Source organism: Phragmites australis, chromosome 3, assembly GCF_958298935.1.
Source record: "Phragmites australis chromosome 3, lpPhrAust1.1, whole genome shotgun sequence".
Classification (NCBI taxonomy): Eukaryota; Viridiplantae; Streptophyta; class Magnoliopsida; order Poales; family Poaceae; genus Phragmites; species Phragmites australis.
The window spans coordinates 49,949,698-50,016,445 of NC_084923.1; the positions used below are offsets into that span (position 1 = coordinate 49,949,698).

General features: G+C 45.3%; 10 protein-coding genes and 2 pseudogenes across 12 annotated transcripts in view; 6 read left to right on the forward strand and 6 right to left on the reverse strand.

Annotated features, from left to right (window-relative positions):
• The window catches only part of LOC133911306 (uncharacterized), a 1,186-nt gene extending 613 nt beyond the window's left edge, over positions 1 to 573 (reverse strand). Inside the window, exon 1 of the mRNA XM_062353503.1 lies at positions 1 to 573. This exon is cut by the window's left edge and continues 613 nt beyond it. Within this exon, the coding sequence (XP_062209487.1) occupies positions 1 to 409 (409 nt within the window). The 5' untranslated portion in view covers positions 410 to 573.
• Positions 574 to 7,145: 6,572 nt separating this feature from the next.
• Positions 7,146 to 8,963, forward strand: LOC133911307 (ycf20-like protein). 3 transcript variants are annotated; one of them, XM_062353506.1, is made up of 3 exons: positions 7,146 to 7,283; positions 7,477 to 7,676; positions 8,510 to 8,963. In XM_062353506.1, the coding sequence occupies exons 2-3, from the start codon at positions 7,510 to 7,512 to the stop codon at positions 8,961 to 8,963; spliced, it is 621 nt and encodes a 206-aa protein (XP_062209490.1). In that variant the 5' UTR covers positions 7,146 to 7,283; positions 7,477 to 7,509. The 3 variants fall into 3 exon arrangements, with proteins under 3 accessions (XP_062209490.1, XP_062209491.1, XP_062209488.1); XM_062353507.1 differs by having other exon boundaries at positions 7,482 to 7,676; XM_062353504.1 differs by lacking the exon at positions 7,146 to 7,283 and adding an exon at positions 7,295 to 7,442 and having other exon boundaries at positions 7,517 to 7,676.
• A 2,878-nt stretch (positions 8,964 to 11,841) lies between these two features.
• Positions 11,842 to 14,634, forward strand: LOC133913803 (non-specific phospholipase C4-like). The gene is made up of 3 exons (XM_062357071.1): positions 11,842 to 12,838; positions 13,366 to 13,943; positions 14,044 to 14,634. Exons 1-3 carry the CDS (start codon positions 12,201 to 12,203, stop codon positions 14,385 to 14,387), a joined length of 1,560 nt encoding a protein of 519 aa, XP_062213055.1. The 5' UTR covers positions 11,842 to 12,200; the 3' UTR covers positions 14,388 to 14,634.
• A 9,396-nt stretch (positions 14,635 to 24,030) lies between these two features.
• On the forward strand, positions 24,031 to 30,427 carry LOC133913805 (protein Brevis radix-like 4). The gene is made up of 5 exons (XM_062357073.1): positions 24,031 to 24,466; positions 28,690 to 29,021; positions 29,115 to 29,247; positions 29,554 to 29,984; positions 30,081 to 30,427. The coding sequence occupies exons 1-5, from the start codon at positions 24,347 to 24,349 to the stop codon at positions 30,157 to 30,159; spliced, it is 1,095 nt and encodes a 364-aa protein (XP_062213057.1). The 5' UTR covers positions 24,031 to 24,346; the 3' UTR covers positions 30,160 to 30,427.
• Positions 30,428 to 30,550: 123 nt separating this feature from the next.
• LOC133913804 (uncharacterized) lies at positions 30,551 to 35,679 on the reverse strand. Its single transcript, XM_062357072.1, has 4 exons — positions 34,856 to 35,679; positions 32,358 to 32,413; positions 32,074 to 32,266; positions 30,551 to 31,463 (listed from the first exon to the last, which is right to left on the reverse strand). Exons 1-4 carry the CDS (start codon positions 35,534 to 35,536, stop codon positions 31,107 to 31,109), a joined length of 1,287 nt encoding a protein of 428 aa, XP_062213056.1. The 5' UTR covers positions 35,537 to 35,679; the 3' UTR covers positions 30,551 to 31,106.
• Positions 35,680 to 37,635: 1,956 nt separating this feature from the next.
• On the reverse strand, positions 37,636 to 41,057 carry LOC133913806 (transcriptional repressor ILP1-like). The gene is made up of 2 exons (XM_062357074.1): positions 40,856 to 41,057; positions 37,636 to 40,765 (listed from the first exon to the last, which is right to left on the reverse strand). Exons 1-2 carry the CDS (start codon positions 41,020 to 41,022, stop codon positions 37,873 to 37,875), a joined length of 3,060 nt encoding a protein of 1,019 aa, XP_062213058.1. The 5' UTR covers positions 41,023 to 41,057; the 3' UTR covers positions 37,636 to 37,872.
• A 123-nt stretch (positions 41,058 to 41,180) lies between these two features.
• LOC133913807 (uncharacterized) lies at positions 41,181 to 42,542 on the forward strand (annotated as a pseudogene).
• Positions 42,543 to 45,456: 2,914 nt separating this feature from the next.
• Positions 45,457 to 46,286, forward strand: LOC133913810 (putative gamma-glutamylcyclotransferase At3g02910). The gene has a single exon (XM_062357076.1). The coding sequence runs from the start codon at positions 45,494 to 45,496 to the stop codon at positions 46,052 to 46,054; it is 561 nt and encodes a 186-aa protein (XP_062213060.1). The 5' UTR covers positions 45,457 to 45,493; the 3' UTR covers positions 46,055 to 46,286.
• Positions 46,287 to 47,607: 1,321 nt separating this feature from the next.
• LOC133913809 (probable ADP-ribosylation factor GTPase-activating protein AGD9) lies at positions 47,608 to 52,093 on the reverse strand. Its single transcript, XM_062357075.1, has 7 exons — positions 51,723 to 52,093; positions 51,514 to 51,632; positions 50,252 to 50,699; positions 49,875 to 50,135; positions 48,586 to 48,708; positions 48,295 to 48,396; positions 47,608 to 48,087 (listed from the first exon to the last, which is right to left on the reverse strand). Exons 1-7 carry the CDS (start codon positions 51,789 to 51,791, stop codon positions 47,983 to 47,985), a joined length of 1,227 nt encoding a protein of 408 aa, XP_062213059.1. The 5' UTR covers positions 51,792 to 52,093; the 3' UTR covers positions 47,608 to 47,982.
• A 367-nt stretch (positions 52,094 to 52,460) lies between these two features.
• LOC133913814 (exosome complex exonuclease RRP46 homolog) lies at positions 52,461 to 56,373 on the reverse strand (annotated as a pseudogene).
• LOC133913812 (uncharacterized) lies at positions 56,260 to 59,455 on the forward strand. Its single transcript, XM_062357079.1, has 6 exons — positions 56,260 to 57,075; positions 57,161 to 57,219; positions 57,580 to 57,649; positions 57,767 to 57,889; positions 58,012 to 58,140; positions 58,827 to 59,455. The coding sequence occupies exons 1-6, from the start codon at positions 56,569 to 56,571 to the stop codon at positions 59,217 to 59,219; spliced, it is 1,281 nt and encodes a 426-aa protein (XP_062213063.1). The 5' UTR covers positions 56,260 to 56,568; the 3' UTR covers positions 59,220 to 59,455.
• A 114-nt stretch (positions 59,456 to 59,569) lies between these two features.
• On the reverse strand, positions 59,570 to 60,539 carry LOC133913813 (protein NUCLEAR FUSION DEFECTIVE 2). Its single transcript, XM_062357080.1, has one exon. The coding sequence runs from the start codon at positions 60,392 to 60,394 to the stop codon at positions 59,843 to 59,845; it is 552 nt and encodes a 183-aa protein (XP_062213064.1). The 5' UTR covers positions 60,395 to 60,539; the 3' UTR covers positions 59,570 to 59,842.
• Between the last annotated feature and the right edge of the window lie 6,209 nt (positions 60,540 to 66,748).

Below are 66,748 nucleotides of genomic sequence, written 5' to 3' on the forward strand. Positions count from 1 at the left end.
GCGCGGGGGAGGACAAGGGCTTATCGTCATCCTTGTCCTTGTTGCCATCAGCTTCCTTCTCGGCGGCGGGCGCGGGAGCGGGCGTTGCGGAACGCGGGTGGGTGGGCGGGAGGTAGGATGGCGCCTGCGCCGGCGAGACCGAAGGGGCCGGGAAGGGGGAGGTCTCGGGCGGGGCCGGAGGAGAGTGCGCGATGTCGTCGGCGGGGGCGGCGGATGGTGAGGAGGAGGCAGGGGGTTGGGAGATGGGAGAGCGAGCGGATTCGGAGTCGGCGACGGAGTCAGGGTGGAGATGCGAAGCGGTGGGGGCGGACGCGGGGGCGAGGGAGATGGGGGACTCGTCCTGGGACCGCGCCTTGGTGGCGAGGAGGAGCGGGATGAGGAGGAGCGCGGCGCGAGGCAATGCCGCCATGGAAGCAGAGCTACTGAGTAGCGATGCGGTGCCGGTGTGTGAGAAGGGGAGGGCGGAAGCAGATCTGCGGCGAGGCGGACGTGGTTTTGGTTGGTGGTGGTGGGAGGAGCTGGGTTTTATACTGAGGTGGGGACGGCCGGGGGGTGGGAAATGTGAGGGAGGGGACGCCGGACGCCATCGCAGCACGCAAATGGTTGCTTGGTTCAAGCCACCGGAGAGACGGTGGCCGGTGGGACGACGCCGCTCTCAGCCTCAGCTCCCGGACTGCCTGCCACGTGCGCTACCAGATTCGTGCTCGTCCCTATGCCCCAGCTTTGCAATGCTCGTGTTTATTTTTTTAATTTAAATATTAAATCACGAGATAAATAATATAAATAAATATTTTTAAAAATCTTTCCAAACACAATATATAGAATTTGACGTAATTGCTCAGCTCTGCCACACTCAATCTCAAGGAGAGTAGGAGACACATCAGCCTGATTGGAACCAACCAATCTCGTCAGGATAGGACAGCCTGAAATCATAAATAGCACAACATGATCTCAGGATGGTTACAAATTATTCCAGTTCACGAATGCTTTGCAATACACCTGGTCTCTATCCGCACAACGTAACTAAAGACAAATTAAATTAAAATGTATCTTAATTTATAGATAACGAATGCATGATAAAATTATCAATTTAGTTTATCAGATTTTAGATTATTTGAGCTTGCTTTGAGTGTTTTGATTATGGATTAACTGGAGTTAGAGCTGGAGAAATATGTTTACTTATAATGTGTAGATGATAGATGCAACTTGACGGTTGATGGTGCGTAATTGGAGCTAAACAAGTGTTTAGTGCCGGATGATCAAGGAGACCAGACGGAGTCGAGGGTGATCCTAACTCTACACATGAAGGTTAAGCAAAATATGAAACGGAGGATGAATACAACGTGTTGACAAAGTCAAGTGAAAGGGATATCAGTGCAAGTGACAAGACGGTCTGAGAGATCGTGAGCGGGAGAGACTTGCCAACGATCATAACCGCAAGACGGAGTACACATGTCGATATCAAAATACTTGCTTAAGGTGTAAACAAGTGGCGAGTCACGCTTTGAGAAGTGTGAAGAGGGTTTCACGGTTGGACCTCAAAACTGCGGGAGGATTGGAGGAATTTGCGGCACATCGAGAAACTTACGTCGAGACGAAGCTAAGTGGTGAAGGTGCCGCAGCCGTTCGATGGACGGAGCAAGAAATTGATCAATATACTCTCGGTGATATGTAGGAGTGTACTAAAAAATAGTATTTTAGTAATAAGCTAAGAAACTTAAGAGTTAAGTTCCTAGACTTATAAATAAAAGGGTAGTGCTATGAGAGAGTTAGAACTAGCTACTTGAGCTCCTTGTATCGAGAGAAAAATAAGTGCTTAGCATATGTAATATATGAGAATTTTTTAGAGAAAAATTCGTATATTCCGTTTAAAATAGAGTTGACCTCTTTTAGTAATGAAGTTTGTGTTTTTGTATATACTTGAATTCCCCTCCTTCTAGACTCTATTGATTCACTTGTAAGTTTGTAATTTTTTTTTTGTGATTTTCTTATTAATTTTCGTTTTTGCTTTTGAGCGACGATTTTTTAACCTTAGGAAGCTGGTTTTTTTTTGCTAGAGGTATAAATATTCATATACTCATGTAGAGAGTCTTGAATCCTCTTGTCTCTAGACCGTCAACTTCAAGAGTTGCTTTTTTCGGTGACCGTCTTTTTTCTTGCTCTTCATTCAAGTTTCAAGCTTTTGTACTCAAAGACACATTAAATTATCTTAAATAGAGTATATGGTTCATATTCTATCTGTGAAGTCATATTAATTTAGAATTTTCTTTCTCGGTTTCTCTCTCTAAAGTTTATACTTCCGTTTATGCCTTTTTAAAGAGTGTTAGGTGAACAAAGAGTATGTCATCTATTTCGTAAAAAAAACTTATAAATACGTCTAATCACCCTCCTCTAGTAGTCGTTCTCGGTCCTACAATTAGTATCAGAGCCAGTTTGATCACATGTTGACATTAACTGGTTTTATGATCCTCAAGCGACAATGGAGAGAAGTGAAAAGATTTTGTTGTTTGATGGTCGATATTTTTCGTACTGGAAGTTACGCAAGGAGGTTTATCTCCTAAGCCAAGGAAGTACAATTTGAGAGATTGTGAACTCCAACTATATGATTCTTGTTGCTCATTCTTCTTCGGTCCACATTGAACAATATGAGGTTAATAACAAGGCTCGCAATATATTATTCACTAGTCTGAGTTGTGATGAGTTTGACAGAGTTCAACACATCCGTATTGTTCATGATATCTGGTCCACTCTTAGTGTTTTTCATGAGGGCACTGACTAGATCAAGGCCAGACGCCAAAGCATGTATAACCAGAAATACCAGATGTTCGTATAAAATATAGAGAGTTTTTAGATGCTATGTTTGCTCTTTTTGATGGAATTGTTAGTAACCTTAGATCCACTGGTATTTTGCTCTATTCGAACCACGAGAGAATGACCACGCTTCTCTATGCTCTTGACCATATCATATGAGAAGTTAAGATCCTAAGTATTAAAGAGTCACTAAGTTATGACATATTAACTTGTGACAAGCTATTCAGTAAGCTCAAATCCATCAAGATATCCAAGGTGGCTCAGAACGGTCTCGAAAACCCCTTGTCTTAGAACATGACGTTGGTTTCGAACCAAGTGGTGGCAATCAAGCTGGAGCTAGTTTTCTTATGCTAACACTTCAGATAGTGAATTTGCTTTATCTTTCTTGGTTTCTATCACAGATTAGCAAGACGCACTGGATGATGAGGATCTTGTGCTCATTGTGAAAAAGTTCACTCGCTTCTACAACAGCAGAAGAGACCTTGAATGATGCTCTTGTTAGCCATGATAGGTTACTTAAGAAAATTGCACATGAGTTGAAGGATTTTTAGCCTAAGTATGAGTTTGTGTCTACTGAACTTGTATTGCTTATGTCTAGGCCTGATGTTGAGGAGTGTGGGAGTTGCTTGATTGTCATGACTGAACTTACCGAGCTTTGGAATGTGCATGCTCAAGTCATCAGTCGGCTTGAGAGTGCCGAGAATAAGCTCCTTAAGGAGGAGTCTAGGTCTACTCTCTGCTAGGAAGAATTGCCCTTTACTTGAAAATGATGTTGGACTGAAAGACAAGCGTCTTAAGGAGCTAGAATCTAGATTGGAGAATGTTGAATGCTGGGTGTTCAAAGGATGTGCAGTCGAACTGTTCCACATGTATAGTTTTTCAGTACTAACTCAGCTGGGTTAGATGACAAGTTCAAAAGCTTTTGACAGAGAATGAGTACATCCTTTTTCTAGTAGAGAAGTGCTCAGGGGGTAAGGGAAAAATAAATTTGATCTTGGCTAAGACCAAAATATGTGCTGACAAAATGGGTTTAGCTCTTGGGTTGAGTTTTAAGAGGGTGACAAATAATGGAGAGAGTAAGAGTGTGTTCACTACACCTACTACATAGAAGCCAAAAAGTCCAAGATTGATATACACCACCACCCATCAAGAACAAAATCCACATCACAACCTATTAAGAAGAAACCTGCACCATAGTCTAAGAAAGTTCCACAACCTAAGATGAGAGCCCCTGTGAGAGAGGTCAGAGTGACCAGCAGTCGAGCTCTCGAGAAACTTTACCATTGCACCTACTGTCAGAGGAAGGGTCACTTGGTTAGGTTTTGCTTTCACCGTAGAAGATATGAGCAGCATGAGTGAGAGTGGAGTACCTGGAACATGTGCCGCCCCTCTGTTGGTGTACATAAACCTTTTCTCCACTTCTACCCACAAGTCTCTAGCGTTTTTCAATCTTTTTCTAGAGATGTTGCCCGATGTGGATTTTAGCATAACTCATACGGTTTTAGTCCACGTGTAAGAGGCTTTGAGTCCCGGTGCTTAGATGAAACATGTTTTCCTCATCTTGTTACTCGCTCCCAGCGTGTTGGTGTTAAATTACATACAGCTATTGTTTCTTCTTCAGGGTGGATGACCCAGTACTGGATTCTTATAAGGTTTTGACTAACCCCAATACTGAGTCATCCACTTTCTATTATTCTCATGTGTACTAATCCTAGTACCGAGCAATAAGGTTTCTCTCGGTGTTTAATTGCCCAACCTTTTTCTGAGCTATGGATGTGGCATAGGAGACTAGAGCACATGAGCTTTGATTTGCTTACTCATTTGAGTGCTCTAGGCTTGATCCGAGTATTACCCAAGTTCAAATTTGAGAAGAACTTTTTTTGTGCTCCTTGTTGGCATAGCAATATGGTTACCACTCCTCACCAACCAGTCAATCTGGTGATAACTGAACGACCGAGAGAACTTCTCTATATGAACATTGTTAGTCATTCCCGGGCTCGTTCGTTAGAAATGGTATGTACCTGCTGTTGAGGATTACTCTTGCTACTCTTGGGTCTTATTTCTTATAAGCAAGGATGATGTACTCTCATACTTTCGAAGTTTAGTTTTGAGGTTGTTCAAATAGGTTTCGGTGCATTAAAAGCAATTCACAGTGATAATAGCACTGAGTTCAAGAACTATCTCTTTGATGCTTTCTGACTTGAACATTGCATTGAGCATCAATTTTCTGCCCCACGCGTTCCTCAATAGAATGACATGGTTGAAAAGAAAGAACAGATTTTTGGTAGAGATGGCTAGGACGATACTCGATGAGTATAGTACTCCTACAAAGTTTTGGGCTGAGGCCATTAGCACAACGTGCTACATCTCGAATCGAATTTTCTTACGCTCGATCTTGAATTTGACGTCTTATGAGTTATGCTTTGGGAGGAGGTCAAAAGTTTCATATTTTAGAGTTTTTGGTCATCTGTGCTTCATCCTAAAGCGTGCCAATCTCGATAAGTACGAGTCGCGTTCATCTGATGGTATTTTTTGGGTATTCTCTCCATATTAATGCTTACAGGGTTTATAATCTTGACACTAACACCATCATAAAATCTTGTAATGTGACTTTTGATGAAACAACTCATGTGCTAGTTCTTCCTTTGAGTGTATAGGTGATCAGTAGATGAGCGAGAGCATTTTTGTAGATGGTGATCTTCCAGCTCTCGGTGATGACAAGGATGATCTACTACTTCCCTCGATAACACCTGCTATAAAGCTGGCTGCTGGTTCTACTCCAGCAGAGAGTCCTGCAGTCTCTACATCCATTTCAGCTGCTCTTGAACTTGCATCAGCTGTGTTTGAGAGGGAGGTTGTCTCAAGGCGTGAGGCCCCTCAACACATTCAGCGACGACATCCTCCCACATGATGATCAGAGATCTCGATGAGAGGGTAACTAGGTCCAAGTCCGCTTCTCATACTCATTTTACTAATTCTGCATTTGTTGCCTCTTTTGAGCCCCATGATGTTGGGCATATTTTATCTGATTTAAATTGGGTCAATGCCATGCATGAGGAGCTAGAAACTTTAAGAGAAACTAAGTTTGAGTCCCTGTAGAGCCACCTTCCAATGTTCGCACCATATATACAAAATGAGTTTTAAAAAACAAACCGGGGGAGGATGGGTCTCTAGTGAGAAACAGGCTAGACTAGTGGCTCAGTGTTTTACTCAAATAGAGGGGATAAACTTTGAAAAGACCTTTTGCACCAGTAGTTAGGTTGGAAGCCATTATGACCTTCTTGCTTTTGCGACATCCTAGGGTTTTAAGCTATATCAAATGAATGTCAAGAGTGCATTTCTAAATGATTTCATATAGGAAGAGGTCTATGTCAAGTAACCCTTAGACTTTGAACACACCAAATACCCACATAGAATATACAAGTTTCAGAAAGTTTGTATGGGCTTAAGCAAGTATATAGGGCTTGGTATGACAGGCTTAGCTCTTTCTTATTAGACCATGAGTATGTCATGGGATCGGTTGATAAAACTTTATTCACTCTTAGGCATGTCAAAGATTTCCTACTTGTTTAGATTTACGTGGATGATATCATTTTCGTTGGCTCTTCTCATGCACTTGTGGTCAAGTTTGCAGAAACTATGAGTAGTGAATTCGAGATATCAATGATGGATGAGCTCAACTTCTCTTTTGAACTTCAAATCAAGCAATGCAAGAAGAATACATTCATCTACCAGACGAAGTACATTAAGCAGCCGCTGAAAAAGTTCAATATGAGTGACGCGAAACCCTTGACGACACCGATGGCTACCTTGATTGTGCTTGATCCGAATGAAGATGATGAAGCGGTGGACCAGCGGTAGTTCAAGAGCATGATTGGCTCCTTTATGTACCTACCGATAACAAGATCGGGCATCTACTTCACCGTCTGCCTCTGCGCGCGCTTCGAAGCTTTACCAATAACGTCTCACCGCTAAGCGGTAAAACACATTCTAAGATACCACAAACAAAATTGCTATCTTCAGTCCTTGAATGTGCACACATGGATAGCGATTTCCATTGTTAGTTGGTGGAGGTTACTCATACAAGTATATTACGCATACAGTGAATACGATGAATAGCAGCGAGCGTGTTGTTATACCTTGGCACGATTCTAGGTGTTGCCGACAGTGAGGGACCCGTGCTCGGAAAGGATCTGGAGGAGGCGGCCGTATATGGCGACGGCCTCCTCCTTGGGGGCCTTGGGCCCGAGAGGAAGATGAGGCCCAAGCTGGGAAAGAGCAAAGCGACCACACGGCCCACGATAGGAAGCCTCGGTCCATTCGCTTCTCGTCGGCCGCTCCCCTCCATCCATCCATCCAACCATCTGATCTCTCTCCGGCGCGATGACGACTGCGGCCGCCGGGCCAGCCGCGACCTCCGATGGTGACTGACTGGTGAGCCCGCCTCGGATCGACAAAGTGCATCGCTTTAGGTCAGCAACCTGCACCTACACTCCTCCCTTTTTACGCTTCCCCTGGCTATCGAATTGGCAAGATGGGAGCCAGCTCGGTGGGTGGCCATGGAGGCTGCCTCAGACCACCGCGAAATGCGAATAGGCGAGCTCGATTTGATTGGATTTCATTACGGCTGGGTTAGTTTACGATTGCAAAACCTAAATTTTGCAGCGCAGATGCTTGGTCAGTAGCTGACGGCCGCATATGTCAGCTCTCGCTTTCTGCGAGGGAACCGCCAAGTCGCCTTGCTGGTCGGAATCCTCGGGACGGAGTCTTTTTGCTGCATCCTGCGCTCGGGGAGGAGCCGTCGCCTGTCGCCGGGGGACCTTTCGCTTACTGCGGGCATCTCCTTCCTTCCCCAGAAACTCAAGGTAGCATTGCTGTTTGGAATCCTGACTATTGTCGTACTATGACTGTTCCGACGCATAACTGAAACAATTAGCTACATCATGTGTCAATTTGGCCGATGCGTGTTTGAGCAGACACTTAGCGAGATGCTTCTGTTTATATTCTAATTCTACTGATCAGATAGAGATTGTTATAGCACCTTGTTTGTTGACTGTAAGCCTGTAACAACTTTTCAATGGGAATCCTAGCAGACAGTCTCCCTCTTGTCTTTCACTTGTGAAAAGCTATGCAGTTCAAATACACCATACCGCTGAACTCAATTACAAAGTCAAGTAGGATTATTGAGTCTAGAGAATGTATGTAAACATGATGTTTCTTCGGCACGGAACCAAATCTAACTTCCAAACTTGGCATTCAGGTTGTACATTGCTCTATATTTGTACACTTTATATCTCTCTTTTTTCTTCACATTAGGTTCTTAATTTAGCACATCTGTAGTTATACACATTCACTAGAAAGATTAAAACTAGTTGTGCCTAATCTAGCCAATCCAGGGTTAACCTGTTCACCTCAGGCTGATTTGCTTGGAAAGAGAATATGATTGTTTTTTTGTTATTAGGTGTTGGCAGTAATGATAGTAGGTCTGTGCTTTCAGCATTTTGCAAAAAGAGAATCCTAAATGTGCGGTCTCAGTCAGTCCACTGTTAATTGTATATTTTGAGCAGTGAGCGCTCACTCTTAATTAAGTGTTTTTCGGTTATATGTGTTCCTTTGCTGATCTGTCTTAAAAAGCTACCATCTTTCTTGCAACAATGACTCAGTACATTCGAATAAGAAATGTTCATTCTTTATGTAGGCAAATGCAATGGGCCATCAAGACTATGTCAGACGATAGTGGTGACCAATCCGGCAATAGTACTTGCCTTTTCAGCACAATTCAATCTTTTTGGAACAAGTTTTCTGTCAAGCTGAAGAAAGCAAGGAAAGGGCTACCGGTGAAGATCCTATTCTTTCTGATTGGATTTTATTGTGCTACTGCATTTGCTACCGTCATTGGGCAAACGGGTGACTGGGATATATTGTCAGCCGGACTTGCTGTTGCCATTGTGCAGGGTATTGGTGCGCTGATGTACAGGGCTTCCTTTGCATTTCTTGGTAGGATCAGGAATATGATTACCATATTCAATTACTGGAAAGCTGGGCTTACACTTGGGTTGTTCTTGGATTCTTTTAAATATGAAGTGGATGAGTTTCTTGAATCATGTAACCCATTCAACTTCGAAATTAATATATTTACTGGGCTTTGGTAATTTTTTGCTCCACGTTTTTTTGATATTAATTCTGCCAATGGAACATGTTGTTTTCCCAGCATATTGCTTGAATCATTTATGTTCTTTCTTCTTTTGTTTGCTCATCATTGCTTAAATCACTGATGAGCAAGTGGAAGCTTTTTCTATAAAAATAGAATAAAACTTTTGATTAGCTGGATAAAATTTGTCATTTTGCAAGGAAAAATACAGTGTGCACAATATGACATGATTTTGTGCATCATACCGGACTGAACAAACATTTCAATCTGAACTGCTGTTGATACTATATGCCGACACACGATCACAACGACTTGGCCACAAAACAGATTAAGAAATTTGGTTCAAATGCTGTGATCGTTGGGATCCATTCGGCTTGAAATTACAGCCCTCTATCCCTCATCATCTTCTTTACATTCTCCACGTCCTCCAGCCTTCCCGCGCTTTGATATATATACGCATCAGCAGTACAAAATTATCCTCGATGTCAGGATCCAGGCCAAACAACCTCTTTGCGACAATCTCTCCAATCCTGGTGTTTCCATTTACTGTGCAAGCACGCAGCAGAGCTCTCAAGACCGTCGGCTCACTGTGAGAAACTTTTGTTCAACACGAACTCATAAGCCTCGCTAATCATCCCTGCCTTGCCTAGCATGTTCGCCATGCAGTTACAATGCTCCATGGTAGGCTAAATTCTGTACACGCTCTCCATCTGGGAGAATAACCTCATGCCACCCTGCACTAACCCCAAATTGTTGCACGCTGAGAGCACGACAGGGTATGGGATTCAGATCTCTGACTTCAAGTGGATCCGAGCCATTGGATCACAAATAAACAGTTCAGATCCAGTGCTACATTATTCGGTAAACAGTAAAGTCGCGCTACAATATTGGTGAACAGTACTCGTGCTACAGTATCTGACTGCAAAATACTGTTCACACAGACTCAGTTTACTGTACACCTCTGACTTCACGTTGCTGGAGTTAGAGGATCTAAATCCCTGGGCATGGCCAAGCTCATTCTTCTGAGAGTACATCCCTATCAGAGCAATTGTTACTTACAGCTCTGTGTCCACCCGTGGCGAATCACCCAGGCATGAATCTCCATGCTTGGCCGGTTTTTGTCAGGCACGGCTAATCCAATATCTCGATAGATTGGGACCTCTTTTTACCGAAATAATTTACACACTCCATTTCACAAGAATCTATTATATTATTAATTGAGCGTTAAAAGTAGCTACCGCGTTTGCTCTCAAGTTCATGAAATTACCATGTTAATAAAAAAAGAAAAAAATCTAGACCACTTATTGTTATGAACATCTAATGGTCTAGATTAAAAAAAAGTTTATATCCAATACGATTAATAAATAATTAAATTCGGAATTAAAAATTATAAAAAATTATTTCCATATGGTTTGAAAAACAAAATATCTAAATAAAAAGTCCATATAAAATAAAATAAATAATACTTGAAATTGGGGTTAGAATAGAAAAAAGAAGGATCCATATCAAATATAGTCTTAGAAAATAATCAAATTATTATAAAAATGGAATACCTAAATAAAGAGTCCATATAAAATACAATAAATTAATGCTATCGTAATAAAATATTACAGCGAGGGTAGTTAAATAGAAAATAAAGTTCTTCATTTGAAATAGACCCAACTAAACTTAGAACATAACATGGTTTTATGCTTTGAAAAATGACTTTGTCCCCTTGTGTGGCATGATACGAAATTCTAATTCACTCTTGTTAGATCCAAACTCTTCTCTTTTAGAGTGGACGAATGCTTGAACCAACATGAACTAGTACAGAACTACAGAATAACCAGCTGACAACGATATATACTCTTACAAGCTTGACAATGTCTGAAGCATAGAAGAACAATCGCAAAATTAAAAGCAGCCTTTTTCCCGGACGCACAAGCAAATGAACATGTGGTCGGGCATACCATATGGATGGAAGAGAGGTTCTGCACGCAATCGATCGAAAAGAGATCGGGGAATAGTTAGCTGGTGTGGATCCATCTGTCGAGGTAAGGCATCGATCCCTCTTTTGCTTGGGATAGGTGTGAAGCAAACGCCGCAAAGGACAATGGTCGCCGGCGGCAGGCAGAGTCCACAAGCCAAAGATATCACACAGAAATGGCCCATACCTTCCATGGTCGGTTGGTAGGGCATACACGCCATGCGCGCGGCGCATCATCTCTCTTCAGATCAGATACCGGCCGGCGTGGCAGACATTTGTTTTTCACGCTTCCTACGTTTCAATTGTCTGGCGCCCGTATGAACACGTCACCGCCAGATTAACGAAGGGGGTTTCAGACTGCCACCAGATTGGATGCTGGATTTAGAGAGAGGTGGGGGGGGGGGGGGAGCAGCCGGACCGGTTGTGGGCGGCGGCTTGGTGATGTGACAAGGCAACGGGCGGCGACGTCGGTGCCACAGGCGGCAGGTGGGTGGTGGGTGGGATTGACGGCAAGGAGCGTGAAACAAGAGGTTAGCGGAGGAGGGGGTGGCCGCCGTGGATCCGGCGGCAAGGCAGCCGTCGGAGATGACCGAAGGAGGGCAGGAGGCGGGAGAGGTTGTCACGGCATCGCAAGAAGGAAGATGTTTATTAACCTCATCGGGAGAAATTGCTGCAATGCGAGGTTAAAGATGAATCGAGAAGCTAAATGGACCGTCAATTTTGCATCGGACGGTTGAGAGTTGTCGAGTGAAGCAAACACTAATTTGAAGAATAGCGTCAGCCTTTGTTTTCAATGTTGTAAACCCGCAAGAAAACATCAAAGCACACGCATATGTCTCTTGACGATGGAAACGTGGCGCGTCTTGGATCGAGAAGCAAGATAAGGTCTTGTACCGTGGAATATACCTGCAGCTGATGACTCCCAAGCCGATTAGTGATTAAACCCTTGGCAGGCAAGGCAAGGCAATGCAAGCCGCTCAGCTTCATGATCGAATTGTCTTCCAGCTGTCCTTCTCAACGTATATCCGCATCTCTATGCCCATTTCAGAAGCTCATCCATCTCCACACTCCATGCACAAGTGTGCTCCATCCTCTCTCTTTTGATATATATTTAGCTAACAAGCCACCCGCTTCCTCATCCCTTCCTATATACATACGTTGCAAAATTATCGAGGAGGCAAGCAGAGCTCGCTATCTAGCTAGCTAGCTCCAACACACAGAGAGTAATTAAGAGATACTACGTACGTACTGTCGATCGACAACGTACGTAGCATGCAAATGGCGGCGGCGAGCGGCAAGATCAAGACGGTGGTGGTGCTGGTGCAGGAGAACCGCTCCTTCGACCACATGCTGGGGTGGATGAAGTCGCTGAACCCGGACATCGACGGCGTCACCGGCGCCGAGACCAACCGCGTGGACGCGTCCGACCCGTCGTCGCGCGCCGTCCGCTTCAGCGACCGCTCCGAGTACGTGGACCCGGACCCGGGGCACTCCATGCAGGCCATCTACGAGCAGGTGTACGGGACGGCGTTCGCCGACGCGTCGGCCACGCCCATCACCCCGCCAGACGTGCCCGCGCCGCCCATGAGCGGCTTCGCGCAGCAGGCGGAGAAGGAGAAGCCGGGGATGGCGGAGACGGTGATGAGCGGATTCCGCCCGGACGCGGTGCCCGTGTACCGGGAGCTGGTGCGGGAGTTCGCCGTGTGCGACCGCTGGTTCGCGTCCAACCCGGCGTCCACGCAGCCCAACCGGCTGTTCGTGCACTCGGCCACATCGCACGGCCTCGTCAGCAACGACTCCAAGGTGCTCGTGCCGGGCCTTCCCCAAAAGACCATCTTCGACTCCCTCCACGACGAGGGCTTCTCCTTCGGGATCTACTACCAGTACCCGCCATCCACGCTCTTCTACAGGCACGTGCACGCGCCTATCTACCTAGCTACATGCATGCATTGCTGTTAAAAATCACATTTTTTTTCTTCTTCTTAATTTCTAAACATACATGCATCTCTCTCTTTCTTCTTGTTGACAAGAAACAATTAAATTGACCGGTCGGCCGACCGGCTCCATCTTTGCCTTGCGTGCTCGCAACACACAGATAACTTTCTCAGCAATCTATCGGAAAAGGAAGCATATATAGTTCGTCAAAATTGCATCATGTAGTTCATGCGATGATAGTGACAAGTGAACCAAGCATGCGTACGTATTGTCGTGCGTTAGGTTAGATGTCACGCACCTTCAAGGTAACGTTAATGTCACAGCTGGGTCACTTCTTCCAAATTGGAATCGTACAAATCAACCACCAGGCCACGAACTAATGCAAGATTACAACCTCTAACCACTACGATTATCCGACTGGATAGAGTACGTACGTTCTCTTCACGAGTCAATTGCGCGCATGCATGCATGACGAAGGGCTTGGCTTGGGCGTTGCATGCAGGAACCTGCGTCAGCTCAAGTACGTTGGCAACTTCCACCCGTTCGATCTCGAGTTCAAGCGTCACTGCCGGGAGGGCAAGCTGCCCAACTACGTCGTCGTCGAGCAGCGCTACTTCGACCTCAAGATCCTCCCCGGCAACGACGACCACCCCTCCCACGACGTCTCCGAGGGCCAGCGCTTCGTCAAGGAGGTCTACGAGGCGCTCCGCTCCAGCCCCCAGTGGGAGGAGATGCTCCTCGTCCTCACCTACGACGAACACGGCGGCTTCTACGACCACGTCCCCACCCCCGTCGGCGTGCCCAGCCCCGACGACATCGTCAGCCCCGCGCCCTTCTTCTTCAAGTTCGACCGCCTCGGCGTCCGCGTCCCGGCGCTCTTCATCTCCCCCTGGATCGAGCCGGGAACAGTGGTGCACAGGCCGTCGGGGCCGCACCCGACGTCGGAGTTCGAGCATTCCTCCATCCCGGCCACCGTGAAGAAGATATTCAACCTCAACAACTTCCTGACCAAACGTGACGCATGGGCTGGCACCTTCGACTCCGTCCTCACGCGCGACACACCACGCGCCGACTGCCCCGGTCAGTGACCGATCGACCGCGTGCAACCAATCCAATCGATCCAATCGTCATTGATGGCTAGCTTAAATAACTCTAGTCTGCTCCTGTGTTGCTTGTGCAGTCACCCTGCCTGAGCCGATGAAGCTGCGGCAGACCGAGGCGGCAGAGCACGCGCCGCTGTCGGAGTTCCAGGAGGAGCTGGTGCAGCTCGCCGCGGTGCTCAACGGAGACCACACCAAGGACGTGTACCCACACAAGCTCGTCGAGGGCATGACGGTGGCCGAGGCAGCCAAGTACTGCAAGGACGCTTTCCGTGTCTTCTTGGACGAGTGCGACCGCTGCAAGAAGTGCGGCGAGGACGGGTCCCACATCCCGACGGTGAAGCCGTCGTCACCGGGGAAGAAAAAGAGTAGCTTTGCTTCCAAGGTGCTGGCTTGCCTTGCGTGCGGCCATTCCTCTTCCTAGGCGCCGCAAGTTTTGTGATGCCTCGTGGTGGACAGCATTGGAATCGGTCAGTGAAGGAGATTGGTTGCTTGTTGATAGGTTTGTGTTGCTGCAAGCGAAGAGTAATGTAATGTACAAAAGTAACTGCCAATGATAAGTTTGCATACCTGCGAATGTAACAGTGTGATAACTGCCATTGTGTAGATCGATGTGACAAGAGACGCGTTTGTATTTTAAGTGTTGATAATTGGTCCTCCCAATTGCATAAAAGCTAGGCAGTAAAACAAAATAACAGACAATCGCAGGGAAACTTTGGAGGGGAAGGAGAAGGGAGCGTACGAGGACGGTGCGGCCTTTGAAGGTCATGTGGACGCAGAGCGGCCGACCTCGCCCAGAGGCGTGGTCAACATCTGGTCTTCCTCCAGGCCGCCGGAGGCCTTACGCTTCACCGCCGGCCCGCCGCTCGGCGCCGCGGCTACGGAGGCCCGTGTCTGAGAGGAGCTAGGCTCGTATATTAGCTGGTCCGACGGGACCAGGCGATCTGATGTGAAACCGGCCCAATTTCAAGTGGTCTCTTTAGAGTTTTTATATTTTTTTATTTTTTTATTAAAAATTTAAATAAATATATTCCTTGTGAAAAAAATTATAAAACTAGACACCTACCGCTTTCTCATAGGACGGTTAGACCCTTATCACCCCTGAGAGAGCGGTAAGCAGTCCCACAGACTCTTACCGCACTTTCATGAGACGGGTAGGCTTACAGCCCTCTGAAGGGCGGTAAGAACAGTAAATGTTGGTGAACAGTACTCTGAAGTTCAATTTCCGTTCATACCTTTTCTATTCAAAACAGTGATGTTTTGTTGCTCCAAAAATTCTAAATTTTTTTGTACGTGTTCCATAATTTATGTGCAACCTATTTTAATTGAATTCATCCAAAAATCTTGTGTAGAATTTAAACTAAAATTCTCCAAAAAAGACTACTTTTATAACTTTTAGCAATTGCGTGCCTTAAATAAATTTCTAAAAATCTATTAAAATTCACTAATATTCTTCTTATATGATGTGATAATTTCTAAAATTATTTTTAGCACTAGGTTTATATATGTTTGAATTCAAATTAAGTTAAAAGAAGAATATCACATGAAATTATAAAAATACAAATAAATGGTGCATTACAAAGGAATCCACTTTTTACCATATAATCTAGGGCTAAAAATAATTTTAGAAATTATCACATCACATAAGAAGAATATTAGTGAATTTCACCAGATTTTTAGAAATTTATTTGAGACACTAACAATTGCTATAAGTTATAAAAGTAGCATTTTTAGAGAATTTTAGTTTAAATTCTATATAGGATTTTTGGGCGAATTCAATTAAAATATGTTGCACATAAATTATGGAACACGTACAAAAAGTTTTAGAATTTTTGGAGTAATAGAACATCATTGTTTTGAATAGAAAAGGTACGAAGGGAAATTGAACTTCATAGTACTGTTCACGGTTATTTACTGTTCATGAACTGTAGCTTACCGCACCTTCGGAGGCTGTAAGCCTACCCGCTCCATAAAAGAGCGGTAAGAGTCTGTGAGACTGCTTACCGCCCTCTTAGGGGGCGGTAAGGGTCTAATCGTCCTATGAGAGTGTGATAGGTGTCTAATTTTGTAATTTTTTCACGATAAATCTATTTATTTAATTTTTAATAAAAAATATAAAAATAAAAAAGCTCAGTCTCTTTATGTTTTTTTTTATTTTTGGTCTTTGTCATTAAGCAGAAGTGCACTTCTTAGGGCACGAACAATATTAAAAGACTATAGATATTTAAACAAATTTAATTATTTTATTAGAACTAATATAAACAGCGGTGTTTAAATAAGTATCTTGTCTTCTGTCTAAACACCACATGTGTCAATATAGTTGAGAAAAAATCTAGTTTTTTTTCTATAAACACTCATTGTACATTCACACAATAGTTCTTTCTACCCTTTGAAACTGCTATTGTTCGCTAGTATCTTTCTCATTTTCCATTGGTCAATGGGTTTTGACCGATACCTGAAAAACCCAACAACAATGAAGAGAATCATTAAAAAATATAAATATTTTAAAAATTCAAAAAAGGTTTTACACCAGAATATTTTAGGATAAGGTACGCATCTAGGTACGATGTGGATAAGCTTTTTTTTCTTCTTGAAGGGTGGGATTATATTAAAATTACGAAGCAGGACACCTCTTTTACATGTAGGGCCTTGATAAAAGAATAAATTGCACAGATGAACTTGGCAGGTCCTAATCTTCTCCTTCTTCAGCTCTAGCCATCTGTGCCCGTTGGCACGTCTCTGCAACATAGCTAAGTACAAGAATACATCGAAGCTGGAGTTCACTCCTCCCACCAAATCCAAAAAGGAGACTTAAACCTTGGATCCCCGTATGTGTCAATGCCTCGAAGCCATGGTCGGAACGCATCTGAAGCTAATGCGACAGCCTCCTAGCCGAACCGAATGGAGGAAACCCAAACTTAGCACCTCCACACTTGGCCACACCAAAGATGGAGGCCCATAAAACCCCCTGTCGCCAGAACTAGACTCGGCGATAGAAACACACAAACTCACTAGACAAGGGATGAAAAACATTCCACCCAAACGCATGACACATATACCTCGTGTAGCTCTCACCAGAGACGTCACCATAGATGATGACCTCACCGAAAGGAGGCTCAACACATGTGCCGATGGCGGACGAGCGTGTCGTGTACCTGCGCCCCAACCAGCTTCGCGGGAGCAAAGGCGTCGAGGCAGTTCCAACCACCATATGTTAAAAGAACTCACATTAGTGTCTAGATGTGAATCGATCGGCATGCTCCGTATGTCTGTGTCGATTGGTTGCTCTAAGTGGCTCTCAAGGGCTGAACCCCATCGAGACGCGTACGTGGACTCGGTTACAGTCAGTTTTTAGACACACTTTCCAATTCCATTAAAAAATCAAGATGAATTGTTATAATATATGGGATTGGCCCATTATATTTGAGTAATTCCAAATAAATCTCAAAGATCCAATTAAGTGGAAGTGGAGTGCATCTTTTAGTCTAATCTTGCTAGTTGGGGTAGAATAAGAATAACTTATAAGAAATTGTCTCATCAACCCACTTATCATATGTGAATGAGAGGACTAGGAGAACACACGTGCGCTCGCTTGCCTCGTCATGGCAGTGAAAGGGCCAAAGCGTGCGGGCGCACGATACCTGCATGAATGGTCCGCCAAATTCGGGTCCAATAGCTTGCGCAAGTACGATCTCTTTTTACAATTTTATTGTTTCTACTTCATAGGAAATATATATGTGTGTGTGCGCGCACGCATATATACGGAAATCATATTGGTTAAGAATCCCATTGTGGCACGTCTCAACTATGCAATTCTCTCCGCAAATCACTCTATGAAAAACAAACAAATGAGACACGAAATTAGTGACAGATCGTAATATGACTCGTCACTTATGTTAAAAGTGACGAGTCGTAATTATGATAGGTCATCCTAGATCAGTCATAAGTGACATGTTAAGTTATTATCTGTCACTTATGACTCGTTATCAGTGACGGATCATCTTAGGCCATTCATGAGTGATGGGTCAAGTTGTGACCCGTCACTAACAACTAACTCATCAGTGATCCATCATAAATGACCAGTTTGATGAAACATGACAGATTAAGAAATCTTAATTAGTCAATAAGTTTGATGAAACATTAGAGGCCATCAACTCTTTAATTTTTTTCCGTAGTCGTGACATATCTAATATATCCTTCATAATGTATCAATTATAAATCTAGCTATTATGTTAATAAAAATAATAACTATATAATAGTTTCCAAACAATGTATATTTCTTGTATCTAACAGTAATTTTTTTTATTTATTTGTAAACCATAAAATATGTAGTAAAATGGTAAAGGCAAATATCATTTCTAAAGCAATTTTATTTATAGTAGTGTATTCACCAATATTTTTTATTTTTATTTTATTTTCTCATATATTTTTTCTCACCTTAGTAACACTAGAATATGAATCATTGTACATTTTTGCTCAAGTTTGATTTAAGGGGAGCCTTCTATAGACATAAATGTGCATTCTAAAAACAGTGCAGAAACTTCTGGGGACGAGAGCTTAATCTTCCAAGAAGCGTTTGGCCTCAAAAAATTTATCGAACCCGATAAAATCAGAGAGAAACGGATGTAACTTTTTCTGCAAATAACAAGTCAATAGCATTTCGGACAGAGAAAATTAGTATCATTGAAATGTGGAGCGCTATAGGCATCCATCCCAACCCCAAACGTTACAACTCTAGGATATTAAGACTATCAAGAGCACGAGATATCGCGCGAGTCACCAAGACTCTAAAACGCCGATATACCACTCGGTACAAGTTAGAATCACTCATTGTCTTGAAGCTGTAACATCAAACTACAACTTACTCTTGGCCTATAAGCACTAAACACTCTCTAATCTTATGCTTAATCGCCTTAGATGATTACTTTAAGTACTTTGGTGGCTTGAATGTCTTCTCAAATGTATATGAGCTTTCTCTAGACTCTAGCAACATGCAACATCTTCAAATGACTGAGTGGGGGGGGTATTTATAGCCTTAAACCCGCCAACTAGCCGTTTTTCTAATGGCTCAGAAAAGTTGTTAAGACCGGATGATCTGGTGAGAAATAGTATTAACACCGGATCATCTGGTGAGTACAACCTCAGAAACTAGATGTTGGAACTATACTCAATGCATCTGTGAACATCGGACACATCGGTGTGTCTTCAAATCCATCATCGTACCTTCCAGTGAGTTATCTTAAGCTAGTTGAGCCTTTGCATCCTCTCTGTGTAAAATGCTTCAGTGCATTCATCTTCAGAGCACCAAATCTTTCGATGGGTTGTTCTTCATTCTCCAACTTATAGTCGTATCTGCAAGAAATACTCCGGTGCTATAATCCAGTGTGCACAAACCAAGCACCGGACCATCCGGTGGATTGATCTCCAGTCTTTTGCACTTGTATTCTTTTTTGCAGGAGATGCTCCAGTGTTACCTAGTGCAGATCACTGAACTATCCGGTGAGATCCTCAACCTTTTCTCCTTTTTTAAAATACTCTGGTAAATTCAACACACAGAGCACCGATCCATCTGGTGGAGTCATCAGCCTTCACTTTGCCTCTAGACAAAATACTCCGGTGAGTTCAACCCCTAAATACCGGATCATCCAGTGAGGTCAAATTTCTTGGGACTTCTCTAATTAATCAAACTTTATCTTAGCTGCTGTCGGTGACATGGGAACCAGGGGTCCCCGAGTCCCGAGGCCAGGACAACAGAGTACCACGTGGTGCCCTCCCTCGGGGATTATCTCCCCGAGGTCCGAGAAGGTTAAGTTCTAGGAAAGGGTGCTCGGGGCCATGAACAGTGGTCTCCGAGTACCCGAGTTCTCTGATGACCTGAGAAGCCCAAGTTCCGAGAGAGGGTGCTCGGGGCCGTGAACAGTGGTCCCCGAGCACCCGACTTCCCCGATGACAAGAGAAGTTAGTTCCGGGAGAGGGTGCTCGGGGCCATGAACAGTGGTCCCCGAGCACCCGAGTTCCCCGAGGACCCGAGCAGTCAAGTTCCTGGAGAGGGTGCTCGGGACCGTGAACAATGGTCTCCGAGCACCCGAGTTCCCCGAGAATCAAGAGAGGGCATATCCGGGAGAGAGTGCTCGGGGATGTGAATAGTGGTCCCCGAGCACTCTCAGTTCTCCGAGGGCCTGAGAAGTCCTTCGCCGGTGGTCCCCACAAGAGCTCGGCGGTGAGGTGTCAATTGGTGAGAGGCTCGATGCTGCTTTTAAGAGTGCGCGTGGCCTGTCACTTCCAACCACTCTCCCCACGCCTGCTGTCAGTCCCTGCCACGGTCTGACAGGGAGGCGTGGGGATATTTAATGCGCGGGTCCCATTGCGCGTCATCCGGCGCGCCTTGGGATAATGTCGCAGGGCTCGAGGCGCAACGCCTGCCGCCTTGCTGTGTCAGGCTCGCTCTGACCGGACAGGCACGCGGGGCTGCTCGGTGGCTGCCCGGCGAGCCCTCCCCGCTGCACCCGCTGAAAAGTGGAATGATGACGACGAAGACTGGATGGGGGCGCGTTTTCAACTCTCCCGGTCACCTCAAGCTGCAGCCCATGATGGTTGCTTTCCATTTATGGCGCCTTGGAACTTAAGCCAACCTTTCTGGGCACGCCACCCGCCCCGATCGGGTACAAAAGAGGGACGGGCTCCCTGGAGAAGGGGGATCGGGACTTAGACTGAGATCAGACAGAGCGCATCGGACGAACTCCGGACGACGACGACGGAAGAAGCACGAAGCTCTAGACTTAGAAAAATATCCTGTAACACGAGAGATCCTCAGAGAGACATTCTCTAAGCATTTATAGCATACATACAAGAGTAGGGTATTACGCTCAGTGCGGCTCGAACCTGTCTAAATCCCCCGAGCATTTATTTCCACCTGCATCTGATCATCCATTCCACCTGCATCTCATTTACTCCCATTTATTTCACATACGAGGTGGATTCAGAATCATCCCCCGGGCCGAATCTCAAAGGGGTCCCTCCGGATATCTGCTTGTGGAGTTCACCCTCCGACAGCTACGGTGGCTTTTTAATGTATTACATCCATAAGACTAACTAATATATATTATTTACAGACATGTTAGTCCCAATAACTATATTGTTATTAATCACTAAAATCATAGGCACACGCTCTGGAGAGACCCACCGCTATAGGCGAAATGTGGAAGGCGGCACAACCTCTGAAGAAACTAATGGTGAATCTATGGAACATAAATATTGAATGTCTAAGTATAAAAGATAAGTAATGAAGGATTGAATGTATTTTGAATTATACAGAAGGTAAATATTGAATGTCTAGGTATAGAAGGTAAATAATTAGAGATTAAATGTATTTTTAGAAGGATAAATGAGTTCAACTTTGTATGGAGACCGTTTAATCAATTTGAATTGAATTTATAATAACTCGTGTATGTTATAGGTGTATAGAAGGAAACAGGTCGAGTAGTATGACTCAGCTTGTTTGATCAACATATTTTTGTTTTTACTAGAAAATGAAGGTGGACCCCACGTGCCATTGCCTCTCTGGTCGGACCAGTCATTTTTTTCCTAGAGAAATCGGACCAGTCTTATTTGGAGGACATGGCGACATGCATGTGCAGAATGTGTTGTTTTTGAAAGAGACATGCGCAGAATGTTAAGCAGCTCTCAACAAGACAGATCCTGCGTCGTCCTGCGGCGTTGAAGGCCGCGCTCGCGGGACACCAAGACTGCAACAACAAGGCGGTCGCGGCGTACGATCGAATCCTTCCTTCCTACACCTGCCTGCAGAGGCCGGGAGTAGATAGATGTAGACATTAAAAATCAAATCCGATTCCGATCGCCTCCTTTCCGTCCACCCTTCTTCTGATCTCTTCTTCCACGGTTCCACGCGCGCACGGATTCCCGTGAAAGTGACGACTGGCTGCTCAAAGCAACCGCGGTTCGCGCATGGCGAGAGTCGCGGCGGTGGGAAATCAAATCAGTATCAGACGAGATGGCTCATCGGTCGCCGCGCTCGGCAAAGTTTAGCATCGTCTAGCTTGCGCACTGGCAGCCTGCTGTTGCCTACTCCTGGTCCCGCCATGGCGATGGCTCATTTGGGTGGGAGGATCCCTATGCATGATGCCGGCCGCGGCTTTGATGCGTGCGTGCGTGCAATGCTTGTTCATCATGCATGCGTGTCATGGGCATTCGTGCGTGCGCTGTGCAGCGACACTAGTGGCATTATTGCGCCTCCCTGTGCCGGCCGGCCGGCCGGAGAGAGAGCGAGCAGTTAAGATTCCTGAGCATTATTATGCCGGACGCAGAGGGGGTCGGTCGGGTACGGCCGCCTTCCATTGTCCATCGGCCATCGCGCCGGCCACCCGGCCGATGTTCTGCTACTGCCTGCCTACGCCGGAGATTGGCCGATCGACCATGATCATCCATCCGTACGTCGCTTGGCTTGGCTGCGTCACCTCATCCAGGAGGCAGATGAGCTAGCTTTGTGTACCTGAACGAAGCACCATTCTCTCTCAAGTCTCATCGATCGATTTGACTGTAATGCTAACGGTCGATGGAAATCCTGAGCTGATTTCAACGATGACAGACAGCTCTATGCACTGGTAGTGGAGCTGATTTCAACGATGATCATGCGTGAACTCCACGTCGCTGATTAATCATATCGATGGCTACTTAATTAGGCCTAATCAGCCACTCGCGCAGAGGGAATATTGTACACTCGGAAGAGAGAGATATCTGCAAAGCTACCTACGTATATATACTGTACGGCCGAGGTAATCAACATTTCTGTAATCAGGGAAGAAATACTATTGGCAAAGCTAGGTACAGCACACGCACGGATAATAATAAGTGGAGTAGTAATTATTCGCCCCTTTTGTGCATGCAAATGATTGTGCGCTATAGGAGTATCATGCATCATAAGACCCAGCCCTCCTGCTAATGAATGAATGGTGCTCCCTGGCCTCGTCTACACTAAAAAGCACTACTCCCTCCGATCATAATATAAGTCCAATAAAGAATTAAGGTGAGGGATACAATTCCCCTGTTACCCATCCGTTATTGCTAGAGTTGAGTTGGATGACACGTTTACTGTATTGATTAGAGTGTAGAGGAATGACCTAAAAATATGTATTGTAATTATGATGAACTTATATTTAGTGCATCTGAAAGAATACTACTTCTAAATAAACTTTATAAGTATAGAGAATAGAATACGTTCTAGCTTTATGAGAAGGTGTGAGAATCGGATCTCCAACTCCAGACGACTAGCCCCTAACTCTATTCAGGGCTCAACCGAGGTAAACGCTCGGTTCTCCCTAAATGGACTTTATGATGCACTCTTAATATAACCCCTTAATTCCAACTGGCATGCACCGATTAATCAGCACGATCGGCCTGCTGTTGATCATCACCCCTGTTCTGATCCTAGCTTCATTGATTATCATGGCCTCAACATTTCTTTCCTTGTTTTGTGCTGAAGGCTCTCATGGCTGCTCGAGCATTTCCGATGATATATATATATATAAAAGAAGTAAAGACAGGGGCACCGTGTAGGCTGGTTCAGTCAGATGGGAATGGGGTCGATGGCACCCCCATTCAAGGGAAGGGAGAGACAAAAGAGCAACGGCGCACTGCAGCAGGCTAGCGGCCGACCAAAGCAGCTGCATGCACAGCAGTAGAGAGCATGCAGGCACCTCGGCCTGTAGGTAGCCATGGAGCGGCTCCATCCATCAGCTGCACAGCACGCCGCATGCACTGCAGCATTGGAGCACGCGTCAGAATGGAATGGATACGAGTGACTAGCTGCAGATCAGGCTAAGGCTGTGAGCTGCTGCGCCTGCTACCCCACCCACGGAAACAAAACAAAACAAAACCAAACCAAACCTCGCAGCAGAGGCATCAGCCATCAGCTGCTCGACTCTGCAGGGTCTTTGCTTTTACCGCGACAGCTACAGTTGCCATCACCACCTCTCTCTACTAAAGCAGCAGCAGCTGAGCTGAGCTGCATCGCTGAGCCCACTGGACACTCCAAGCAAGGCCCAAGCACGCACGCCATCCATCATCTTACACTAGAGCTCCTATATAATACTAGTACAATACATAACACTACCTCTCTTAGCTGCCTGCCTATATAGTAGCAGCTGGTGAGAGCATTTCATCACTTGCAGCAAAGTAAGGAGCGCCACTGATCTATCCAAGACATATTCTTCTTCTTCCTCCTCCTCCTCCTCCTCCTCCCAAGGAGCTAGTGCACAACTGTGACACTGTCTGAAGCCTGAAGATCAAGATCCATACGACCTAGCTCTAGCTAGTTGTGATCGAAGAAGAGATCGAAGAGGCCAGAGGAAGTTAAGATCGAAGAAGATGCTGGCCTGCATCGCGTGCGTGAAAGAAGGCGGCGGCCGCGAGGACTCGGGGCGGTCGGCCGGCGGCGTTGGGGATACCCCGACCTGCACAGACCCCGTCAAGTCGCTCACCTCCCAGGTACGTACAGTATGCGCGCACCCCACCATTAATTCCATCTACTACTCCGGTAGTAGCATGCTTAATTTGCGCATCGTCGATGCATCCATCTTGGTTGTTTTAATTTGTTCTCGCGCTACCTGTTTCTTGCACCGGCGGCCGTTCGCATGATCGATCGATCGATCGATCGATGCAGGCCAGGCATAAGGCATTGCTTGTATTGAATCTCCCTACGGGCAGGAGAGAATACTTGCATGCAGCCTTAGCTTACGAGATGAGATTCCTATCTAGGATTACACTGTCACTGGCGTACTACCATCGACCGTGACTTGCGTGGTGAGTGCTGGATCAGATTCAGACTAGCTCCAGAGTTCACACTTGATTCGGAGCTTGGCTAATGGCCTCTGCGGGCACATGTGGTCTGCTTCACCTTGACTCCTAGTGGATATAGGAGTGCATAACACACTGTAGCTGTCCTTCATCTGTACTGTACGTATATCTACCTCGTCCTGCCTTCCCTCCGTTGAACAAATTGACTCGAAACAGTTCACATCTTCAGAGTCCAGATCTTCAAATTTGAAATACCTACGCGGTTTGTTTGTTTGTTTGGATCGTAAGGCTCACTCCAAATGCCAGCCGCATCACTGTTCCAAATGCCAGCCACATCACTGCTCCAGCATATTTGCCACCTATGCTCTTCCGTATCACGTTCCAGTAGAATCGGTTTTAGCGCTAGGAAGTGAATAATAGAAGTTAAAAAATAAAGTAGCTACTGGAGATAGAAAAAATAGAGAAAATTGTAATAATATTATAGAAGATAAATTTTTAGAGAACCGACTAAAAATGACCTAAGAAGTAAAAAAAAAGAGATTAATTAAAGTTAGCTAGGCTTGCTATGATGATTAATTATGCCAAGAAGCAACGTTGTTCTGGTGCATGCGGCGGCATAAGCAGCAGCAGTAGTCATCAGTGAGGTTGAGGCGTGGGCGTGGCGTCGCTTTCGCTGGCAGCGCCCCCGAAACCGGCGACATGTCTTCTCCTTTGGTTGGAGTTGGACCCGCCTGGGTCGTCATGGATGACATGGCTGAATAAAGATCTAGATGGAGCAGGATGGTACTAGGTTTTGCCTTCATTTGCAGGTCTTACATCGGTGCCCCGTTCTGTCCCGAGGAGGGTGAATTTTTTCCTTGAGCTCTGATTTTGACCCACCCGTTTAAGATTGTTAAAAACTCGATATCAAATTTAATTAGAAGTTAATAGCTATAACAACATATAAATCAATGAAAAGCTGAATCTAAAATTTACAAGACCTAATATAATATAATAATAATTACATACATACATTAATTTATTATAAAAGAACAATAAACTTCTTAACAAATTCATAAAAATACGTGTAATATATATCTCGGGTGGGACAAAACTTAACCCACCCCTACTCTTTTCTAACCTGTGCCTCATCCCGTCTTGCCTTGATACTCCACCCCGTCTTGACAACAATTAAAATAATAATAAATTTATTTTAACCGGAGAGAGACCCGATGGAGACTTAGCCTGTACATGAACCTGTGAGGTGGTCGCGGCTACCGAGGCCGGGAGCAAGGGACGGCCATGGATGCCTCGCGCATGCACGGGCGGATGGATACGTGTCGGCATCCAGACCGAATCATGGCAGGCTTCGTTCGCTTTCCATTGCCCTGCATGAGACTGTCGGCGTCGATCCCGAGGGTCCCGCCCAATCCGATCCTGTACAGCAGCAGCAGCAGCCCTTCTCCATCGCCGTGGGCTCCATGCTGTTACTAGCTCAGCTGCTGCGTGCTGCTTCCACTAGTCTGGTGTCTGCTTCTTGTGTCCGATCGATGCAGAGACCACACAGCCTTGATGCCTTAAGCAACGGCAAACGCAAGTATGGTTGTGATGTAGTGCTAGAAAGAATTCTCCTTTTGCTTTCTCGTCTTCTTTAATTAATCGGGTGATGAAAGAAGAAAGAGCAGAGATGCTACGCTCGCCCTGCCTCGGCCACAGAGAAGAAAAAAGAAAGCGAAAGAGAAGAATACACATCGGGTCTCTTTCGGCAAAGCGAAGCACCAGGCCACCGGAAGCTCCGTTCTTTTCTCTTTTTGTTAATATATGCTAAAAAATGCTATATATGCTCGGAGAATCTGTGATCACCTGCCTTTAAGTTCAAAGGGCATTGCGCGCCTTTTGCCTATTCACGGCCGTTGCTCCGTTGGAGTTCATAACTTCAGATAGCATACTTAATCTGAAACGCAGCAAGTATATCTTCGATTTAACAGACCTAGGTGAGCTGTGCCATTCAACTGACCAAGCAAATGAAAGAAACAGTCACTTCTCCACATTTAAGCTGCACAATCACCGAACTACACTAATGTCTGCTAATTTAAGAGGATACAGTAAGATTTTCAAACTGGCCTGGACAAGATGGTCAACATCAGGAGACAGATACGTAGTGCAGGCTGTGGCTTGCCCGGTGGATATCACCTTTCACTTTGTGTCATGGCCATCTCTTCCCTTCCTTGGGGGAACAAAGGAAAGCAAATATGCAGTTATGTACATTTTGTGATTGTCTAGTGTTTCTTTCTCCCCCCACCCCACAAAGTGTGGCCAAGGACTATTTCCTTGCTCTTTTGTGATAAAGAAGCTTTCTTTGAGCTCCAACTTCCTATGGCCATATATGCCCATCTTTTTTAGATAAAGATATGCGCATCTTTAATCTCTCTCTCTCTCTCTCTCTCTCTCTCTCTCTCTCTCTCTCTCTCTCTCTCTCTCTCTATATATATATATATATATATATATATATATATATATATAGATATATATTCTTTCTTTCTGGACAGTAAAGTATGTAGATATGTTCAGATGAGATTGTTATAAGGATGGGTTCTTTCTTGCTTCAATTCTCAAAAGGAGAGATTGGGTGCACAGTGCAACCCTGCAAATGCAAAAGAGATCCTCTGGATGAATGGATGGGGATGTTGCATTGCTGCTTGCACCCCGAAGCAAGGCAAGAATCCAAGTATTGGGATCTTCAATTTATTTTAATTTTGAAAAAGAGGTCAGGCCTAAAAAGATGCATGATTTCATCGAAGGGGGAAATTGAAATTATAGATGAAAGATACAAGTGAGTAAAGTGTAGATGTAACATACCAGTGAGTATGTGTCCAAGCAGAAAAGAGGATAAAGTAAACATTGTCAGAGAATCCATCCTTGTTTCAAGTGGCCCTATCTCTGCACCGCCAAACATAATGATTCTGTAGTTATATTACCTCATGCTCATGGTAGAATTAAGATTTACCACACACATCTGAAGTGTGAAAACAACACTCACTTTTCTCCACTCGTGTGAGCAACATGACATTGTGCAGTTTGAACTGAATAAAAATTAGCAAGTGATTGGCTATAGGTCAAATAATTGACCTAGAGCGCAACACAATATTTGAAAATTGTCAGTGCCTGACCCCTAAAGTGGTAACAGCTCTGCATTACCTACCATTCATATTTGACCGGAGCCATCAGTAGGTACACAAGCTCCACAGTGGTCCTAAAATGCAAAGTGCCGTACGTGTTGAATGTTAGTGAGGGATTAGCCGAGACCTAATGGCAAAAATGATAGGTTAGGCAGCAACCTAGGCCAAGCGTGTTGAAGTTCTTCTAGGACCAAAGCCGTGATGATAGTGCAGATAGGCAGCAGTAGTACTGACTGGTCGAAAACTGCTTCAGTATGAGCTCGAAGGAAGAACTGAATCTTGCTGGAAACCATCCAGTTTTGCCTGCTTTCAGACAAGTGCAGACTCCTTCAGGAAAATATGAGGCTCTCTGCCCAAAACTGATACATTTGAATGGAAGCCTACTGCAGAAATCACCCAAAGTAATCAACATACATCGTTCAAAACTCTGTCTAAGAATCACAGAGCAGTCAATCTTCGTGAAATATGTGAAGCCTGATGCTGCCTTGGAAACACTGACTGATGAACCGTACATAGCTTGGGAATGTCTGATTACTGATGATTTTACAAAGAGATGCGCAATCATGCAAGTGGTACAATATAGGTGTAAGAACGATTCTTTCTAGTTGTCCAGCAGATCTTGCTACAGTTGATACATGAATGTTAATTCAAAATAGAATTTTCTTGCGTATTACCCTATAATATGCAAGAATTCTAATACCAGTTGTTGATCATATGATCCAGCATGTGATTGATCGGTTGTTGTGCACTGTGCAGCTGAAGGACATGGTGCTGAAGCTGTCCGGCACGCACCGTCAGGGCGCGCACCAGAGGCGCGGCGGCTCGCCGCCCCCCAGGGGCCGGGCCACCTCCCTCTACCGCAGCGGCTACTACCGGCCGGGCGTGGTGCAGGACGACATGGCAGTGCCTCCGGCTACGTACCTGGGCGGCGGCGCGTCGAGCGCGAGCTCCACCCCGGCGTGGGACCTGCCTGTCCGCGCGGAGGGCGAGGCGAGGGAGTGGGTGGCGCAGGTCGAGCCGGGAGTGCAGATCACCTTCGTCTCCCTCCCCGGCGGCGCCGGCAACGACCTCAAACGCATCCGATTCAGGTTGTCCATTGATCTGACCAGCACCATCGATTACCATGACCGCATCACCTGATACTGACCGATCCTGAACGATGGTGCGATGGATGGATGCAGCCGTGAGATGTACGACAAGTTGCAGGCGCAGAAGTGGTGGGGCGAGAACAACGAGCGGATCATGGAGCTCTACAACGTGCGGCGCTTCAGCCGCCAGGTGCTCCCCACCCCGCCGCGCTCCGACGACGGCGAGGTCAGTAGTCACACTGTCTCTATCTCACTACTCAGATTGGCCCCATGATGTGAATCATACGGATAGGGTGATGCTGACAAGGACGCCACGTCACTGACATGTCCTATTTCCAGTTCTGCATGCTTTGATTTTTCTTTTGATGGCATGCATGCATGAAACGGCAAGGCAAGAATGGAGTGGTCGTCACTCATCCCATTCTTGGATGCATCCATTGTGCTTTAGTTGCATCAAAAGGTGCAACAAATTTAGCAACGATTAAAGCTGAGTAACAGCAGTGCAGTGTTGGTTGCTTGCGTCCATTTGCAGAGGGAATCGTTTTACTCTCAGTCCCAGGTGGGCTCGGCGATCGGGAGCCCGTCGCCGGTTCCCCACACTCCGGACAGGATCAGCTGGGCTGCTTTCGCGCGGCCGGCTGCCCAGCCCGGCGGTGGCGGCGCCACGCGGCAGCACAGTTTCCACCCGCTGTCGCCGCCGCCGCCATCGTCGTCCAACCCTTCCGAGCGGGCCTGGCAGCAGCAGCAGCAGCAGCGCCAGAACGGAGCAGCCGGCAAGAGCCCGGCGGCCTCCGAGGCCAGTGACGCCGCGAGGGCGACCACCGCGTCGCGGGACGACGTGTCCATCAGCAACGCCAGCGAGCTGGAGGTGACGGAGTGGATCATACAGGACGAGCCCGGCGTGTACATCACCGTCAGGGAGCTCGCCGACGGCAGCAGGGAGCTGCGCCGCGTCCGGTTCAGGTCATGCCATGCCCAATACCACTTCTCTAAATCAACTAACCCGTCTCTGATTACCTCCTACCAATGCGGCTACTGATGATTTCTTTTGCATTGCAGCCGCGAGAGATTCGCAGAGCTGAATGCAAAGCTGTGGTGGGAGGAGAACAAGGAGAGGATACAGGCCCAGTATCTTTAAAAAGACTTGGGTAAATCTGAGGCTTTGAGTTGAAGTTGGAGCTGTTGTTCAAGGACTAGGGACATATAATCTGGTATAAGTATATATGGAGTTTATGTTTCATGTTGGAGCTGGGAAAGATAGGAAAGATTGGAACTGGGAAAGAAAAAGGGGAATCAGGACAGGAGAATGTTTCGATGTTTAGGGCACCTGCCCAGGTAATTTGTGTATCGTGTTCCATGCCTAATACTCATTTTCTGGATATGCCTAACATGTTATTTCGAGGATATGTGTGGGCATTTATTGGTCACCTGTATGTGCAACACAACAATTAATCGAACAACACAATCAGGCATTGCCATGGCATGCTAGCTCAACAATTATCAATGCACATAAATTAGTAATAGATAACAAGAATACAGTTTATCACATCCAATACATCTGTTCTAGATTCAGTTTAGTGCATCCATCAGAATCATAAGCATACAACTGTACAACTCTTAATCAAACGAAGAACTACTGGGAGGCAGCTAAAGCCTGCAAACAGCGCAAACTGATTTTGGGGCGCCTGATAACAGCATGTGCAAAGTACACTGAGGTCCTCTGTTTCATGCAAGCATGCCTACGGTGTCCATGCCTCATGGAACTCTTAACATAAATTTGACAAATACGAAGACAAGTGATCTAGAACATGGTCAAATTCAGTGCCAAAATCTGGTTCTACGGGGAAAAAGACATTTTTTTAAATTGTAAAAAACAATCTTTCTTTCTGCCTGCAAAAATTACTTCTCCTCAATTTTGTTAAAGCTTGCAAGAATGTCCATGAAGACCAAGGGGGATCTAGGAGTAAGCATGAACTTGAATGCGATATTTTACCTCCTGAGGCCGCACCAACAGGCTGTGCTGCGGTGCGAATGCAGTCAATGTTATAGTTGTCAGGGAAGATGACCATTGCACGAAACCAGCGCTCATCGAACAGCAGAAGCATACGGAGACAGAAAATATTCTCTTATGCGTGAGGCCCCATCCCTTGCCAGCATGCCCTCAAGGTCTCCCAGAATTCTTGCCAGCCAAATCTCCAGGCTTCGCTGGATTTCCTTGAAGTTATTCCTAATCGAACTTAGTGCTCTTCTTGTGCACATTTTGGCTTCTGCTGTTAGCTCATCACCAAAGCTGCTTTTTGCGGTCTCTGCTTGCAGTGTGCTGAGCTTCTGCCTTGTTTCAGTTGCTCGATGCTGAAGGTGGAATGCTTCCAGCAAGAATTCTGTTTGCCGCTGTGTTCTAAACTCTGAGCCAAGTGTTGAATCACAAGGGTCACTTGTTTGCTGCAGAAATATATATAGATTAGTTTTTCTGCTGCGGTAGTTAAATACCAGGACGTTGGTTGTGCAAAGACACTCCTGGTCTCCTACTATGAACCAAAAGTAGACTTCCAATAATAGCGTGACGACAGCAACAGATTCAAGAAGTCAAGAGTATATTTGCATTAGGAATTGAGATAGGAAAAATGTCACTACTCCAATGAAGCATGATTTCCACTAACGAAGAAACTGCCATTTTCTTCAACACGGACAAATTAATTTACCTCCTCTTTTCTTTCTTTCTTTTTTTTTAAGAAACAAGCTAGGCAGCATGTGCTAGGAAGAAGAGATTTTCCATTTTACATGACCACCAGGTCACGGAAAGACAGGTCCGCAGTATGAACCAAAAGAACATACTAATCTGACACACGCCTGGAAACTGCTGCTGTCTTTGGACTATGTATTCCCCAAATAATTCCAATCATGTATGGATCAAGTATCAACACAAACAACAATTTGGTGTCTCGTGAACATTTTCATTATATCCTGGAAACTGGACTACTAGTGATATATGTGGTACTTTAGATTCAACAGAACCAAGTAGACAAATACTTTTTCAGATGAGTAGGCCTACCATTCGTTTGCAAAGATCGTCAATTTTCCCAGCGAGAGTTTGGTATCTTTTCACTTGCTTTCTCATCACCAATGGAATCTTGGATAAATCTCCATTCACTACCTTTTCCAGGTTAATTAATTCCTGCTCAAGCAACCTAAGCTTAGCAGGAACTCCTGATGATTCTACGTCCACCTTCCAGGGTGATTCTCTCCTATTAAAGAACAAAGGCTTAGAGAATGCAAATAAGTGGCATTTATTTCATTGCTAGTTCAATAAGCCATGTGCGTCAGTAAAATGTTTACCATGGTGCAGTATGCTTTGTGTTGTATGTTGACTCAACTGTATCATACTTCAGGTCCTACAAGATGCAAGTTCAAAATGAGACAAACAAATAAAAATGAACTGAAAATGGTTCTAACCTAACAAATATCTAATTATTGAGCAAACCATTAAACATTCTCGAAAATTTACTGAACACAGCTTCCTCAATGACTCGGATTTTTACCATTATTTTAGCAAGGGCTGTTTTTTTAGTTACCAACAGAGGACAAAATTACACGCACCCAGAAAATAAAATAAATCGAGCCTGTTATGTAACAGTGTGCATTGAGCAAAGAGAACTGTATTGATAAAGATGAGCAAGAAACAAACATTGCAGTTCACAGTACTAATTATATTAGCACAGGTACAGATTTTGAAAATACAGGATAAGACACCATGTTGTAATAGGCTTAATACAGATTGACAGTGGTGAGATCCTTTGAATTATCAGAGAGTCAGGCTTAAACAGACAAATTCTTCAGAACAGCCATCTGAACTGAAAACAGCATCAGCTTGTTAGAATGTGAGTCAATTTTTATCTGAGTTTTTTCTTGAAAAAAAATAATTCAATCATCTGAGTGGAGTAATTTATTACAAAACGTTGGCTATTTGGCACTGAATAATTGAGAATTGTGATTAGCATTGAATAGCCAACTCGGCTTGCAGTGTTCTAGTTGGCTGCCAGCACTTCCAGGATGTGCTCTAGCAACCCTTTTCTTCATACATGGCTACCAAGTAACCGAGGTTAGCATAGAAGGTACCAACTGAACACAACTTAGCACATGTGTGACAGAAACAGATGGAGGGGTGCGGGGGCTTGCAGTTGCTAGCAGTTCAATTCATAATTTCATACCAACTTTTTAGTCCTTACATATTTATGAGGTGCACCTACTTTTTAAAAAACGGTTGTTAAAGAGTAAGCATCACCTCTATTGAAGTCTAGTTTGAGTCTTTGAGCCTTGAGGCACATTTCATATTCAACAATATCAAGCACTACGAGGTGACTTTCCAGTGGAGTGATAGATCATGTGATCTAAAAGGAACAAATGAATTCACATTAATTCAAAAGTCACCCCAGCCTTTTGAGAACACTCTGCAAGGAACAAATGAATTCACATTAATTCAAGAGTCACCCCCACCCTTTTGAGAACACTCTGCAAGAGGAGCCCTAACAAGTAATGCTACTGAATACCAATGCGGTTGTTAAGAATCACTGGCAGATTAGCTAGTTATACAACGTACAAAGAGCAATTAAGTTGCAGTATGAGTTAAAGCAGAACGATTTCTAACTTTAATTGTTGTTGTCCATTTCTGAAATTTGAGTTCTCAATTAGTGTGCTTTTTGATGCAATAAAGGTTAATGGCATGCTACCACCTATGAGCACCATGCCAAGCAACAGGTGAGATCCAGCAAAATAATAAAACAAGAGAGAAGAAATGGCTTCGATCATATTCATATATGCTCAATCAATCATATCCAAAGGAATGCACAATAAAGCAACATATATGAATATAAGAAATTAAATGGGTATGGCAATTACAGTTAGGTTAAAGTTTTTCCAGATATGCGCATGGGTTTGTTGGACCCACCCAATTATATGAAGTACCCTAAATGAATGCTAATTAGTCCTAAAAGCAAAGCATTTTGGTAGTGTTGGTTTATGTTTCTGTTGCGACACGGCTTTTTTATAAAAATATTGACAAGAAAAGTATAAGAACAAAACAGAAAGATCGACGAGGTTTATTCATGTACAGTAACTACGTCCAGCCTATGGTGACATCAGTACGGCACTCATCTTCTAGGGCGCCGCTTGCATGAGCAGCAACAGGAAGCCTGTGATTCTAGGTGTTCAAATGGACCACGTAAGATTCAGGTAGCTCTCGTGGAGTACGTAACAAAAACAGGTAGCTTTCTTGCAGGCAGGGTTACCCCACGGATACAGTATCGTAATCTGTTTGATGGAAGCGGCCATCGAAGTGGTTGTTTGCCCGTTCTATTCTGCAACAGGCATGGCATTGTGCATGGAGATTCACGGTAGGTATCACACTCCTGGAAAGATGTGTATGCAAAGCTACCAAAGGATGCTGCATCAAGCATAACCAAAGCTAATCTGATGGCATTAATGCAAGTGGAAACAATACGGAGCATGATAAATCCCAATTCGATTGAACTCTACTCATGACATAAAACAGACAGAGCTATAATGTGCAATAGACCTACGATTTCTCTCTCTCTCTCTCTCGTAGATTGTCCAGTGATCTAGTGGAACTATTTCCTAAATAAGCTGATGGTACACCAAATCTGTAGTGCGATAGCGCAATCTATGATGACTGACAGTACCATTAATTTGTCCGAAAGGTTACACGAGTATATTCGTTCATTTAACAGCAATCTAGAACTAGATTTGCTTCCTTGGAAGTTCGAAGTTAGTAGAGCGAGGTGAAGTGGGGAAAGGCAACTTTTTGTCGTTTCACGCACCTGCCACCCTTTTGATAGCTCCGTCCAAGGCGGCATTCCCGACGCCGCCGTGTAGAACTCGTCGCCAAAGCCCTCGTTCTTCTGCCGCTGCTGAGCGTAGAGAGCCGCGGCCGCAGCCAGGGTCTCAGCGTCGGTCGTCTCAGCACCGCACGGATCGGCTGGATCCACCGGCCCCTGCTCCTCCTCCCGTGCGTCGAGGACTCGTTCCTCCTCGCTGGCGCGGAGCTCGGCATCGCCGCCGGAGCGCGTAGCCGCGAGGAGCGCGGTGAGCAGGTCGTCGCGCTCGGCGGCCTCGCACTCGAGCCGCTCCACGCGCGCTCTTAGCGCGGCGGCCTCGGCCTCGGCCTCGGCGAGCCGCGCGCGGAGGGACGCGGCCTCGTCCCCTGCGGCCGCGGTGCGCGCGAGGAGGCGGCGCTCGGCCTCCATCCAGGCGGCGCGGTGGCCCGCGAAGATCTCGGCGGCGCGGGCGTTGGCCCGGGCGTCCTCGCGGCGGCGCGCGCGCAGCTGGCGGAGCTGGTCCTCGGCGGCGAGCAGGCGCGTCGCCAGCAGGCGGCCGCGCGACTGCAAAGACGCGACGTGGCGCGCGCCGGAGGAAGCGCCGCCCGGGAGGGTGGCGAGGAAGAGCGCGAAGCTGACGCCGAGGTAGGTGGCCAGGGCCTCGCAACCCGCGGCGGCCGCCATTGCTAGAGAGAGAGTAGCAAGCAGTAGAGGGTGGGTGGGGAGATGGGAATCTGGGACCCTGTGCAAACGAGGGTTTTAAATGGGTCGGCCGCCATTCATCACTGCCGCGGTTGAGAGACAGGGGCGTGGGCCCCACCGTTTACATGTAAATAAATTTTATAGAATTCTTGCCGTCAGATTCTTATATATATCATCTATCATATGATCTAATAACAAAATTAAAGAAGAGAAAATAAATAAATATGTGTTATCACAAAGAAAATAATCTTTTATCTATAAAATTTGCTTTTCATCTATCATATAATTTGAATCTATCATAAATTTTATAGAACTCTATTTAGAAAGATTTTTGTCAAACTTATATATATCATCTACCATATAATTTAATAACGGAGCTAAAAAGAAGAGAGAAAAATAAATACGTATTATCATAAAGAAAATGATCTTTTATCTGTAAAATTTGCTTTTCGGCTGCACTGCCCTGATGACTCCGCTTCTCGTAAGGTTGTCCCTCCCCGGCGTCGCTTGAGCTTCTGCTGCTGCTGCTGCTGCTGCCGCCTGCGCCGCGCCACTTTTTGGTGCTCCCCCTAACTCGCGCCGGAGCAGCTGAACGACAACGACCTGTGGGTCCTGCTGCGTTCCCGTGGAGGAGTATACCACACAGCAATGCAGTCAAGGGCATCATTTGATGCATGTTTAATTAGCCTAGAGTATTTCAAACAGATGATATTTTTTTTCTTCCTTTCGTCTCGCTCATATGGATGTGGCCTACCTACTCTACTGCAAATCTGCAATTGCAACAGACTTGAATCCAGGATTCTACTACAGGAGACAAATCTTATCTGCCCCATGTAGTAACTAGTGCAAAAGTGCTGATCGTAAAAAACAATTTGGACCCCAGCTGACGAGCCGTTGATGACATCTTCTCCGTTGCAAATTACTACGCTGCCTGCCTCCATCTGCGTGCCACCCAGCCTCTTACTGCTTGCTTTCCGCAACAGCAGCACAAGTCATGTTAACAGCCTCTAAAATACTCGCTTATTCTACAATGTCCATGTGGCTTTACTACAAAGATTATCACTCTGTGTTGATCAAAACAATGTCCACGTGGCTTTATGACAAAGATGCATAGCTAGAGAAAACTTAAATACTCACTTATTCTACAACTGCATTCATTACATTTGCAAAATGATTTATTAGACATCAAATAGATAAGAAAGGTCTCCTGCACAAAGTCCTAAAGTGGTCTTCACAGTAAGCCAGGGTCAAGTATTAACAATTAAAGAATACATCTTACGAAACATGCGAATAAATAAACATGCTATGCTAATTCGGAACATCTCTTTAACAGTGAATCTTGAACGCACAGCAAGCAATACTATGATATGAAGAACAAAAAACCTTCAGAAGGCACATCAATCGCATAATAAATGAGAATTTCAAAAGGACGCTTTTAAACAAATTGATGATTACATCCTGCTCTCATCTGGCACTCGAATATAAGGTGAAAGCAATCAGTGCTTAAAATAAAGGCTCTCTTCGTCCAAATAAATAAGATAAAGAGTATTCACGAGTATCAACAGAAATCGGAAAGCCTTTACAGTTGATTTAGGAAATGTTAGGGCCTTCCATAGCCCCTAAACAATTCATGTTTGTGTACATATAACAAACCCATTACCAAATATAAATCAAATACACCTACTACAAACAAGCCCTCAATTGTGATTACATCTTATACATAAGGTGTGTAATAAAAAGCGACAATTTATGCCATCCAGTTCTCCAGTAAATCAGTGTTTGGAAAACCAAAATCAACATTTTTGTACGATGCAAGTTCTGCACATTCATATGTTTGGTTAACCATAACAAATGTTTGAAGATAATATAGAATAGGTGAGGATGATTTAACACATTCAAGCTTAAGATCATTAATCTGAGAGTCGGTTGGGGCTCATGACTGGCATGTTGACAATTCCCAATTGCCAATAAGTCCATAGGATAAGATCATACTATGTTCGTATTCACAAGGTTATACCAGTATCATTTCAAATGCAGTGATCACGACTTAAACTCGCAAAAGATAAATCTAGTGCAAGATATTTTGATCTGTTAATCAGATAGCTCTTGCAATCAGTGAATAACCATTGGTGGCTTTTGAAAGGCAATAATCGAGGCAACATTAAATTTTCTTTGATAGCATAAAGCAGAGTCGGACTAGGAACTCATGATTATTTGATGTACAGATAATCAGAAGTCACAACATTTCCGTAAAATGGAAGGATTTAGAACCTGCATAGCTGTCAAAACTGGAATTCTCGCACTACATTCAGGAAGAGTTATAGTGCTTCTCTGAGCTGAAAGGTCTTTGAAATAGCTCTAGCTTTATCATACTCATTCAGCGCTACCAGTATGTTCCTCAACCGACGAGCCAGACCGCGTGTCTCTTCCTCGCTTATGCCAGATGTGTGTCTCCTCTCCAACTTGTTTCCTAACTCAACCACCAGATCTACAAAAGGCTGCAGCTTTTGACTTTGTGATGACACTCCTGAAAGTGCAGCAGCTATTCGCTCAGCCCTAGTGGTTGCATCATGAACATCCAGAATGATGCTCTTCATATGAGGAAGGATCTTCCCTCTCAGTAGTTCATCTAAAGCAAGCTTCTCAAAAACAGATTTCGCAAGGATGCCTTTCCACAGACATACATTCTTAAGCAGACGTGTTGCAACTCCAAATCTATATGCAGCATATTGAGCAGCACCGGGAACAGTCCTTGTCACCATTGATCCCCAGGCTGGTACTGAAAGGTTAGCAATGGACTCGGTTAGACGACTATTCACAGTAGCCAATAGTTGATGCAAGCCCTTGCTTGACGTTGGTAAATAATCAATCACCATAATAATAGCATCTACAGCATTTTTGGTCCTTTGGGTACTCAATATGTCCCAGCAGTGCTTAATGCGGTGGTGCAAAATAGGAAGAGCCACGTTTTCTACTAAGACTGGAATAAGGTTCAAATCTGCATCACTAGGATCTCCAGCACTCTCATTATCTTGCACACCATAGTTGAAAAGAACCTTGTTCCACTCCATGTCTAAGAAATCGGTTTCTTCGTGGAGGGGATCCCACTTCAGAAGCTCCAGTCTCACATAAGGGGTGAACACAGATGGTGCACTCAGAGCTACATGAGCATCTCGGTATGCCGAAGGGTACTGAGTTTTCCAACCTTCAAACTTGTCCTTGACAATTCTAAGGCTTGAGTATTCCTCTGCAGCATCACTGAACACAAGGTCAGCAGCCTTGAGCAGCTCATCCCGGCTGGAAACATAAGCAGTGCTCTCACTGTCACTTTCATCAGTGCTTAGCTCTCCTTCAATCTGCTCAATGTTATCATTCTTCCCTGCTGATGCCAATCTCTTGGACTCTGACTGGGCTTTCTTTCGATTCCTGTTCTCTTCCCTGCGTTTATGATCCATACGCTTCTGGAGATTGATATCTCTGCCAAACTCATCCAGCTCAGGTGGGAGGTTTGACCTTTCCCTAGCAGCAGCGGCTGCTGCTTGCGCAGCATTTGATGCAGCGGACAGGTAAGCTGAGCTCGATCCTTTGCTAAGAATAGATATTGCCGCATTGACAGCAGCTTCAATAACACCTGATTCATCAGCTAGGTCAGCTTCACGCCTCTCAGAAATAGCCAAAGCTCGACTTTCATGCAGTTTTTGCATGTGCTCCTCCAACTCCTCTATATAGAACGCCTTATCATTCAAGAAATCGCACATCACGGAAATATAATTGCGGAGCTCCTGCATGTAGACAAACTTCTTTTCTGCATCCTGCAAACCGCTCTCCAGGCTAGATATTTCTGAAAGAGCTTCGCTAAGATGTGTGTCGGTCTTAACTAAAGCACTTGCTGTTGTCTTGTGAGTCTCCCTAAGCTTTCTGATGTTCTCTTGCAGGGCTTTGTTTGCAACATCAGCTTGTTGAGCGATGGACAATAACTCCGCACTCCCTGATGCAAAAACAGATGCTGCAGGAACAGCACCGCTAAGGGAGGGCTGGTAATGGGAACCCACCGAGTATCCAAATGGCTGCGGCTGAACCTGCGCAGTGGCTGGTGCACCATTTGCTGATCTCTGAGTAGAAGCATCATCCACCCTCCTACCAAGCCCCTTCCTGAACTGCTCCTCCTCCCATTTCCTCTCTTCCTCATCGTCATCGTCATCCCTATCGTCCTCAGCCTCCATGATCCCATCATTGAGAGCTCCCAAACTGGCAGCAGGTCCCTTGCTACTGATCCCGCCAAATACACCTTTAGTGCTCCTCAGGCCGTCACTTGACTTATCAGTGTACATTGCAATCCGACCCCTCGTCTCATTGTCCTCCTCGTCACTGGACTCACCGCCAGCATCCCGGCTGCTGAGCACACCACCACCATCAAGGGAGATGTAATCCGGTGCAGCGTGCCTTGGCTGCTGCAGCTGCTGCCGCTTTGCCCGGATGGCTTCAATGGTTGCGCGGTCAGGTATCACAGGCCCTTCCTCCTCTTCCTCAGATTCCGCATCCTTCTGCAATGGTTTACTTGGCCCAATGCTTGCCTCTGCCATGGGTTTCACCAGACCTTTGAGAATAACCACTGGTTCTGTGGCAGCTGCGGTGGTGGTGGTAGCAGGAGTGGAACTGGCAGGGGCTCCAGCCAAACTCTGCGACCGGGGCTCAGTTGCCAGAGTCGGCGGCGGCGCACGCATGAGACTCCCAGGGAGCGGGCGGGCGTTCTTCTGGAGCTCCCGGAGGCGCTCCGGGGTGTACTCCCCAGCATGGGACTGGAAGTTGGACGGCTTTGGCGCCGACACCGCCGCAACGGCGGCCACCGGCGTGCTCCTCACCCGCTCCCTGGCAGGCCTGAGGCGGTGGAGCGACGCCGCGGCAGGCGACGCCGTGCGAGCCGGGCGCACTGAGGCCGTCGGGCGTCTGCGCTGCGCGAAAGGGCCCTCCTCGGCGTCGTCCTCGTCCTCCTCGTCCGCGAAGCTGAGGCGGCTCGCCCCCTGGCGCCGCGGCGGCGACTTGGACTTGGGGACGGTTAGGGTTTGGGTCTTCGTGGCGGTGGTGGGCTTGGGAAGGCTGGCACCGTCGCCGTTGGCTTCTTCGCCGTCGTCCGCGCGGCGGCGGAAGTTTTTGCGGTTGCTACTCATACCGGCCGCTCGGCTCGCCCGGACGGCACCACGGGAGAAAAACCTGAGAAATTTAGAGGGATGGATTAAGGGGTGTGTGTAGAGAAACCTTTGATTTGGAGGCTACGAGAGAGATAGGATACGGGGATCGCACCAGAGGCGGCGGCGGCGGCTAGGGTTCCGGCGACCCGGCAAGGGAGATGGCGTTGCGGAAGCGGGTGGGAGATCGGTGTGTGCGCGGATGAGAGAGAGACAGAGAGAGAGAGAGAGAGAGAAGGGGTTGCGGGGTCTAATGTTGGGCTGGATCGGATTGAAGCCCATTTGGGCTTTGGCCCGTTTGGCTCATCGTCTTGGGCGTTCGCGACAACCCTAGCTAGTCCCCCTCCCTCCTCGATCGGATACCATGGCGACGGCGAGGCTCCACTTCTCCGTGGGGCTCACCCCACCTCCGCGCGCCGTCTCCAGAGTCTCAGGTTCCTCCCCGCCTCTTCATCACGCAGTCGTCGTCCTCGTAGTCGTCTTCCGTGTTAATCTTGATATCGTAATATCTTCTGATTGCGCTATTGTGTAATTCCGTCTTGCAGCTTTACACGTACCCATTATGTATTGCGTTAAATCTCTGATTTTCTGATTTTGTTTTCTAGAAATAATGCGTAGCTTCGCTGATTGTCTGACTGAATGTCGCTCGCAATATGCACATCAGCACATGCTAGGCGTGTCTGATTGTTTCAATACGGGTGGAGTGTCTTTTGCATGTTTGTTGGACGCATCACTGTAAACCATACCAAAATATGCTCATCGTCCTTTCTTTACCAGATTTTCAGGTTCCTCGGTGCATACGGAGTGTGGAGGCATTTCTCAACGTGCAAGCCTAGACAACGCTTGACAACATTGGTCCGTGTTAATCTTGCTGCTGCTTTGAAAGAACTGAATACAGTAACAGCAAGATAAGCATTGGACACGAGCCAAAGCAGATCAAGGAGGATGACAAAGATGATGGCATGGTTTATGAAGGACCAATATCGTCAGCTATAAAGAAAGTGAAGCTTCTCTCTCTGTCCACCTGCTGCCTCTCTGTGTCACTAGGGCCAGGCCAGTGATAACATTCATGACTTCACCTCAGATGAATGTGATCCTCAAGGGAGCAGTTGCATCCACCGTGATTTTCCTCAGTGCCACTACAACTGCAGCCTTGCACTGGTTCGTGAGCCCATACGTTCACAAGCTCAGGTGGCGGCCTGGTTCGGATAGCTTCGAGGCTGAGGCGATGACATGGCTGGCTACTCCTCTCAAAAGGATAATCAAGTTTGCCGATGTTAGGCCTCCTGAAACAAACAGGCCTTTTGTCACTTTTAAGGCTGAGGGAAACTTCTTCTTTGTAGATGCTGAACATTTCTCAAACAAGGCTTTGCTGGCGAGGCTTACACCCAAGAAGCTTGCTCATGAGTCTGCATTCAGGAACTTGTGATTAGAGGTTGTTCCACGGGCTCATGGCTGTTCTTGTGTTCTTCAACCATTGTTGGCGGTTTGAAAATTTTATGTGATAACTCCCTGCTAATTTTATCTACTAATGTTTCATGGAGCATGGATCTCGAAACTTTTTATAAACTTCCAGCGGAGAGTTGCTTGATTGCTTCAGTCTAATGAAATACCAGGACCGATAGGTTAACACGCACCAAAGGCTACGTGGCTAGCTAGTCCTGTTACTCAGCCAGGGCAACATTCTATGATCCGGACGACGAGAACCACAGCGCTAACGCAACATGTAAAGCTATTATTGCCCGTGCTAAATGCTGTAAGTTTGAGGTTTTGTCATCTGTTTGCCAATACTTGGTGTCCAGAGCAATGCACATTTTGCGCCAAAGATCAAGGATCCGCATTGCAATTTGCATGTTGATCGTCCAACGGCTCCCAGTTAGATGTTACCAGCAGCTTGCTGTTACCATCCAGAACACTCAACTTGTGTGGTGGACACACTTCTTTTGCTGGCTCAAATCTAAATGTCATGAAAGACACCTTGAAGTTCAATCGATTCGCTTGGTTGACAAAAATCATTCTAACAAAACACCAAAAACGGAATGAATGTTGAAATCAACGCTTGAAGGTGTATCAAACAGAATACTCGTCCATGGACTTAAAAAAATCTTATCTTAAAGCAACCACACGACCTTCAAAATCTATTGATATCAGTACATGAAAAATTGGATTAGTTCAAAAGTGATTCCTTCTTGCAAGTCAACATCACATCAAACATGGCAAATATAGTATTTCCATTCGCATTTTGCCGTCACACTCACAATTGCATTTGCTGGAGGACAAACTAGAAAAATCTAATACCATGTGGACAGCAGCAAAATTCCACATTGGGCAGCTATGAGCAGAATGACTACTATTCAGATACAAAAGCATCTAACTTCTTGCGGAACTTTGGAATTGCTTCAGCTTTAATGGCCATCACTAAGCCCATCTCTTTGTAATTCTTCATCTGCATTGGCAGCCAGAGCGTTGTGTTTTAGGAACAACTTCCAATTTTTATAAACTGGTAGTATATACAACATCTGATTTTGAAACACGAAGGTAAAGACTGTGGAAACAGCAGATTACAAATAATTATCAGAAGGGGATTATAATCAAGACACGTTGAAAAGCAACAAAGGTTCCTACTTAACATGCTTGGCTTTCGCTACTAGTATTTTCTAAGGACATGGGATGAGTAATTTATAATACCATAAAGACATGAGAACCAGTTCACAGTTACAGTGTTACACATTTCAAGACATCATAAACATCAAGTAATTAAATGCCACTGACCTCTTGCTGAGCTGACTGTTCAGAACATATTGGGAAAGTGAGAGACCATGAGCTAAGCTGAGGAAGAAAGATTTGTTAGCATCATTGGTAGAGACACAAACAACCAATATCTGAATAGCATTGTTTGTTACCTCATGAAAAATTTCATCCTCTAACTTCGGATAGATAACAGGTTCATCTTCATCTTTGCTGTTCTTTGCTTTGTGTTTTGCGGGAGTTTTCTAAAGGGTTGCGGGTAGGCTACGCTAGCACAAAATAAATTTTCTCTACCGCATTCAACCAGGAAGCCATGCGAGTAGGGGATCATGAATCGTTACCACTTGACGAGCAGTGCAGCGGAAGAAGAGTTGGAGCAGACCAATCCAACGTCGTGCGCGTCAAGTAGTCGATCGTCAACCTCGTCCCGAGCACGTCCCGAGCACCTTCCGAGTACTCGCGGGTACGTCCCGAGTACTCCCGAGCAGATCAGCACCGCAATAGTAGCAGCGCCTCCACGGTATCCACACGTACAAGGATGGAATCGCCGTGCGCCGGTGTGCTAGCACCGCTCGCCCGGCTAGGGTTTCGAAGGGAGTTCGGGAATAGGAGGCGGCTAGGGTTTTTCTAAAGAACACCTTGCGCCTTGGCCCCTGCCTATTCTTATATAGAGCACGCTAATGGGCCTTTAATCAACATTAAAGCCCATTATGACTCTAAACCCTAATGGTCCTTTAATCAACATTAAAGCCCATTAGCAGATCCAATCCGCAAACTCGATCGCCTCTAGAGCATATTACCAACATTTTCCTCTGCGCACAGTAACAAAGGAAAACAAGTTATGACCGAATAATCAACAAAAAATCGAAGGCACTCTCAGATACGAGGTGATATTAATCTTGAATATTGATCCACACGGCATCTTACATGTTTGCACTGAGCAACAAAACATGACACTTCAAATATTCAAGACTCAAGAGCTATGGGTAGCAGGCTAGCAGCAATATAATGGGAAGCAAATTGCATTTCTCACCTCCAATATTCTGGCGACCAGCAGGTACTGCTTGAATCGGAAGGATTCCCGGAGTTCTTGTGTTGGCTTCAGCCGTGCAGACAAAGTTGCAAATTCATTATCTGAGTAAAATAGACAGAAAAGAAGACGAGGGAGCGAGCGAAGGGGGAGAAGCCGGCGAACGGAGCGGGGCGCTTTCGGCCGCCGGGCATTCCTCTGTCCGGGGCGAGAGGCGGCGGCGGCGCCTTAGGGATCTGTGGACTGCTGGGCCCACCAAAAGATTTTGGACGCCATCCGGGCCCACCAAAAGATTTTAGAGAGTTTTTTATTTTTATATTTTCTGACATTAATATTTAAATAAATAGATATTTGATATAAAAATTATAAAACTAGATATATACAGGGTTCTGATCGGTAACAGCCCTCTAGTGGGGCGGCGGGCCGAGGGAACAGTGTTTTGTTTGAAACCACTGTTTATAATAGTATTTTTTACTATACAACCTATTTTAATATAAAATTGTGGTCTTCTTTTGCTTAAAAATCTTAATTTTATTTTAAAATATTTCATAATTCATATGCAACTCATTTTAATTGGATTCACTAAATCTATATGTAGAATTTAAACTAATTTTTTTAAAAAAAAGACTATTTTAATAACTTTTAACAATTGTTAGAGTCTCAAATAAATTTTTAAAAATCTAGAACAGTTCAGTAATATTCATCTTATATGATTAATTAATTTTTAAAATTATTTTTAACCTAGTATGTATTACTGTAAATAGTGATTTAAATGAAACACATCTAGGTTTTTAATTTTTATATTAAAAATCTATTTATTTAAATATTAATATTAAAAAATAGAAAAATAGAAAAACTCGATTTTGGACGGCATCCGGGCCCACCCCGCCTCGCCCAAGCCCAGACCCAGCAGCTAGCTATAAATTCACCTCCACCTCCACCTCAGGCCCCATTGTCAGCACGGCGTCCGCACCGATGGATCGATCGCCCAATTGCACGGCCGGCGACGCAGCGGCGGAGGAGCACCCGCAGCAGCCTCCGAAGAGGACGCTGGTGTTCACGTACGGCACGCTGAAGCGCGGCTTCTCCAACCACGCCCTGCTCCAGGAGCTGGCCCGCGGCGGGGACGCCTCCTTCGTGGGCGCGGCAACCACCGCGTCGCGCCTCCCGCTGGTCTGCGGACCCTACCGCGTGCCCTTCCTCCTCAACCTCCCCGGGGCCGGCCACCGCGTGGCCGGGGAGCTCTACGCCGTCACGCCCCGTGGCCTCGAGCGCCTGGACGAGCTCGAGGGCATTTCCCGCGCGCACTACGAGCGCCTCCCCATCTCCGTCGACCTCGCCGAGGATGCCCGGGTGGACGCCTTGGCCTACTACGCGCACCGCGCCTACGCGGACGATCTGTGGAGGCGGAGCGGGGAGAAGGGGTACCCGGAGTACTCGCACGCGGTGGCCGCCGGCTACCTCCGGCGCAAGGATCGGCCGCAGGACGTGACCTTCCTGGAGCAGATCCGCATCTTCGTCTCCTCCCAATCCTAGTCATGGAGATAATCGTCATCCATCCGCGTTATGTTTCCTATCGCCAAATCTGCTGGGTCCATGTGACTGTGTGTACCGTACGCTTGGTTTGTCTCCTCCTGTACCAGATCGATCGCCTGCCGTGATCTGTACGGGAGTTGGTTTGTGTCATGTTCGCCTCTTGATAGCCTCGACCGCTTGTTGTATCATGTCTGGTTGCTTCGTAGTATAAGCTATCTCCATCAAGATTCCATATGTGGCTGGTTCTTATCAGTGGTACATCCGTGTTTAATTTTTTTTACACTAAATCAGATATCTGAATTCGAATTGTATTGTCAGATTTAAATTGTATTTGGTGTGTCTAAATTTTCTTTGTTGAATCGGACACTTGAATTCGAATCAAATTCTGATACGCATGTCCGTGTCCAATACTGAGTTTTATCATATGAGACTCGCTGCTGCTTGGAACCAAACGCTTGCTCGGCTAGTAGGGTGCGCCTTCCTACTAACATCATGCCCTATGCCTGCCTCGACTCAAATCCCTCCTTCCTGATGAACATCGGAGCTCTTAGCATTGCTAGTTGCATCTCTTTCTTTGCACCGGTGGCATCTTCCTTCCCTCGCCATCTGCATCGTCCATGGACTCATATCGTCTTTGAGTTCGCCGACTGTTGATGTTCAAAATTGTATTGGATCTTTCACGCACCAAATCCACAAGAGATGACTTGGGACATGGCTACAATTATTATTATGAAGGTTAACTAATGAATCCTCCAAAGCTCTGACAGCATAGATACTAGTAAAATAGGGACAAGTGTTGCGTTGAATTGAAATTGGCATGACCATGGCCTCCCTAGCTATATAGATGTTTCCGTCACTCCCCTTAAGACCCTAATTGTTTAGGTTTCTATTGGCTTTTAAAAATCAAAAGTTGAAATAAACAGTCTGTTTTTGTTAGCTTTTGATCGTGGTTTCTAAAAAATAAAATCAGTTTTTACTACTAAACAAATTTGGACGTGTTTGTACTAGAAATAGACTTCTGGATGACCACAGCTTGTAGAAGCCTAAACTAAAAGGAAAGCTACGGACAGGAAAGATGAGAAATTTTCGGCTTAAACAAATGGAAAGCCACCAACAAGCAAAGGAAGAGGAGAAGTTGCTTTGTGCAAGATTCTTCAAAAGGTTAGAATCTGTTGCCGTCGGCCCTTCCATTGCCCAATGGGCGACCAACTAGATTGCGAGCATCGCCTCCCAGTATTCATATAAAAACCAAAATGAAAGCGACAGAGTAAACAATACAAATGTTATAGACTAAAATTATACTGAATCTGGCGTGGGAGTTTGAGTCATACGGCATGGTTCTGCAACTTGCCAGACAAATAGCCGGAATCTTTAACAAATTTTTGGTCAAATTGAGTGGCTGGGAAGAAAACAAGCAATTGCATCGATGCCAATGGTTTACCAAAGCAGCCGCAAGTTTTAGTCAGCTTTCTCATGCTGTTGACTGAATCCTTGCAAGCTTTGTTTTTACGAAATGGCGTTATCACTGAACAGAAGCTCACAAGCGGGCACAATGACGAAACGACCCAAAATAAAATAAAAAAAACTCCCCAGGACCCATGTGTCATACAATGATACAGTTTGTGACAGTTTCCAAATCACTGTGAAAACATCCGTATTGGTTTCATTTACCACAGGCACAGGACAGTAAGACTTTTGTACCAAGATACAAGTAACATGGATGTATATGAGCGTATGCTTCACCGTTGTGAAGGAACAAATTAAATATCTTCATGTGGACAGGTTTGGAACAATGGTCAAAATACAAACGCGTAATAAGAATCTTCTATTATCCTCTACAGAACTGTGCAAGAAATGCTTGGAATGATCGGCAATGCACCGCGGTCACAACTTGAAGCAGTATTCCGGTGCAGACTCCAGTGGCCCGCTCAAAGGATTCTGTCAAGGTCGCTGATGAAATTGGAGGCCAAAGATGTCAACTTCTTTCCAGTCTCTCCAGCTATGTCCTTGAGTGAAGACAGATCCTGGGAAGCCTACAAAACCATGACAAGGAATGAGACTGTTAGTTTATGCAACTTTCACAGAACGTCTCTGCATAATATTGGTTTTCGTAGTGCAATTGCATAAATTAATATTTGTATTGTCAACTTCAATAATGGCTTAAAATGTATGAAAACCTGACTGCTAAAAGCTAAATATCCATGAGATAACAGATCGTGCCAATGATTTACAAAAGCTACCTGGAAAGATATTCTGTTGATGAGATCTGCAGCACTTATGTCCACATTAGAATTGTCCACATCACGACCGAAAAGATCAGCGCTTGAAATGGATGAAGAACCCTGTATCACAACAATAAATGAGTTTTAAGCAAAAAGCAAACTTCTAAACGATCAAGAAAAGTTTAATGTACACAAGCACACGCCCCTAGACTAATTGTTGCAAATTCCGAACATGGATTCTTCAAGGAAGTAATTCAGTTTGAACTAAGACTAAATATCAACAAGAAGGTGATGCAAAAGTAAACGCACCGCAAATTTTTGAAGGGATAGCTGAGCCTCTTTCTCTTCTCTGTTTTGAGTACCAAAAAATTGAGATGATGAAATCGCCTTTGCATTCGAGAATTTTTTCCTTGCTTCGTCAGTTTCCTGAATCTGGAAGGTAATGCATCTAGAGTCAGAATGGGTAACAAAGTAACTAGAAATCTGCACGATGAAAAATATTAAAGCACAAGAGCATTGTGCAATAGTTGCCTTACTAGAGTGTAAAAAAACGTCAAATTACAATGCACTAACTTTGAACATAGCAGACTGCTTATTGCAAGTTAAAGAAGCAAGCCAGAAGAAACTGCCCAGATAGCTAATAAACAAGGTAGCTAACCAAACCAGCTTGAGTTAACAGCTAGACATGACACAAACAACTTAAGATATTTTTTGGATCATAGCCTAAATTAGAAACATGCACAGGACAAATGCATGCAATATTGCAATATGATAATAGGTGGGCAGACATCGATGGACACTAAAACGTCTAGGGATCAAGGTGCAAATGGCAAACCATCGTTTACTTCGAGCAAGCTAAGCCATTAGATGCAATAGTGTCTGTGAACAAAATAATTGGTAAACCAATATATATATATATATATATATAGGAAAACTAGTATGTACTCCTGGGTGTATGTACTCCCACCTCTCATATACCACTTTTACACATGTGTTATACTTCTTTATCACTTTAAATATACTTCATTAGTAATTATAAGATACTACAATACAAATCCCACGAAAATTTTTATGAAATTCCATGATTTTTATCTTAATTTGCGTATATACTTCTTTTATGTATAAAAAAGAGTATATAGCAAAAATGAAAGGCTAACATTGAATTTTTTTTCATACAACTCATATTGGAGTATCTTAGAATTAGTATTAGAGTATACTAAAAATGATAAAAGAGTATAAAGTGTTTGTTTAGGTGGTATATTGCATGTGGGAGTACATACTCCTAGGAGTATAGAATAGGTGTCCTATATATATATATATATAGTGACAAAAGAGTATATTCATTTCATTTATGTGGTATATCATAGTAGGGAGCATGTACTCCCGGGAGCACAAACCAGTTTTCATATTATACATATACATATACATATATATATATATATATGTATGTATGTATATATAAAACAAGGCTGCAAATGTTTGCATAGACCCAAGTCTCTTGATGTCAACAAAAGATACCATAATTTCAAGTAACTCCACAAACTTATGTATGAATTAAGCATATTGGATCATTATGTCACCATCAGCTCAACTTTTACCTGAGTTTTTGAGGTAGCTGTGCTTGATTTCTTTTGGAACCCATTACCCATCCCATACTCTTGAAAGAAGTCTGATGATTTTGGTGGTGCTACATGGCCAGTCATATGAGATCCTTCAGTTCTTGAATCAGCTGATGGCTCATTCTCCAGGTACTCAAAACGTGAATGCAAAGATGGGCCACTTTTTGTAGTTGAAGTAGTCAAGGAAGGCACAGCAGGTTTAGGCTCTTCGGGTTTCTGATCATATAGGCTTTCATTTGGCTGCAGTACAAAATGAAAAATGGCACGGGTTAGTTCTTCAAATTCGAAGTTGTACCATACTGTTAGAAACTGGGAGACACAAAAGAGCTCATTTGACTGCAGCCTTACGGCAGTACCTTTGTAGTAAGCTTTCGAACACCAAGCCCTCCAGTCTTGCCTCCAACCTTCTTTGCACCAATGGGCTTCTTTACAGAACTGACAAAAGTGGGATGGGTAGGGGCTTTTGGCGAACGGGGAGGAGCTTTTGGTGAATTAGGTTCCTGCTTCCCATTTGTATTCTCTACTGGTGCATCCGAGAGCTTGAATTCAGGGAAATCATTGGATGGATTCGATGGCTCAGAAGCTACGACAGGTGACGACGGCAAGTTGTTATCAGCGGAACTCTTAGCAACCTCCTTTGAAAGTATCTGCCTGTACAATTCAGCAGCTCTTGATGTATACTTTGCATCGACTTTGCCACCATCAGTCCATCCATGTTGTTTGAAGAATGCAAGAGCCCGATTGTTGCCTCCAAAAGCCATCATCTTCAGCTGATCTGGAGTCCATGAATCTAGGTTCGTTGACCTGCAAAAGATGCAGTTTGCATAAGGGATACTGAGTATAACAGAACATCATTGGCAGGAACAAAGTGCTGTTTGCTATGTCGAAACATATCAGAACTAGGTCTTCTGATAAGACACAATGAAAAAAAAGATAGCAAAAAGAGAATGTGAACCATAGGCAGGAATTTCAAAAGAGTATTGCATCAGCAGCTTTTCAAATCATCATACAGTGGACAGATGGAGCTGTGTCAAGAAAATATAGGAAATGATGTAACTGCCGCTCTTTTCTGTGATCCGAGTAGATAGATAACATAGTTAGCTAGTGGCAACAAAAAACTTCAGCTTGTTTGGTTATGAAAACAGGTCATGGTAAACGCAATTAAGGATCAGTTAGGTGGACCAATGTGCTTCCTGTAGTCTTCTAGATGAGAGAAGCAAAGTTCCAAAGCACTCATAGCGTAGGCAGGCCAAACAAGCTCTAAATCAGGCACTGGTGGCCCGTAAGGAGAAGCTAAATGGTGCAAGGTTCAAGGTTTCCGACCTTGTTGCTGCTGGCAGGCTGTATGACGAGCTCAGATCCACATCCACCCACAGCTAGTTCTACCACAGGTTTAACTGTACGCTTGCTCTGGTGATGTACACTTGCTTCTGGAAACTAGAGAATGAAATTTACTCTTAAATCGAGCACCATTGTAAAGCGCAAAGCGTGGCATTCTATAGAGGAAGGAAGCGCGACGCAGGAAGAGATCTGGATCCTAAGCAACGAGATCTCATCTACTAGAGGGGAGCAAGCCCAGGCAAGATACGGTATGCAGTAGCAAGTAGTGAATAGGTACCTGACGAAGGTGATGTGTACGCCGAGGCTGCGGTGGACGGCGGAGCAGTCAAGGCAGAGGAAGATGCCGTAGGTGACGGAGGCCCAGGTGGGGTTCTTGGCGTTGCAGTCGAAGCACATCTGCGGGAGCAGAGCGGAGCAGCAGATGTCAGATCTTGGGAGAAGAGAGGCGTGCAGATCTGGAGAGAAGAGAAGAGACGGATTAGTTACCTTGTTCTCGGGCTTGGCCTTGAGGCGGCGGAAGACGGCGTTCTTGTCGGTGAAGGCATCGAACGCCATAGCGCCTGATGGCAAGCGGAGTCTGTCCGATGGAATTCGTCGCGTCCCCTCGCAGGTCGCTTCGGCTTGCGGGTGTGCAGCGCCGGAGATCTGGGAGAGGAGACCCGAGCAGAGCAGAGGGGGAGGGTATATAGCAGCAGCTAGCAAGGCAGCGAAGAAGGGTATCGAGCGGTTGGGTTGGCTGCTGGGCTGGATCCCATCCCCCCTCCTCTGTTTGGCCGAGACGAGACGACCGGGCAAGGAGACGGCGCGGTGACTGCTTGCCAGTTGCCAGCTCTCTCCTCCTCCGCCGACACGCCGCTGCAGTCATTTCGGTCGGGGCGGAGCACGTCGGCTGGCCGCGGTAAGATTTCTCTGGTGATATTCCCCTCATTTCATTTTCTTTTCAATTTCTCTTCTTATTCCTATTCTTTTATTTTCTTTCATCTTCAACGATTCATTTCATTTTCTTTTTATTTCTCTTCTTATTTCTATTTTTTTATTTTTCTTTTATCTTCAATGATTTTTTTTAAAAAAATCGTAAAAAAGAAGAAGAAAAAATCTCATTCGAAAAAAATAACCTTAAAAATCCTTTCATAAAAATAGTTAGAGATAGTCTTAATTCTTCCAACACCGGCTCCAGCGAGCCATCATCCATCAGGTTAAGTGGTTAGGTGGATCAGAATCATCAGATGATGATGCACGAGGTTAAGCTCTTGAATGATTTGGACTAAATACACGTTGTGCGTGCGTGAGTGCACAACAGTGACTCAATGCCCATGGAGCAGTAAAACCTTGCACTCATCGGTCATCACATCCACAGTTCCGGCCAACTGAAAGCTGCAGTACACTAACTTTAGATTACTTCTGTTACAGAATCACACAAAGGGTACAATAACCTGATTCATTTCAAACTGAACCTCCGGCACAACACCAGATCAACCCTAGTTGCTAGTTGCTTTTCCCAACAATCTAGCTTCCACAAGTGATTTCTCGTGCCAAGCTGCTCCAGGGTGCGTACCACAAAGGAACCCAGCCAGCATCTGGATGCATTTCCTAATTAGATGCCCGGATCACAGCAACATGAGCTACCATCAAAGTTGCACTACTAAATTACTACATTCTAGGACACTTACAACGGTGCTCAAACATCTCCAGACGCCTCCTGCAAAGTGTTCCTCATAAAATCTGAGATTCGTGACGACGCAGCAAGGCCTCTCTCTATGCAGTTGACGTAATCCTCCTCTGATTGTAAAACAAAAGGGATGATCATAATTAGGACGACAAATCATGCATTTTCGATAAATAATGTTTACGAAGAATGCACCAATACGAGGCGAAAGATAGTAAACCATACCAGACATCACTCCATGGGTGGTCAAAGTTATCAATCCTTGCTCAGAATGCTCGTCTTTCTGTTTTGATTCCTTCGAATCGACACACTTGCGCGAATTAGGGAACACCAAATGAGCAACGGATTTCAATTGCTGCAGGTTGTGACAAACACAGATGATTAATTCTGTTCCATATGGTACTGAAAACATTATCTGTACAAGGTTGTTTTGAAGACTCTAGTGTTGAAGGACTGAAAAAGTACGCTTCAATGGCTTAAGACGGATCAAATCCCAGTGTTGGGGGGAACAAAAATTGTACTCCCTATAACCTAGCAAATCCTAAGTCACCCAATAACTCAAAAACAAAATAGTGTATATTTGGTGTCAGGAGTTTTTGAATAACACAAGGATCAAGCAGCGGTGCAAAAATGTATTCTGTGAAAGAAATGGGACTGCCGAATGTTTTCCTTTTCCTGCAGTGAAGTTCAGAAAAAGAATAATTGCTACCTGCTCTTCAGCCTTGCTTGTGTCTCAAATCACCGCGCCGCTCTCCATCACCCCACAGCCAATTGCAACTGCAGCAAAAACAAGCTTGTCAGCTACAGAATCTGATAGGATAGCATACAAAAAAACTACTCAACTTACCAGCAAGATGTTTCAAAGGGATGCCAGCAAATGCAAGGGCAGCACAGGAAGCATTAGTTGCACATGGCAGAAGCTAAGCACTGTCAAGGAGACAACTATCCTCACTGAAATCAGGAAAGATGTGATGGATTTGTGGATTTTAGAATGCTTGCTTTCAACTACAAACTACATTTCAAGGCAGGAATATAGACAAAGAAGTGCCTAACTCTAACTCTGCACGCCTACTTGACATCAGCAACAAGTAAATTATTCACAAACGAATAGAAATTTCAATCCAAACATCAATGTAGCTAACAATAAAGTCAGTGCCATATATAACTGCTACACTAAAAGACACAGAACCATCATCACCCACGACCTGCAAAAAGTTAAGCAACACATTTAGTGATGTGATGAATAAAGAAAGGTTTAAACAACATGAGACACACTGCCGTCATGCACTACAAAAAGGTTGGCACCAAAGTAGCAATCTGAATAACAGTAAGCGCACTTGTAACAGGAATGCTTGCATGCGTGTATACAAGGAATGTCGAACCCCTCCTTCAGGTCAACTTGTGCAACTCATACCAGTCCCTAGATCAGTAACTGGTACATACATATTTCCAACAGAAGTAGATATCACAAGCATACAACGATTAAATACGATATTATGATACAACACAGAGTTCATTACAATAAGGGACCGTAGGCATAATTAAATAAAACCTCACAGCACAACGGAAAAAATGCAAAAGTAACCAATGCCCTTTAGGCAACTTGAGTGCAGACGAAACCAACTTTTCTATTCTTCATCTTCTCCTTCAACGAAGTCGGCCTCTAGATCATCTGAGTCCATAAATAGCAAGAGTGAGTACATAAGGTACTCAGCAAGTCCTACCTCAAGGGGAGACATTAGATGCATATAGGTAGATCAAGGATAAAATTGTAGAGTCTTTAGGTTTTGCAGAAAGCTAGTTTTTTGATGCAATGTTCAATTTACAACGACTATCTTAAAAGCATTTTTGAGGAACTTATGTGTTACCCTCAACGGTCGGCTCGGGCCCACCTGTCAGAGAGGGAGGGAGAGGGGAGTCGGCCCGATAGTTGACGGGGAGAGCGAGAGGGCGAGAGGGACAGAGAGAGAGGCGACGGGGCGGCAGCGGCGCGCCGACAGAGGACGGCGACGGGCTCCGCTGACCGGCGAACCGAGGCGGCAGTGGCCGGATCCGTCCCGGGCGAGGGCGGATCTGGCCGGGGGGGGCAAGGGCGTCGGTCGGCGAAGAAGTGGTTGCCGGCGACGACGAAGAAGGCTAAGGTACGCTCCTCTGGGGGGAAATTGAGAGAGGGAGGGAGGCGGTAGAGCTCACCAGCGGCGGCGGTGCTCGGAGAGGAAGAGAGGGTGACGGTGGCGGTGAGGGAGAGGGGGTGGTACGGTGCAGATGGGGAAGAAAGGAAAAGGCACTATTCATATTTATAGGGGGCGACAGCGGCTGCGCGGGGCGCAAGACGAGGCGCGAGGTCTGCCTGTGACGCACGGCGATGGGACGGCGCGGCGCAGAGCAGAGCAGGAGCGGTGCCGGGTCACGGGGGGAGAGAGGAGAGTGAGAGGGATTTTATTTTTCTGAGTTTTTTTTAATCCTTATGAGAGAACACGGATGTGACAGGGAATATGTTCCAAAGCATCATTGTAAGCTCAATAAGTCGTATTTATGCTGAAAACTCCGTGCAAGTGGACAACCTAGTAGGAGCATGCATGTTTTCTTCAGCACCTTCACTTTATCAGTATTCAGTAGTCCATACTCTCGCACACATATGAGCGCACAATACAGAATGAGGGTGGAGGTGCACTCAGAGTCCTAGACAGCTAGTTATTGCTTTATTAAGGAGTCTAAGAGATGCACACTCCTTTATTTATAGCATTTACAGCCTGATTGATTGAGTTTAGTATACAGAAACTTTTCCTCAACACAAAGCACTTCAGAAATGGGAGACGATCTACGGACTTGCACATTTTGACCACAACAACCCACAAGCATGGTGAAATTGCATAGAGCAAAACAAATTCAAGTTAGACTAGCACAGCAGCGGGGTGGCATTACCTGAAGCACGACAGAGGTGGTGGTGTTTGGATTAACCGTGAGCAAGCATATGCTCTGCAGCGTCCTCTTGAGCGTCATCCCATACTCCTTCTCTTGTCTTCCTGTAAACAATCCGCCATTTCAGTGACACAATTACTTGGGGACAAAATGACAACGTAAGCACTAAGCAGCCTCTTGATCGCCAACGCCCACGCAAGCAAGCCAGCAACAACAGCAGGTGCAGTGAATAAGAGAGGAGTGGGTACCGATCTGGCCAATCTTGGGCTTCCAAATGACCTCGATGGAGGCCCTCTCCGGGTTCTCCCCATTCCTGGTCCCCGGCTTGGGCCCGTACACGGCAGCCAGCACGACGGTGTCGCCCTGCGCCCACCGCGCGGAGCCGTGGGCGCGGTAGAGCGGGTTCCGGGTGCAGGAGAACAGCCGGAGCTGGTTCGGATTCGCCCGTCCGCGCGGCTAGTACCCTCCATCCTCTCCTCCCCTCCGGTCGGCAATGGCGGTGGCGGCGCGCAAGGAGACGGAAATCGCAAGAACCCTAACCCCTGCTCCTCTGTCCCGACTCGCCCAACAAAGGGGTAGTCGCCGCGACCGATGTCCCGAACACAGTAATCCTAACCATTCGTGCTCCATCGGACGGCTGACAACGCCTAAGCCCGTCTCAACCCCACGTCTATTCTGAGACGCCCAACGAGGCAAGGGGTACAAGTTACAAGGCCGCGCCGCAAACGCAACGCATCGCCGCCGATGGAGCCGATGGCGAAGAAGCACAAGGACCCGGCCCCCGCGGCCGCCGCCGCAAGCGACGCCATCCGCTCCCTCTTCTCCGCTGAAAACCCCTTCCGCAGGAAGCCCTCGACCGAGGAGCCCCCTGCCAACGCGGCCACGCCCCTCCGCAAGCACCCCAACCCCGACGCTGGAGCCGCCGAGCCGACCTCCAAGAAGAAGCACAAGGAGGAGGGGCCGCGGCGCAAGCGGAAGAGGGACGAGATAGAGGCCGGCCACGAGCGCCTGGGGCACGGCGCCGCCACGGAGCAGCCGCCGGCCTTTGGGAGGAAGAGGAAGGCGCCCGACGAGGTAGCGGCGGTGGTGGGGGAGGATGACGACGACGCGTTCGGCGACGAGAGCAAGCTGCTCAGGACGGTTTTCGTGGGGAACCTGCCGCTGCGGACGAAGCGCAAGGCGCTCACCAAGGAGTTCGTGGCCTTTGGCGAGGTCGAGTCCGTCAGGATCCGTTCCGTGCCACTGGCTGACGTGAGTACCATGCCATTGCCTTCCTTCCTCGTTGTTTGATCCGAGGTGGAACGATTTCAACTTTGTTTCTCTGTGCTTCTTGCAGACCAAGCTTTCGAGGAAAGATGCCATTATAAAGGGCAAGGTCAATGAATCGGCCGACAGGTGAGTGCTTGCTTACCTATGAATCATAAGTATTTGGTTTGTTTTGCCTATTGCTTAGGTAAAGTTGCAGGAATTTACTCCATGCTATTGTTTGGAATGGGCTTCCTAACTTCCAATTTAGCTTAGCCATGTTTCACCATTGCATCCGTTATGTCATGACCACTGTCTTCTATATTCATGGTGTTCTTGATCTAGTCAGTTCTGCACTTACGCTATTGAGTATTTGCCTGAGTTTATAATCCAATATATGCAGCAAACAGTATTATTTAATAGCCTTTGGTTAAGCTTCTCTATATGTCAAAATCATTGTATGTTGTAAACCGTGCTGTCCCAATTCATATTTGCTTACACCCTTTGCAGTGTGCATGCCTACATTGTATTCAAAGAAGAGCAGTCTGCACACGCTGCTTTGTCTCATAATATGGCACTGGTACGTTGGCTGTTGTACAGCTGAAAACATGATTAGTTCGTAAGTGAATTTTTTCTTCAAATTTTCTGTATTTTGATTGATAAGACAATTTTATTTCTGAATCATTTAACCTTTTAGTTCGGTGGCAATCACATCCATGTCGATATGGCTTGCCCCCCTCGTAAAAAGCTTAGAGGAGAAGGGCCTCTTTATGACAGAAAGAGGACAGTGTTTATTGGTAACCTTCCGTTTGATGTAAAGGTGTGCACCATGCATTCAATCGTGTACTATGCTACTGCAGTTTCTAAAAAATGAAGAACCATGCTATCACGTTCTTCTGTAACCAAGATGAAGATTAACTTTGTTTCTTAATGCCATATTAGGATGAAGAGCTCTACCAGCTATTCTGTGGTTCCACTGGATCAGAAGGCAATGTTGAAGCCATACGTGTTATTAGAGATCCAAATTCAAGCCTAGGGAAGGGTATCGCCTATGTTTTGTTCAAAACAAGGGTATAATTCTTATCTTTCCTCTTGTACTTGGCGAAATGTGGCCCATTCAATCATCCAACTAGTCCATAGGGTATAAGAATTAGATAGCCGGATTTGTTATACCCTGTGTAATTTTGCAAATCATTTATAGAAGGCAAGTACTATCAGGAATCCCCCCCCCCCCCCCCCCAAAATGATCCCATCGTAAAGTTAAAAGTTTGTGGTTGAGATATCAATTATAGCAGGGAGCTTATTTAGGCCAGTTGATAACTCAATTCCCGGTTTTTATACAAACTATGTTTTCTTGTATCGTCCATGCTGCAGCTTGCAATATTGGGTGCTTCTTCACTTGTCAGTTCAGGAACAATTCACTTATCAAACTTCTTCTCTTGCTGTAGTTGACTTGCATTTTGTTATCATGGTAAATTTGTAAGTTATTTTCCAAAAAAAGGTTGTGCTGATATATTTATTGAATTATCAGCTAGCTACCTGTGATATGCACTGTTTACTTTTTATCTACTTATAGTGCCACATGCATTACATCTCGTAATTGGACTTAGGACATTCTACTTTCTACGGTGCCTAGAATTTTAAGATGACTTTGAAATCATTCCGTGAGATGTTTTGAAAAAAATTCTTTTGATGAATTCTCTCCAAATATTGCTCTCTTGTGACAGGTCTTGACCATTCTAATATATTTTATGTAGGAAGCTGCAAACTCAGTTGTCAGAAAACGGGATATCAAAATTAGAGATCGCATTTTGAGGCTCTCCCATGCAAAATCGGTTGATGCAACTCCAAAGAAGACAATGGATGCTGGAAAAATGAAACGTGCGCCAAAACTCAAGGAAGTTTCTACACCAGGCAGCAAATCTCATGAAGGCAGTGACAATGCCAAACGAAAGGCATCAGCTCTGTCTTACCAAGGCTTGAGATCAAGCAAGTCTGGTGTTGTGAAGAAGGCGAAAATGAACCAGCGTCCCAGCAACGAAGGGAAGCAGAGTAAGAGTAGTGAAACTGGACCTATTGCTCAGAAAGGTAAGCGGCCTGCTGTGGCTGCAAGGAAGGCGAAGCAACTAGCCAAGAAACGCAAATCCTGAAAATACGCACAGGAGCAAAAAGCCAAGGAAGTAGCTGCCCAGACGAGTTGGTTTGTTTGTCGTCGCACATTGTAATGGGAGTTTTGGGCAGTCAAATTTTGGATAAACAGGGCTACTGATCATGTAATCATCAAATGCTATGTCTGTCTTTAAGTGAGTTTAGGGCAATACAAGATTGGTGTTGCAAATGTAAGCCTGATATGAGTTCAATGTAGCAATTTGGTACTCACCTTAAAGTTGGTACTCCTGCTCTGTTATCGATTTTCCTTGTAACAACATCACAGACGGACATAATTATGATTTTGGAGCAGCCATTTTTCAGTAATTTATAAACCGCTATCGTAGGTGAAGAAGAAGAAGAAATAATTCATGTTCCATGATCCATCACATTTTATTGCAGTCAGGAACCCAAATTTGCAGCCAATTGGACATTCCTGGATGGATATGTAGTACACTAGCAGTAGAGCGTGGTAGCAGCTCAACATCAAATAGGACACTGATGAGCAGCAGCAGCAGCAGCAGCAGCAGAGTCACTAATCTAGTCGCAGCGGCAGAGTCACTAAGCTAATAGAACACTGATGAAGTGCAAACAAGTGTTTTGGAAGTTGATGTCCATCCCAGCCTCACATAGCAGCGGTGGCCGATGCGGCAGTGAGCACGTGCAACCTCCAGAACACCTCCCCGGCGGTGTCGGTGCTATTGGCGTCGACGGCGACCGCACCGATGAGAGCGCGGAACGCGCCGCAGATGACGGGGTCAGCGGACGCGTTGACCCCGCCTGCGACGCGCACGATGGCTGGGATGCCGACGCTGGTGCCCGCGGCGGCGCATGCGGCCTCCGAGGCCGCCTCGCGCGCGCGGCGCGCGACGGCGGAGGCCGTGGCATCGTGGTCAGCGGAGAGGGAGCGGATCGCTGCTGCAGACTGGGCGGCGGCGAGGCCCAGGACCGCGAGCGCGCGGCCGTTCTCGCGGGAGTAGGAGGCGTGCGTCATGGCGCGGCGCAGCAGGTCCGGCGCGCGGAAGCTGTGACCGATCTGCGTCTGGAGCGTGGCCAGCGCGGCGTCGAACGGGGAGGAGGACGCAGGCGCCAACCCCGATCCCACGGCCCGTGGATGGGAGGGGAAAGCGATGGAAACGAGGAGGCAGAGGAGGAGGAGGGGCTGTGGAATCGCCATTGCTGCTGTCTGTCCTTGCTGGGTTGGTGAATTGGTAAAGTTGGCGGCGACCGATGGAGAAGTTGGCGAATCGGAGTGGGTAGGGTTCGCGTGACTCCACTCAGTCAGTGTCGCCGTAGAACGAGAATAAATTGACGAAATGTAATGCAGTTGATTGATGCAATCAGCTTTCATAAATTATTATATCTCTTATTGATACATAAAACCACCTATATCGGTGACATATAAATCAAAATTATATTTTATCAAAATATAATTAACTGGATTGTATTTCGTCAATTTGTCCCTCGAACGATGGCCCATGGTCCGGGAGGCTATTCACCCAGCCAGCAGCTTGCTCGTTTATATCTTCGGAATACAGTGTTATATATACTTTTTTATCATAAATATTCGATGTTTTGATCGAGATCTAGTTAAATTTTTTAAATTCTGATTATCGATAGCTTCTGAAATATTTATTTTAAAAATATAAAAATCATATGTATAGACTTATTTTAAAAATACTTATATAATATTATTTCTTATATATTATAACTATATTCTAATAAAAAAGAGTGATCAAAGTTGCACGTCGAATATCATAAGAAAATAAAAATGTAAAGTATCTCTATCGAATAGAGTACATACCTTCGGAATGTGCGAATATGTCCTGAATTTTAAATTCCAAGATGCTATGTTAACCCTCGATTTCCACATCCCAAATGATAGCTTCGCTGGCGTAGTAATTGTTTTCTCGGATATGACCAAACATTTCTAACTCCATATATGAATAGAACAGATGCCTTGTATCTTGCATGGTAGCGAGGTATGCGACCCTAACAAAATATCATGTATGAGGTACAGTTCTGTATCTTGTATCGATTTGTAGTATTCATTTAGTTTGCGATCTTGTGAAGATGTCGATATACCTAGGACTAGGACTACCCTTATGAAATGCAAATGCGTGTTGCTAGTAGGTTGACAAAAAAAAATTAACAAAAACAAATCGACGCCTAGAGTAGAAGCATGGCATGACCACATGGAAGTAAGACCTGTGCAGAATGAATGCACCCACAGTTTTCAGCCACTTTGCTTTCTCTCGTTCATGGCATCTGGAGTTGTGGACTCCGGCCGGCGGAGGAAGAGAGACCGCGACGGTAACTAGCTCCTCCCCTCCTTTAGGTTAGGCCACTTTTTGGAAACACCCTATTTATAAAAATCTAGTTAAGTATCAGTAGTTCAGTACGTTACAATAGAAATATAAATATTAAATATGTCGGTGTAAAGGATAGTGGGGTTCCCTCGCGGATGAGCCCACACCGGTAAGATATCAGCAGATATTGTATGCCACATTTGTTCGGAACCGTGGTCACCCCACGCGACCAGTTAGCAACCGCATGACCAGCCAGCCTCTCCGACCAAGCTCCGCGACCAGTCTCCAGTCGCAGGAGCAAACCCCACGACCAGTCTCCTCTAGTCACGGGGCAGGTATGTGTCTAAACAGTCTCAATCACAATAAATACTTTTTCACTCGAGTATTTTCCTTCCACAGATCCTCTTTCTATTCGTTCAACGCATGGTCGGCGCAGAGCTGTCGTATCCCTCGTAGCATTAAATGCTATAGGACGGCCTAACAGGCATGTAGGGATGAGACAGGGCAGTCCGAGCGACCGGGATGTGAATGTACTTAAAGTCGCCTCGAGGGGGGTGAATAGGCGTTTCTGAAAATTAAAACTCAACAACGGATTAATCAGAGTCCGGATACTCCGGTGAAGATCGGATACTCCGGTAATCCGGACTATCCGATCTTGTCTGGATTATCCGGTTATACAGGATTTCAAAATTGAAATGAATCTAAACAAGTTTACTAGAACCTAAGAGATACCACATGTTCTATTAGAAGTAAAATACTTAAACAACAATACACTGCAGTAAGATTTTCACGAATAATAGAATTTGGAAACAAATCCCAAAACTACAACAATTAGTAAAGCTTGCACAAAAAATAAGGAGATAAGAATTTATCTCGAAGTTCGGCCACCTCACAAAGAAAACCATACGTCTCCGTTGAGGATCGCACAAAGAGCCGGGTCTTTTTCAACCCTATCCTCTCCTAGCGACTACAAAGATCAAGCTAGGTTTTCTTACTCAAATCGATGGCGATTGCAAACTTCCCATGGCACTCCACAATTCTTGGGTACTCTACGGACAACACCTTGTCGTCTAGGAGCACGAGGCTCCAAGAGAAAAGATCACAAGTGAATGCTTGATGACGAACTCAGTGCTAAACAACTCAAATCACTTTTCCACACTCAATCTCTCAATTTTGGAGCAAACTAAACACTAGTGAGGTTTGAAGGGCTCTTGAATGCTCTTAGAAGGCTTTGTCAAAGTGTAGCTCAGCAGGAACAGTAAGCATTCAATGCAAGAAGGTGTAGAGGTATATATAGCTGACTCTAAAAAACTAGCCGTTATTGTTCTGGTTCACCTAACCCGGAGTATCCGGTGAATACCGGAGTCTCCGACCATAAATCCAAAACGGGCTCAAAACAATGTCAGAATTAGCCGTTACGGTTCTGTTGAACTGCCCGGAGTATCCGGTGAACACCAGAGTATCCGGGTGGCACTTAGTCGACACGAAGAAAAATCCCGGAGACCTACCGGACTCTCCGGCTGTCGGTGACATGGGAACCAGGGGTCCCCGAATCCCGAAGCCAGGACAACAGAATACCACGTGACGCCCTCCCTCGGGGATTATCTCCCCGAGGTCCAAGAAGACCAAGTTCTGAAAAAGGGTACTCGGGGCCATGAACAGTGGTCCCCGAGTACCCGAGAAGACCAAGTCCCGAGAGAGGGTGCTCGGGGCCATGCACAGTGGTCCCTGAGTACCCGAGTTCCCCGATGAGCCGAAAAGGCCAAGTTCTGGGAGAGGGTGCTCGAGGCCATGAACAGTGGTCCCCGAGCACTTGAGTCCCCCGATGACAAGAGAAGTCAGTTCCGGGAGAGGGTGCTCGGGGCCATGAACAGTGGTCCCCGAGCACCCGAGTTCCCTGAGGACCCGAGCAGTCAAGTTCCGGGAGAGGGCGATCGGGGCTATGAACAGTGGTCCCCGAGCACCCGAGTTCCCCGAGGACCAAGAAAGGGTATATCCGGGAGAGAGTACTCGGGGTTGTGAACAGTAGTCCCCGAGCACTCACAGTTCCCCGAGGGCCCGAGAAGTCCTTCGCCGGTGGTCCCCACAAGGGCTCAGCGGTGAGATGTCAATTGGTGAAAGGTCCGATGCTACATTTAAGAGGGTGGGTGGCCTGTCACTTCCAACCACTCCCCCACGCCTGCTGTCAGTCCCTGGAGGCGTGTGGACATTTAATGCACGGGTCGCCTCGGGATAACGTCGCAGGGCTCGAGGTGTAACGCCTGCCGCCCTGCTGTGTCAGGCTCGCTCTGACCGGACGGGCACGCGGGGCTGCTCGGTGGCTGCCCAGCAGGCCCTCCCTGCTGCACCTGCTGAAAAGCGGAATGATGACTTCAAGACCGAATGGGGGCGCATTTTCAACCCTCCCCGTCACCTCAAGCTGCAGCTCATGATGGTTAGTTTCCATTTATGGCGCCTTGGAACTTGCACCATCCTTTCTGGACACGCCACCCGCCCCGACGGGTATAAAAGAGGGGCGGGCTCTCCGGAGAAGGACCGGAACACATCGGACGAACTCTGGATGACGACGACGGAACAAGCATGAACAGCAAGTCTTCAAGACCAAGACAAGCTCACGAAGCTCTAGATTTAACCAAACATCCTTGTAACACAAGAGATCCTTAGAGAGATATTCCCTGAGCATTTATAGCATACACACAGGAGTAGGGTATTACGCTCCGTGTGGTCCGAACCTGTCTAAAATCTCCTGAGCATTTATTTCCTCCTGCATCCGATCATCCAGTCCACCTGCATCTCATTTACTCCCATTTATTTCACATACAAGGCGGACTCAGAATCATCGCCCCGGCCGAATCTCAAAGGGGGTCCCTCCAGATCCCTACTTGTGGAGTTCATCCTCCGACACCGGCCTCTCTTGGTATCGGAGTATCCGGTGAACACCAGAGACTCCGGACAATTAAAAATAAATACTAACCGAGACTCTCTGACAAAGTCTCACTCGGAGACTCCGGTCGAAAACTCCAACTACCAGAGTATCCGGTGAACACCGGTGATTCCAGTCATTTTAAAATAAATACTAACCGCGGCTCTCTGCCGGAGACTTTCTCGGAGACTCCGGCTAAAATTCACCAAGCACCGGAGTATCCGGTGAACGCCGGAGACTCCGGACAATTAAAATTAAATCGGAACCAAAACTCTCTGGCGAAGTCTCACTCGGAGACTCCAGCCTAAAATACTGAGTACCGGAGTATCCGGTGAACACCGGAGACTCCGGAATCAGAACACTTGGCCTATTTTCTGATGTCTGTGGGTGAATGTGTCTCTCAATTTTTGGTTCTAATATGTTACTTTGAGCATTGAGACACCATCAAAACTAACAATTGCATCCCTTTTGATAGTACGGCTTTCCTATACTTAATTTCAAAGATAAAATCAAATAAAATCATATTGAGTACTACAAACCACTTCTCTTTTCTTTTCGAGGGACGTCAACGTCGTATATCTTCACCAATGAGACTAAAACCTGTTCATCGCTTCAATAAAACTCATTAGTCCCTTAATCATTTTGTAATCAATAATCCAAAAACCACTTAGGGGTCTAGATGCACTTTCAGGATGACGTAGGCGGTGGAGCGATGGGACAGGCTCTGTAGTGCCGTAAAGCAAGTGAGATATGTCTGCTCTTAGTAATGATGGGTCTAGTGAGAAATTCTAGCTAGGACCGAATATATATCTTGACTCACGTGTAAATCCTATCTCCCTCTGATATATAAAGGAAGGAGTAACATGCTTGTAGAGGAATGGAAAAAAGATAGGCCTAGAGGCGAAATAGGTCGAGAAGAAAGCTGGGCAAGAACATCATTTTGTAACCAACTTAGAACACAAGAAAAGAATACACATAATGTAGGGCTATTACCTTGAGAGAGATTTGAACCTGAATAATCCTCGGTGTTCTTGAGTCACACATACACAAACAGATTTAGTAGGCACATCCTAAACAAAGATCACGCACCCGTCGTCCGATACACCTTGGAATCACTATCAGGAATTTACCCTCAACAAAACGTGTTAGCATTAAATACAAATTAAATGTATGAAAATATATATACGTCATGAGAGCACCGCCGAACGAATACGTTAAAAACGACGTGTTAGTTTGATTTCAAATGAGATAAAAGAGTAGATTATTCGTTAATTTTTCTCTTAATTTATTAATTTATTTTTGTTAGTAAAATGAGTCACATATTTGTAGCCGGTAACGAGACATGAATGTTGGAGGACGAGAGTTGATGAAAAAAATGGATAAATTATTTGAATTTTAGGGGTGTTTATTAGATGAAAATAAGAACATGGAAAAAAGTAACGTGGAACCAACTCGTATTTTATAAAAAATATAAATATTAGACATAATAACATCAAGGGAATACAAACTAATGTAAAGACAATACTGCCAAACAAATACATCAGAAATGATGTCATAATTGATTTCAGATGAGATTAAAAAAGGAGAATGAGATTATCTACTAATTTTATTCATATTTTTTTTTTATTTTTATTAGTAAAATAGGCCCATATCAGTAGCCAGTAACTAGGCGGAAGGATGAGAGTGAATAATAAAATAGATAAATTATTCAAATTTAAGATACCACGATGATAACTAGCTCCTCCTCTCCGTTAGGTTAGGCCATGCGTCTTTTTTCAGAAACACCTCCGTCTTATAAAATCACCATTTTCCAGAAATACCTCTGACTTATAAAAAACTAGCTAAGTGTAAATTCGTTACAACGAAAACACAAATATTAAATGTGTTAACATTAATCACAAATTCAAGGTGAAGCGATATGGTAGCTTGATTTCAAATAGGATAAAAAAGAGGAGTAGTTTATCAGCTAATTTATCTATTTATTTTATTAGTAAAATTAGTCACATATCCGTAGTCGGTAATGAGATAGGAAGACTGGAAGATGAGGATCGATAACAAATGGATGAATTATTTGAATTTTAGGGGTGTTTATTAGATGAAATGAGAATAAGGACAAAATAACGTAGAACAACTGGTATTTTATATAGTATATATAGTTGAGTGCCTATGCGTTGTAATGTGAATATAAAATTAGATATGGTAATATCAAGCATACACTAAGATATATGAGCACTATCAAATAAAAATATATTACGTCAGGAGTGATGTCATAGTTTGATTTTAAGTATAATCTGAAAAA

Excerpts from the sequence above, each read along its gene's own strand:
- LOC133913813 (XM_062357080.1), bottom strand. The coding sequence starts at position 60,394 with ATGGCGATTCCACAGCCCCTCCTCCTCCTCTGCCTCCTCGTTTCCATC.
- LOC133913805 (XM_062357073.1), top strand. The coding sequence starts at position 24,347 with ATGCTGGCCTGCATCGCGTGCGTGAAAGAAGGCGGCGGCCGCGAGGAC. Across the intron at positions 29,022-29,114 it reads CTCAAACGCATCCGATTCAG|CCGTGAGATGTACGACAAGT; the intron begins GTTGTCCATTGA and ends GGATGGATGCAG. Across the intron at positions 29,985-30,080 it reads CTGCGCCGCGTCCGGTTCAG|CCGCGAGAGATTCGCAGAGC; the intron begins GTCATGCCATGC and ends TTTGCATTGCAG.
- LOC133911307 (XM_062353504.1), top strand. The coding sequence starts at position 7,346 with ATGGGAGCCAGCTCGGTGGGTGGCCATGGAGGCTGCCTCAGACCACCG. Across the intron at positions 7,443-7,516 it reads TTGGATTTCATTACGGCTGG|CTCTCGCTTTCTGCGAGGGA; the intron begins GTTAGTTTACGA and ends CGCATATGTCAG. Across the intron at positions 7,677-8,509 it reads TCCTTCCCCAGAAACTCAAG|GCAAATGCAATGGGCCATCA; the intron begins GTAGCATTGCTG and ends TTCTTTATGTAG.
- LOC133913810 (XM_062357076.1), top strand. The coding sequence starts at position 45,494 with ATGGATCGATCGCCCAATTGCACGGCCGGCGACGCAGCGGCGGAGGAG.
- LOC133913806 (XM_062357074.1), bottom strand. The coding sequence starts at position 41,022 with ATGGGCTTCAATCCGATCCAGCCCAACATTAGACCCCGCAACCCCTTC. Across the intron at positions 40,766-40,855 it reads AGCCGCCGCCGCCGCCTCTG|GTTTTTCTCCCGTGGTGCCG; the intron begins GTGCGATCCCCG and ends TAAATTTCTCAG.
- LOC133913804 (XM_062357072.1), bottom strand. The coding sequence starts at position 35,536 with ATGGCGGCCGCCGCGGGTTGCGAGGCCCTGGCCACCTACCTCGGCGTC. Across the intron at positions 32,267-32,357 it reads ACAAAGCATACTGCACCATG|GAGAGAATCACCCTGGAAGG; the intron begins GTAAACATTTTA and ends GTTCTTTAATAG. Across the intron at positions 31,464-32,073 it reads ACGATCTTTGCAAACGAATG|CAAACAAGTGACCCTTGTGA; the intron begins GTAGGCCTACTC and ends ATATTTCTGCAG.
- LOC133913812 (XM_062357079.1), top strand. The coding sequence starts at position 56,569 with ATGGAGCCGATGGCGAAGAAGCACAAGGACCCGGCCCCCGCGGCCGCC. Across the intron at positions 57,076-57,160 it reads GTTCCGTGCCACTGGCTGAC|ACCAAGCTTTCGAGGAAAGA; the intron begins GTGAGTACCATG and ends TGCTTCTTGCAG. Across the intron at positions 58,141-58,826 it reads ATGTTTTGTTCAAAACAAGG|GAAGCTGCAAACTCAGTTGT; the intron begins GTATAATTCTTA and ends TATTTTATGTAG.
- LOC133913809 (XM_062357075.1), bottom strand. The coding sequence starts at position 51,791 with ATGGCGTTCGATGCCTTCACCGACAAGAACGCCGTCTTCCGCCGCCTC. Across the intron at positions 50,136-50,251 it reads TTCGAAAGCTTACTACAAAG|CCAAATGAAAGCCTATATGA; the intron begins GTACTGCCGTAA and ends TTTGTACTGCAG. Across the intron at positions 48,709-49,874 it reads CAGCTACCTCAAAAACTCAG|ATTCAGGAAACTGACGAAGC; the intron begins GTAAAAGTTGAG and ends ATTACCTTCCAG.
- LOC133913803 (XM_062357071.1), top strand. The coding sequence starts at position 12,201 with ATGCAAATGGCGGCGGCGAGCGGCAAGATCAAGACGGTGGTGGTGCTG. Across the intron at positions 12,839-13,365 it reads CCATCCACGCTCTTCTACAG|GAACCTGCGTCAGCTCAAGT; the intron begins GCACGTGCACGC and ends CGTTGCATGCAG. Across the intron at positions 13,944-14,043 it reads ACCACGCGCCGACTGCCCCG|TCACCCTGCCTGAGCCGATG; the intron begins GTCAGTGACCGA and ends TTGCTTGTGCAG.